The sequence below is a fragment of the Chenopodium album genome, chromosome 26, assembly GCF_948465745.1.
Source record: "Chenopodium album chromosome 26, dcCheAlbu1.1, whole genome shotgun sequence".
Taxonomy (NCBI): domain Eukaryota; kingdom Viridiplantae; phylum Streptophyta; class Magnoliopsida; order Caryophyllales; family Amaranthaceae; genus Chenopodium; species Chenopodium album.
The window spans coordinates 25,211,729-25,283,817 of NC_137859.1; positions in this window are offsets into that span (position 1 = coordinate 25,211,729).

The window sequence follows — 72,089 nt, forward strand, 5'->3', positions numbered from 1 at the left end:
TTGAATGTATTTGACTTTCATTTGATTCTAAAAGCTTTGTTAAAAGTGTTTGACTTTCATTTGACTCGATTAGCTTTGTTGAATGCATTTGACTTTCATTTGATTTAAAAGGCTTTGTTTAAATGTGTTTGACTTTCATTTGACTCAATTAGCTTTGTTGAGGTGTGTTTGACTTTTATTTGATTCAGAAAGCTTTGTTTGAACGAATTTGCCTTTCATTTGAATCTAAAAGCTTTGTTGAAAGTGTTTGACTTTCATTTGACTCAATTAGCTTTGTTGAAAGTGGTTAACTTTCATTTGACTCAATTAGCTTTGTTGAATGTGTTTGACTTTCATTTGACTCAATTAGCTTTGTTGAATGCATTAAACTTTCATTAGATTCAAAAAGCTTTGTTTATATGTGTTTGACTTTCATTTGACTCAATTAGCTTTGTTCAATGTGTTTGACTTTCATTTGACCCAATTAGTATTGTGGAATGCAATTGACTTACATTTGATTCAAAAAGCTTTGTTGAATGTATTTGACTTTCATTTGATTCTAAAAGCTTTGTTGAAAGTGTTTGACTTTCATTTGACTCGATAAGCTTTGTTGAATGCATTTGACTTTCATTTTATTCAAAAGGCTTTGTTTAAATGTGTTTGACTTTCATTTGACTTAAGTAGCTTTTTTGAATGTGTTTGACTTTCATTTGATTCAAAAAGCTTTGTTTGAATGAATTTGATTTTCATTTGATTCTAAAAGCTTTGTTGAAAGTGTTTGACTTTTATTTGACTCAATTAGCTTTATTGAATGCATTTGACTTTCATTTGATTCAAAAAGCTTTGTTTGAATGTGTTTGACTTTATTTGACTCAATTAGCGTTGTTGAATGTGTTTGACTTTCATTTGACTCAATTAGCATTGTGGAATGCAATTGACTTTCATTTGATTCAAAAAGCTATGTTTTAATGCATTTGACTTTAATTTGATTCTAAAAGCTTTGTTGAAAATGTTTGACTTTCATTTGACTCAATTAGCTTTGTTGAATGCATTTGACTTTCATTTGACTCCAAAAGCTTTGTTTATATGTGTTTGACTTTCATTTGACTCAATTAGCTTTGATGAATGTCTTTGACTTTCATTTGACCCAATTAGAATTGTGCAATGCAATTGACTTTCATTTGATTCAAAAAGCTTTGTTGAATGTATTTGACTTTCATTTGATTCTAAAAGCTTTGTTGAAAGTGTTTGACATTCATTTGACTCGATTAGCTTTGTTGAATGCATTTGACTTTCATTTGATTCAAAGAGCTTTGTTTAAATGTGTTTGACTTTCATTTGATTCAATTAGCTTTGTTGAATGTGTTTGACTTTCATTTGACTCAATTAGCATTGTGGAATACAATTGACTTTCATTTGATTTAAAAAGCTTTGTTTGAATGTATTTGACTTTCATTTGATTCTAAAAGCTTTGTTGAAAGTGTTTGACTTTCATTTGACTCAATTAGCTTTGTTGAATGCATTTGACTTTCATTTGATTCAAAAAGCTTTGTTTGAAAGTGTTTGACTTTCATTTTATTCAATTAGCTTTATTAAATGCATTTGTTTTTCATTTGATTCAATTAGCTTTGTTTAAATGTTTTTGACTTTAATTTGACTCAATTAGCTTTGTTCGTGTTTGACTTTCATTTGACTCACAATTAGCATTCAGGAATGCAATTGACTTTCATTTGATTCAAAAAGATTTGTTTGAATGTATTTCACTTTCATTTAATTCTCTAAGCTTTGTTGAAAGTGTTAGATTTTCATTTGACTCAATTAGCTTTGTTGAAAGTGTTTGACTTTCATTTGACTCAATTAGCATTGTTGAGGTGTGTTTGACTTTTATTTGATTCAGAAAGCTTTGTTTGAATGAATTTGCCTTTCATTTGATTCTAAAAGCTTTGTTGAAAGTGTTTGACTTTCATTTGACTCAATTAGCTTTGTTGAATGCATTTGACTTTCACTTGATTGAAAAAGCTTTGTTTGAATGTGTTTGAATTTCATTTGACTCAATTAGCTTTGTTGAATGTGTTTGACATTCATTTGACTTAATTAGCTTTGTTGAATGTGTTTGACTTTCATTTGACTCAATTAGCTTTGTTGAATGTATTTGACTTTCATTTGACTCAATTAGCTTTGTTTGAATGTGTTTGACTTTCATTTGACTCAATTAGCTTTGTTGAATGTGTTTGACTTTGATTTGATTCAATAAGCTTTGTTGAATGCATTAAACTTTCAATTAATTCAAAAAGCTTTTTTTTTTAATGTATTTTACTTTCATTTTATTCTAAAAGCTTTGTTGAAAGTGTTAAACTTTCATTTGACTCAATTAGCTTTGTTGAATGTGTTAGACTTTCATTTGATTCAAAAAGCTTTGTTTGAATGTATTTGACTTTCATTTGATTCAAAAAGCTTTGTGGAAAATCTTTGACTTTCATTTGATTCAATTAGCTTTGTTAAATGCATTTGACTTTCATTTGATTAAAAAAAAGCTTTGTTTGAAAGTGTTTGACCTTCATTTGATTCAATTAGCTTTGTTAAATGCATTTGACTTTCATTTGATTCAAAAAGCTTTGATTAAATGTGTTTGACTTTCATTTGGCTAAATTAGCTTTGTTTGAATGTGTTTGACTTTCATTTGACTCAATTAGCCTTGTTGAATGTGTTTGACTTTCATTTGATTCAATAAGATTTGTTGAATGCATTAAACTTTCATTTGATTCAAAAAGCTTTTTTTTAATGTATTTTACTTTCATTTGATTCTAAAAGCTTTGTTGAAAGTGTTAAACTTTCATTTGACCCAATTAGCTTTGTTGAATGTGTTTGACTTTCATTTGATTCAAAAAGCTTTGTTTGAATGTATTTGACTTTCATTTGATTCAAAAAGCTTTGTGGAAAGTCTTTGACTTTAATTTGATTCAATTAGCTTTGTTAAACGCATTTCACTTTCATTTGATTCAAAAAGCTTTGTGGAAAGTCTTTAACTTTCATTTGACTCAATTGGCTTTGTTGAATGCATTTGACTTTCATTTGATTCAAAAAGCTTTATTTGAATGTGTTTGACTTTCATTCGACTCAATTAGCTTTGTTGAATGTGTTTCACTTTCATTTGACTCAATTAGCATTGTGGAATGCAATTGACTTTCATTTGATTAAAAAAAGCTTTGTTTGAAAGTGTTTCACTTTTATTTGACTCAATTAGCATTGTGGAATGCAATTGACTTTTATTTGATTCAAAAAGCTTTGTTTGAATATATTTGACTTTCATTTTATTCTGAAAGCTTTAATGAAAGTGTTTGACTTTCATTTGACTCAATTAGCTTTGTTTGAATGTATTTGACTTTCATTTGATTCTAAAAGCTTTGTTTAATGCATTTGACTTTCATTTGATTTAAAAAGCTTTGTTTGAATGTGTTTGACTTTCATTTGACTCAATTAGCTTTGTTGAATGTGTTTGTCTTTAATTTGACACAATTAGCATTGTGGAATGCAATTCACTTTCATTTGATTCTAAAAGCTTTTTTTGAATGTATTTGACTTTCATTTAATTCAAAAAGCTTTGTTAAAAGTGTTTGACTTTCATTTGACTTTCATTTGACTTAAATAGCTTTGTTGAATGCATTTGACTTTCATTTGATTCAAAAAGCTTTGTTTGAATGTGTTTGACTTTCATTTGATTCAAAAAGCTTTGTTTGAATGTATTTGACTTTCATTTGATTCTAAAAGCTTTGATGAAAGTGTTTGACTTTCATTTGACTCAGTTAGCTTTGTTGAATGAGTTTGACTTTCATTTGATTCAAAAAGCTTTGTTTGAATGTATTTGACTTTCATTTGATTCAAAAAGCTTTGTTGAAAGTGTTTGACTTTCATTTGACTCAATTGGCTTTGTTGAATGCATTTGACTTTCATTTGATTCAAAAAACTTTGTTGAATGTGTTTGACTTTCATTTGACTCAATTAACATTGTGGAATGTAATTGACTTTCATTTGATTCAAAAAGCTTTGTTAGAAAGTATTTGACTTTCATTTGACTTAGTAGGCTTTGTTGAATGCATTTGACTTTCATTTGATTCAAAAAGCTTTGTTTCACTGTGTTTGAATTTCATTTGACTCAATTAACTTTGTTGAATGTGTTTGACTATCATTTGACTCTAGTAGCATTGTGGAATGCAATTGACTTTGATTTCATTAAAAAACCTTTGTTTGAATGTATTTTACTTTCATTTGATTCTAAAAGCTTTGTTGAAAGTATTTGACGTTCATTTGACTCAATTAGCTGTATTGAATGCATTTGACTTTCATAAGATTCAAAAAGCTTTTTTTAAATGTCTTTGACTTTCATTTGACTCAATTAACTTTTTTGAATTCTTTTGACTTTCATTTGATTCAAAAAGCTTTGTTTGAATGTGTTTGCCTTTCACTTGACTCAATTAGCTTTGTTGAATGTGTTTGACTTTCATTTGACTCAATTAGCATTGTGGAATGGAATTGACTTTCATTTGATTCAAAAAGCTTTGTTTGAATGTATTTGACTTTCATTTCATTCTAAAAGCTTCGTTGAAAGTGTTTGACTTTCATTTGACTTAATTAGCTTTGTTGAATGCATTTGACTTTCATTTGATTCAAAAAGCTTTGTTTGAATGTATTTGACTTTCAATTTATTCAAAAAGCTTTGTTTGAATGTATTTGACTTTCATCTGATTCTAAAAGCTTTGATGAAAGTGTTTGACTTTCATTTGACTCAGTTAGTTTTGTTGAATGTGTTTGACTTTCATTTGATTCAAAAAGCTTTGTTTGAATGTATTTGACTTTCATTTGATTCAAAAAGCTTTGTTGAAAGTGTTTGACTTTCATTTGACTCAATTAGCTTTGTTGAATGCATTTGACTTTCATTTGATTCAAAAAACTTTGCTTGAATGTGTTTGACTTTCATTTGACTCAATTAGCTTTGTTGAATGTGTTTGACTTTCATTTGACTCAATTAACATTGTGGAATGCAATTGACTTTCATTTGATTCAAAAAGCTTTGTTAGAAAGTATTTGACTTTCATTTGATTCTAAAAGCTTCGTTGAAAGTGTTTGACTTTCATTTGACTTAGTAAGCTTTGTTGAATGCATTTGACTTTCATTTGATACAAAAAGCTTTGTTTCACTGTGTTTGACTTTCATTTGACTCAATTAACTTTGTTGAATGTGTTTGACTTTCATTTGACTCAATTAGCGTTGTGGAATGCAATTGAATTTCATTTGATTCAAAAAGCTTTGTTTGAATGGATTTGACTTTCATTTGCTTTAAAATGCTTTGTTTTAATGTGTTTGACTTTCATTTGATTCAAAAACCTTTGTTTGAATGTGTTTGACTTTCAATTGACTCAATTAGCATTGTGGAATGCAATTGACTTTGATTTCATTAAAAAACCTTTGTTTGAATGTATTTTACTTTCATTTGATTCTAAAAGCTTTGTTGAAAGTATTTGACGTTCATTTGACTCAATTAGCTGTATTGAATGCATTTGACTTTCATAAGATTCAAAAAGCTTTTTTTAAATGTCTTTGACTTTCATTTGACTCAATTAACTTTGTTGAATTCTTTTGACTTTCATTTGATTCAAAAAGCTTTGTTTGAATGTATTTGACTTTCAATTTATTCAAAAAGCTTTGTTTGAATGTATTTGACTTTCATTTGATTCTAAAAGCTTTGATGAATGTGTTTGTCTTTCATTTGACTCAATTATCATTGTGGAATGCAATTCACTTTCATTTGATTCTATAAGCTTTGTTTGAATGTATTTGACTTTCATTTAATTAAAAAAGCTTTGTTAAAAGTGTTTGACTTTCATTTGACTCAATTAGTTTTGTTTAATGCATTTGACTTTCATTTGATTCAAAAAGCTTTGGTTGAATGTATTTGACTTTCATTTGAATCAAAAAGCTTCGTTGAAAGTGTTTGACTTTCATTTGACTTAATTAGCTTTGTTGAATGCATTTGACTTTCATTTGATTCAAAAAGCTTTGTTTGAATGTATTTGACTTTCAATTTATTCAAAAAGCTTTGTTTGAATGTATTTGACTTTCATCTGATTCTAAAAGCTTTGATGAAAGTGTTTGACTTTCATTTGACTCAGTTAGTTTTGTTGAATGTGTTTGACTTTCATTTGATTCAAAAAGCTTTGTTTGAATGTATTTGACTTTCATTTGACTCAAAAAGCTTTGTTGAAAGTGTTTGACTTTCATTTGACTCAATTAGCTTTGTTGAATGCATTTGACTTTCATTTGATTCAAAAAACTTTGTTTGAATGTGTTTGACTTTCATTTGACTCAATTAGCTTTGTTGAATGTGTTTGACTTTCATTTGACTCAATTAACATTGTGGAATGCAATTGACTTTCATTTGATTCAAAAAGCTTTGTTAGAAAGTATTTGACTTTCATTTGATTCTAAAAGCTTCGTTGAAAGTGTTTGACTTTCATTTGACTTAGTAAGCTTTGTTGAATGCATTTGACTTTCATTTGATTCAAAAAGCTTTGTTTCACTGTGTTTGACTTTCATTTGACTCAATTAACTTTGTTGAATGTGTTTGACTTTCATTTGACTCAATTAGCGTTGTGGAATGCAATTGAATTTCATTTGATTCAAAAAGCTTTGTTTGAATGGATTTGACTTTCATTTGCTTCAAAATGCTTTGTTTTAATGTGTTTGACTTTCATTTGATTCAAAAACCTTTGTTTGAATGTGTTTGACTTTCAATTGACTCAATTAGCATTGTGGAATGCAATTGACTTTGATTTCATTAAAAAACCTTTGTTTGAATGTATTTTACTTTCATTTGATTCTAAAAGCTTTGTTGAAAGTATTTGACGTTCATTTGACTCAATTAGCTGTATTGAATGCATTTGACTTTCATAAGATTCAAAAAGCTTTTTTTAAATGTCTTTGACTTTCATTTGACTCAATTAACTTTGTTGAATTCTTTTGACTTTCATTTGATTCAAAAAGCTTTGTTTGAATGTATTTGACTTTCAATTTATTCAAAAAGCTTTGTTTGAATGTATTTGACTTTCATTTGATTCTAAAAGCTTTGATGAATGTGTTTGTCTTTCATTTGACTCAATTATCATTGTGGAATGCAATTCACTTTCATTTCATTCTATAAGCTTTGTTTGAATGTATTTGAGTTTCATTTAATTAATAAAGCTTTGTTAAAAGTGTTTGACTTTCATTTGACTCAATTAGTTTTGTTTAATGCATTTGACTTTCATTTGATTCAAAAAGCTTTGGTTGAATGTATTTGACTTTCATTTGAATCAAAAAGCTTTGTTGAAAGTGTTTGACTTTCATTTTACTTAATTAGCTTTGTTAAATGCATTTGACTTTCATTTGATTCAAAAAGCTTTGTTTGAATGTGTTTGACTTTCATTTGACTCAATTAGCTTTGTTGAATATGTTTGACTTTTATTTGACTCAATTAGCATTGTGGAATGCAATTGACTTTCATTTGTTTCAAAAAGATTTGTTTTAATGTATTTCACTTTCATTTGAATCATAAAGCTTTGTTGAAAGTGTTTAACTTTCATTTTACAAAATTAGCTTTGTTGAATGCATTTGACTTTCATTTGATTCAAAAAGCTTTGTTTGAATGTGTTTGACTTTCATTTCACTCAATTAGCTTTGTTGAATGTGTTTGACTTTCATTTGACTCAATTAGGATTGTGGAATGTAATTGAATTTCTTTTGATTCAAAAAACTTTGTTTGAATGTATTTGACTTTCATTTGATTCTAAATGCTTTGTTGAAAGTGTTTGACTTTCATTTGACTCAATTAGTTTTGTTGAATGCATTTGAGTTTCATTTGATTCAAATAGCTTTGTCTGAATGTGTTTGACTTTCATTTAACTCGATTAGCTTTGTTGAATGTGTATGACTTTCGTTTGATTCAAAAAGCTTTGTTTGAATGTATTTGACTTTCATTTGATTCAAAAAGCTTTGTTTGAATGTATTTGACTTTCATCTGATTCTAAAAGCTTTGATGAAAGTGTTTGACTTTCATTTGACTCAGTTAGTTTTGTTGAATGTGTTTGACTTTCATTTGATTCAAAAAGCTTTGTTTGAATGTATTTGACTTTCATTTGATTCAAAAAGCTTTGTTGAAAGTGTTTGACTTTCATTTGACTCAATTAGCTTTGGTTAATGTGTATGACTTTCATTTGACTCAATTAGCATTGTGGAATGCAATTAACTTTCATTTGATTCAAAAAGCTTTGTTTGAATGTAATTGAGTTTCATTTGATTCTAAAAGCTTTGTTGAAAGTGTTTGACTTTCATTTGACTCAATTAGTTTTGTTGAATGCATTTGACTTTCATTTGATTCAAATAGCTTTGTCTGAATGTGTTTGACTTTCATTTGACTCGATTAGCTTTGTTGAATGTGTATGACTTTCATTTGATTCAAAAAGCTTTGTTTGAATGTATTTGACTTTCATTTGATTCTAAAAGCTTCGATGAAAGTGTTTGACTTTCATTTAATTCAGAAAGCTTTGTTTGAATGTGTTTGACTTTCAATTGACTCAATTGGCTTTGTTGAAAGTGCTTGACTTTCATTTGACTCAATTAGCATTGTGGAATGCAATTGACTTTCATTTGATTCAAAAATCTTTGTTTGAATGTATTTCACTTTCATTTGATTCTAAAAGCTTCGTTGAAAGTGTTTGACTTTAATTTGACTTAAATAGCTTTGTTGAATGCATTTGACTTTCATTTGATTCAAAAAGCTTTGTTTGAATGTGTTTGACTTTTATTTGACTCAATTAGCATTGTTAAATGTGTATGACTTTCATTTGATTCAAAAAGCTTTGTTTGAATGTGTTTGACTTTCATTTGACTCAATTGGCTTTGTTGAATGCATTTGACTTTCATTTGATTCAAAAAACTTTGTTTGAATGTGTTTGACTTTCATTTGACTCAATTAGCTTTGTTGAATGTGTTTGACTTTCATTTGACTCAATTAACATTGTGGAATGTAGTTGACTTTCATTTGATTCAAAAAGCTTTGTTAGAAAGTATTTGACTTTCATTTGACTTAGTAGGCTTTGTTGAATGCATTTGACTTTCATTTGATTCAAAAAGCTTTGTTTCACTGTGTTTGACTTTCATTTGACTCAATTAACTTTGTTGAATGTGTTTGACTATCATTTGACTCTAGTAGCATTGTGGAATGCAATTGACTTTGATTTCATTAAAAAACCTTTGTTTGAATGTATTTTACTTTTATTTGATTCTAAAAGCTTTGTTGAAAGTATTTGACGTTCATTTGACTCAATTAGCTGTATTGAATGCATTTGACTTTCATAAGATTCAAAAAGCTTTTTTTAAATGTCTTTGACTTTCATTTGACTCAATTAACTTTTTTGAATTCTTTTGACTTTCATTTGATTCAAAAAGCTTTGTTTGAATGTGTTTGCCTTTCACTTGACTCAATTAGCTTTGTTGAATGTGTTTGACTTTCATTTGACTCAATTAGCATTGTGGAATGGAATTGACTTTCATTTGATTCAAAAAGCTTTGTTTGAATGTATTTGACTTTCATTTCATTCTAAAAGCTTCGTTGAAAGTGTTTGACTTTCATTTGACTTAATTAGCTTTGTTGAATGCATTTGACTTTCATTTGATTCAAAAAGCTTTGTTTGAATATATTTGACTTTCAATTTATTCAAAAAGCTTTGTTTGAATGTATTTGACTTTCATCTGATTCTAAAAGCTTTGATGAAAGTGTTTGACTTTCATTTGACTCAGTTAGTTTTGTTGAATGTGTTTGACTTTCATTTGATTCAAAAAGCTTTGTTTGAATTTATTTGACTTTCATTTGATTCAAAAAGCTTTGTTGAAAGTGTTTGACTTTCATTTGACTCAATTAGCTTTGGTTAATGTGTATGAGTTTCATTTGACTCAATTAGCATTGTGGAATGCAATTGACTTTCATTTGATTCAAAAAGCTTTGTTTGAATGTAATTGAGTTTCATTTGATTCTAAAAGCTTTGTTGAAAGTGTTTGACTTTCATTTGACTCAATTAGTTTTGTTGAATGCATTTGACTTTCATTTGATTCAAATAGCTTTGTCTGAATGTGTTTGACTTTCATTTGACTCGATTAGCTTTGTTGAATGTGTATGACTTTCATTTGATTCAAAAAGCTTTGTTTGAATGTATTTGACTTTCATTTGATTCTAAAAGCTTCGATGAAAGTGTTTGACTTTCATTTGATTCAGAAAGCTTTGTTTGAATGTGTTTGACTTTCAATTGACTCAATTAGCTTTGTTGAAAGTGTTTGACTTTCATTTGACTCAATTAGCATTGTGGAATGCAACTGACTTTCATTTGATTCAAAAAGCTTTGTTTGAATGTATTTCACTTTCATTTGATTCTAAAAGCTTCGTTGAAAGTGTTTGACTTTAATTTGACTTAAATAGCTTTGTTGAATGCATTTTACTTTCATTTGAATCAAAAAGCTTTGTTTGAATGTGTTTGACTTTTATTTGACTCAATTAGCTTTGTTAAATGTGTATGACTCTCATTTGATTCAAAAAGCTTTGTTTGAATGTATTTGACTTTCATTTGATTCTAAAAGCTTTGATGAAGGTGTTTGACTTTCATTTGACTCAGTTAGCTTTGTTGAATGTGTTTGACTTTCATTTGATTCAAAAAGCTTTGTTTGAATGTCTTTGAATTTCATTTGATTCAAAAAGTTTTGTTGAAAGTGTTTGACTTTCATTTGATTCTAAAAGCTTTGATGAAGGTGTTTGACTTTCATTTGACTCAGTTAGCTTTGTTCAATGTGTTTGACTTTCATTTGATTCAAAAAGCTTTGTTTGAATGTATTTGACTTTCATTTGATTCAAAAAGCTTTGTTGAAAATGTTTGACTTTCATTTTACTCAATTAGCTTTGTTGAATGCATTTGACTTCCATTTGATTCAAAAAGCTTTGTTTGAATGTGTTTGACTTTCATTTCATTCAATTAGCTTTGCTGAATGTGTTTGACTTTCATTTGACTCTATTAGCATTGTTTGAATGTATTTGACTTTCATTTGATTCTAAAAGCTTTGATGAAAGTGTTTGACTTTCATTTGACTCAGTTAGCTTTGTTGAATGTGTTTGACTTTCATTTGATTCAAAAAGCTTTGTTTGAATGTATTTGACTTTCATTTTATTCAAAAAGCTTTGTTGAAAGTGTTTGACTTTCATTTGACTCAATTAGCTTTGTTGAATGCATTTGACTTTCATTTGATTCAAAAAACTTTGTTTGAATGTGTTTGACTTTCATTTGACTCAATTAGCTTTGTTGAATGTGTTTGACTTTCATTTGACTCAATTAACATTGTGGAATGCAATTGACTTTCATTTGATTCAAAAAGCTTTGTTAGAAAGTATTTGACTTTCATTTGATTCTAAAAGCTTCGTTGAAAGTGTTTGACTTTCATTTGACTTAGTAAGCTTTGTTGAATGCATTTGACTTTCATTTGATTCAAAAAGCTTTGTTTCACTGTGTTTGACTTTCATTTGACTCAATTAACTTTGTTGAATGTGTTTGACTTTCATTTGACTCAATTAGCGTTGTGGAATGCAATTGAATTTCATTTGATTCAAAAAGCTTTGTTTGAATGTAATTGAGTTTCATTTGATTCTAAAAGCTTTGTTGAAAGTGTTTGACTTTCATTTGACTCAATTAGTTTTGTTGAATGCATTTGACTTTCATTTGATTCAAATAGCTTTGTCTGAATGTGTTTGACTTTCATTTGACTCGATTAGCTTTGTTGAATGTGTATGACTTTCATTTGATTCAAAAAGCTTTGTTTGAATGTATTTGACTTTCATTTGATTCTAAAAGCTTCGATGAAAGTGTTTGACTTTCATTTGATTCAGAAAGCTTTGTTTGAATGTGTTTGACTTTCCATTGATTCAATTAGCTTTGTTGAAAGTGTTTGACTTTCATTTGACTCAATTAGCATTGTGGAATGCAACTGACTATCATTTGATTCAAAAAGCTTTGTTTGAATGTATTTTACTTTCATTTGATTCTAAAAGCTTCGTTGAAAGTGTTTGACTTTAATTTGACTTAAATAGCTTTGTTGAATGCATTTTACTTTCATTTGAATCAAAAAGCTTTGTTTGAATGTGTTTGACTTTTATTTGACTCAATTAGCTTTGTTAAATGTGTATGACTTTCATTTGATTCAAAAAGCTTTGTTTGAATGTATTTGACTTTCATTTGATTCTAAAAGCTTTGATGAAGGTGTTTGACTTTCATTTGACTCAGTTAGCTTTGTTGAATGTGTTTGACTTTCATTTGATTCAAAAAGCTTTGTTTGAATGTATTTGACTTTCATTTGATTCAAAAAGCTTTGTTAAAAATGTTTGACTTTCATTTTACTCAATTAGCTTTGTTGAATGCATTTGACTTCCATTTGATTCTAAAAGCTTTGTTTGAATGTGTTTGACTTTCATTTAATTTAATTAGCTTTGTTGAATGTGTTTGACTTTCATTTGACTCAATTAGCATTGTTTGAATGTATTTGACTTTCATTTGATTCTAAAAGCTTTGATGAAAGTGTTTGACTTTAATTTGACACAGTTAGCTTTGTTGAATGTGTTTGACTTTCATTTGATTCAAAAAGCTTTGTTTGAATGTACTTGAATTTCATTTGATTCAAAAAGTTTTGTTGAAAGTGTTTGACTTTCATTTGATTCTAAAAGCTTTGATGAAGGTGTTTGACTTTCATTTGACTCAGTTAGCTTTGTTGAATGTGTTTGACTTTCATTTGATTCAAAAAGCTTTGTTTGAATGTATTTGACTTTCATTTGATTCAAAAAGCTTTGTTGAAAATGTTTGACTTTCATTTTACTCAATTAGCTTTGTTGAATGCATTTGACTTCCATTTGATTCAAAAAGCTTTGTTTGAATGTGTTTGACTTTCATTTCATTCAATTAGCTTTGCTGAATGTGTTTGACTTTCATTTGACTCTATTAGCATTGTTTGAATGTATTTGACTTTCATTTGATTCTAAAAGCTTTGATGAAAGTGTTTGACTTTCATTTGACTCAGTTAGCTTTGTTGAATGTGTTTGACTTTCATTTGATTCAAAAAGCTTTGTTTGAATGTATTTGACTTTCATTTGATTCAAAAAGCTTTGTTGAAAGTGTTTGACTTTTTTTTGACTCAATTAGCTTTGTTGAATGCATTTGACTTTCATTTGATTCAAAAAACTTTGTTTGAATGTGTTTGACTTTCATTTGACTCAATTAGCTTTGTTGAATGTGTTTGACTTTCATTTGACTCAATTAACATTGTGGAATGCAATTGACTTTCATTTGATTCAAAAAGCTTTGTTAGAAAGTATTTGACTTTCATTTGATTCTAAAAGCTTCGTTGAAAGTGTTTGACTTTCATTTGACTTAGTAAGCTTTGTTGAATGCATTTGACTTTCATTTGATTCAAAAAGCTTTGTTTCACTGTGTTTGACTTTCATTTGACTCAATTAACTTTGTTGAATGTGTTTGACTTTCATTTGACTAAATTAGCGTTGTGGAATGCAATTGAATTTTATTTGATTCAAAAAGCTTTGTTTGAATGGATTTGACTTTCATTTGCTTCAAAATGCTTTGTTTTAATGTGTTTGACTTTCATTTGCTTCAAAAAGCTTTGTTGAAAGTGTTTGACTTTCATTTGACTGAATTAGCTTTGTTGAATGCATTTGACTTTCATTTGATTCAAAAAACTTTGTTTGAATGTGTTTGACTTTCATTTGACTCAATTAGCTTTGTTGAATGTGTTTGACTTTCATTTGACTCAATTAACATTCAGGAATGCAATTGACTTTCATTTGATTCAAAAAGCTTTGTTAGAAAGTATTTGACTTTCATTTGATTCTAAATGCTTCGTTGAAAGTGTTTGACTTTCATTTGACTTAGTAAGCTTTGTTGAATGCATTTGACTTTCATTTGATTCAATAAGCTTTGTTTCACTGTGTTTGACTTTCATTTCATTCTAAAAGCTTCGTTGAAAGTGTTTGACTTTCATTTGACTTAATTAGCTTTGTTGAATGCATTTGACTTTCATTTGATTCAAAAAGCTTTGTTTGAATGTATTTGACTTTCAATTTATTCAAAAAGCTTTGTTTGAATGTATTTGACTTTTATCTGATTCTAAAAGCTTTGATGAAAGTGTTTGACTTTCATTTGACTCAGTTAGCTTTGTTGAATGTGTTTGACTTTCATTTGATTCAAAAAGCTTTGTTTGAATGTATTTCACTTTCATTTGATTCTAAAAGCTTCGTTGAAAGTGTTTGACTTTAATTTGACTTAAATAGCTTTGTTAAATGCATTTTATTTTCATTTGATTCAAAAAGCTTTGTTTGAATGTGTTTGACTTTTATTTGACTCAATTAGCTTTGTTAAATGTGTATGACTTTCATTTGATTCAAAAAGCTTTGTTTGAATGTATTTGACTTTCATTTGATTCTAAAAGCTTTGATGAAGGTGTTTGACTTTCATTTGACTCAGTTAGCTTTGTTGAATGTGTTTGACTTTCATTTGATTCAAAAAGCTTTGTTTGAATGTATTTGACTTTCATTTGATTCAAAAAGCTTTGTTGAAAATGTTTGACTTTCATTTTACTCATTTAGCTTTGTTGAATGCATTTGACTTCCATTTGATTCAAAAAGTTTTGTTTGAATGTGTTTGACTTTCATTTAATTCAATTAGCTTTGTTTGAATGTATTTGACTTTCATTTGATTCTAAAAGCTTTGATGAAAGTGTTTGACTTTCATTTGACTCAGTTAGCTTTGTTGAATGTGTTTGACTTTCATTTGATTCAAAAAGCTTTGTTTGAATGTATTTGACTTTCATTTGATTCAAAAAGCTTTGTTGAAAGTGTTTGACTTTCATTTGACTCAATTAGCTTTGTTGAATGCATTTGACTTTCATTTGATTCAAAAAACTTTGTTTGAATGTGTTTGACTTTTATTTGACTCAATTAGCTTTGTTGAATGTGTTTGACTTTCATTTGACTCAATTAACATTCTGGAATGCAATTGACTTTCATTTGATTCAAAAAGCTTTGTTAGAAAGTATTTGACTTTCATTTGATTCTAAATGCTTCGTTGAAAGTGTTTGACTTTCATTTGACTTAGTGAGCTTTGTTGAATGCATTTGACTTTCATTTGATTCAATAAGCTTTGTTTCACTGTGTTTGACTTTCATTTCATTCTAAAAGCTTCGTTGAAAGTGTTTGACTTTCATTTGACTTAATTAGCTTTGTTGAATGCATTTGACTTTCATTTGATTCAAAAAGCTTTGTTTGAATGTATTTGACTTTCAATTTATTCAAAAAGCTTTGTTTGAATGTATTTGACTTTTATCTGATTCTAAAAGCTTTGATGAAAGTGTTTGACTTTCATTTGACTCAGTTAGTTTTGTTGAATGTGTTTGACTTTCATTTGATTCAAAAAGCTTTGTTTGAATGTATTTGACTTTCATTTGATTCAAAAATCTTTGTTGAAAGTGTTTGACTTTCATTTGACTCAATTAGCTTTGTTGAATGTGTATGACTTTCATTTGACTCAATTAGCATTGTGGAATGCAATTGACTTTCATTTGATTCAAAAAGCTTTGTTTGAATGTAATTGACTTTCATTTAATTCTAAAAGCTTTGTTGAAAGTGTTCGACTTTCATTTGACTCAATTAGTTTTGTTGAATGCATTTGACTTTCATTTGATTCAAATAGCTTTGTCTGAATGTGTTTGACTTTCATTTGACTCGATTAGCTTTGTTGAATGTGTATGACTTTCATTTGATTCAAAAAGCTTTGTTTGAATGTATTTGACTTTCATTTGATTCTAAAAGCTTCGATGAAAGTGTTTGACTTTAATTTGACTTAAATAGCTTTGTTGAATGCATTTTACTTTCATTTGATTCAAAAAGCTTTGTTTGAATGTGTTTGACTTTTATTTGACTCAAGTAGCTTTGTTAAATGTGTATGACTTTCATTTAATTCAAAAAGCTTTGTTTGAATGTATTTGACTTTCATTTGATTCTAAAAGCTTTGATGAAGGTGTTTGACTTTCATTTGACTCAGTTAGCTTTGTTGAATGTGTTTGACTTTCATTTGATTCAAAAAGCTTTGTTTGAATGTATTTGACTTTCATTTGATTCAAAAAGCTTTGTTTGAAAGTGTTAGATTTTCATTTGATTCAATTAGCTTTGTTAAATGCATTTGACCTTCATTTAATTCAAAAAGCATTGTTTAAATGTGTTTGACTTTCATTTCACTCATTTAGCTTTGTTGAATGTGTTTGACTTTCATTTGACTCAATTAGCATTGTTGAATGCAATTGACTTTTATTATATTCAAAAAGCTTTGTTTGAATGGATTTGACTTTCATTTGATTCAAAAAGCTTTGTTGAAAGTGTTTGACTTTCATTTGATTCAAAAAGCTTTGTTTAATGCATTTGACTTTCATTTGATTCAAAAAGCTTTTTTTGAATGTGTTTGACTTTCATTTGACTCAATTAGCTTTGTTTGAATGTATTTGACTTTCATTTGATTCTAAAAGCTTTGTTGAAAGTGTTTGACTTTCATTTGATTCAAAAAGCTTTGTTTAATGCATTTTACTTTCATTTGATTCAAAAAGCTTTGTTTGAATGTGTTTGACTTTCATTTGACTCAATTAGCTTTGTTGAAAGTGTTTGACTTTCATTTGACTAAATAAGCTTTGTTGAATGTGTTTGACATTCATTTGACTCAATTAGCATTGTGGAATGCAATTGACTTTCATTTGATTTAAAAAGCTTTGTTTGAATGGATTTGACTTTCATTTGATTCAAAAAGCTTTGTTGAAAGTGTTTGACTTTCATTTGATTCAATTAGCTTTGTTGAATGCATTTGACTTTCATTTGATTCAAAAAGCTTTTTTTAAATGTGTTTGACTTTCATTTGTTTCAATTAGCTTTGTTTGAATGTGTTTGACTCTCATTTGACTCAATTAGCTTTGTTGAATGTGTTTGACTTTCATTTGACTCAATTAGCATTGTGGAATGCAATTGACTTTCATTTGACTCAATTAGCTTTGTTGAATGTGTTTGACTTTCATTTGACTGAATTAGCATTGTGGAATTCAATTGACTTTCATTTGATTCAAAAAGCTTTGTTTGAATGTATTTTTACATTCATTTGATTCTAAAAGCTTTGTTTGAATGTGTTTGACTTTTATTAGACTCAATTAGCTTTGTTAGATGTGTTTGACTTTCATTAGACTCAATTAGCATTGTAGAATGCAATTGACTTTCATTTAATTTAAAATACTTTGTTTGAATGGATTTGACTTTCATTTGATTCTAAAAGCTTTGTTGAAATTGTTTGACTTTTATTTGACTCAATTTGATTTGTTGAATGCATTTGACTTTCATTTCATTCGAAAAGCTTTGTTTAAATGTCTTTGACTTTCATTTGACTCAATTAGCTTTGTTTCAATGTGTTTGACTTTCATTTGTTTCAATTATCTTTGTTGAATATCTTTGACTTTCATTTGACTTAATTAGCTTTGTTGAATGCATTTGACTTTCATTTGATTTAGAAAGCTATGTTTGAATGTGTTAAACTTTCATTTGACTCAATTAGCTTTGTTGAATGTGTTTGACTTTCATTTGACTCAATAAGCATTGTGGAATGCAATTGACTTTCATTTGATTCAAAAAGCTTTGGATGAATGTATTTGACTTTCATTTGATTCTAAAAGCTTTGTTGAAAGTGTTTTACTTTCATTTGAATCATTTAGCTTTGTTGAATGCATTTGACTTTAATTTGATTCAAAAAGCTTTGTTTGAATGTGTTTGACTTTCATTTGACTTAATTAGCTTTGTTGATAGTGTTTGACTTTCATTTCACTCAATTAGTATTGAGGAATGCAAATTGACTTTCATTTGTTTCAAAAAGCAATGTTTGAATGAATTTGACTTTCATTTGATTCTAAAAGCTTAGTGGAAAGTGTTTGACTTTCATTTAACTCAATTAGCTTTGTTGAATGCAATTGACTTTCATTTGATTCAAAAATCTTTGTTTGAATGTGTTTGACTTTCATTTAACTCAATTAGCTTTGTTGAATGAGTTTGACTTTCATTTGACTCAATTAGCATTCTGGATGCATTTGACTTTCATTTGATTCAAAAAGCTTTGTTTGAATGTATTTGACTTTCATTTGATTCTTAAATCTTTGTTGAAAGTTTTCGACTTTCATTTGACTCAATTAGCTTTGTTTAATGCATTTGACTTTCATTTGATTCAACAAGCTTTGTTTGAATATTTTTAACTTTCATTTGACTCAATTAGCTTTAGTGAATGTGTTTGATTTCCATTTGACTCAATTAGCCTTGTGGAATGCAATTGACTTTCATTTGATGCAAAAAGCTTTGTTTGAATGTATTTGACTTTCATTTGATTCTAAAAGCTTTGTTGAAAGTGTTTGACTTTCATTTGACTCAATTAGCTTTGCTGAATGCAATTGACTTTCATTTGATTCTAAAAGCTTTGTTGAAAGTGTTTGACTTTCATTTGACTCAATAAGTTTTGTTGAATGCATTTGACTTTCATTTGATTCAAAAAGCTTTATTTGAATATGTTTGACTTTCATTTGACTAAATTAGCTTTGTTGAATGCATTTGACTTTCATTAGATTCAAAAATTTTTGTTTGAATGTGTTTGACTTTCATTTAACTCAATTAGCTTTGTTGAATGTGTTTGACTTTCATTTGACTCAATTAGCATTGTGGAATTCAATTGACTTTCATTTGATTTAAAAAGCTTTGTTTGAATGGATTTGACTTTCATTTGATTCAAAAAGCTTTGTTGAAAGTGTTTGACTTTCATTTGATTCAATAAGCTTTGTTGAATGCATTTGATTTTCATGTGATTCAAAAAGCTTTGTTTAAATGTGTTTGACTTTCATTTGACTCAATTAGCTTTGTTTGAATGTGTTTGACTTTCATTTGACTCAATTCGCTTTGTTGAATGTGTTTGACTTTTATTTAATTCAAAAAGCTTTGTTTGAATGTATTTGACTTTCATTTGATTCTAAAAGCTTAGTTGAAAGTGTTTGACTTTCATTTGACTCAAGTAGCTTTGTTAAATGCATTTGACTTTCATTTAATTCAAAAAGCTTTGTTTGAATGTGTTTGACTTTCATTTGACTCAATTAAATTTGTTGAATGTGTTTGACTTTCATTTAACTCAATTAGCATTGTGGAATCCAATTGACTTTCATTTGATTAAAAAAGCTTTGTTTGAAAGTGTTAGACTTTCATTTGATTCAATTAGCTTTGTTAAATGCATTTGACTTTCATTTAATTCAAAAAGCATTGTTTAAATGTGTTTGACTTTCATTTCACTCATTTAGCTTTGTTGAATGTGTTTGACTTTCATTTGACTCAATTGGCATTGTTGAATGCAATTGACTTTCATTTGATTCAAAAAGCTTTGTTTGAATATATTTGACTTTCATTTGATTCTAAAAGCTTTAATGAAAGTGTTCGACTTTCATTTGACTCAATTAGCTTTGTTTAATGCATTTGACTTTCATTTGATTCAACAAGCTTTGTTTGAATATTTTTAACTTTCATTTGACTCAATTAGCTTTAGTGAATGTGTTTGATTTCCATTTGACTCAATTAGCCTTGTGGAATGCAATTGACTTTCATTTGATGCAAAAAGCTTTGTTTGAATGTATTTGACTTTCATTTGATTCTAAAAGCTTTGTTGAAAGTGTTTGACTTTCATTTGACTCAATTAGCTTTGCTGAATGCAATTGACTTTCATTTGATTCTAAAAGCTTCGTTGAAAGTGTTTGACTTTCATTTGACTCAATAAGTTTTGTTGAATGCATTTGACTTTCATTTGATTCAAAAAGCTTTATTTGAATATGTTTGACTTTCATTTGACTAAATTAGCTTTGTTGAATGCATTTGACTTTCATTAGATTCAAAAATTTTTGTTTGAATGTGTTTGACTTTCGTTTAACTCAATTAGCTTTGTTGAATGTGTTTGACTTTCATTTGACTCAATTAGCATTGTGGAATTCAATTGACTTTCATTTGATTTAAAAAGCTTTGTTTGAATGGATTTGACTTTCATTTGATTCAAAAAGCTTTGTTGAAAGTGTTTGACTTTCATTTGATTCAATAAGCTTTGTTGAATGCATTTGATTTTCATTTGATTCAAAAAGCTTTGTTTAAATGTGTTTGACTTTCATTTGACTCAATTAGCTTTGTTTGAATGTGTTTGACTTTCATTTGACTCAATTCGCTTTGTTGAATGTGTTTGACTTTTATTTAATTCAAAAAGCTTTGTTTGAATGTATTTGACTTTCATTTGATTCTAAAAGCTTAGTTGAAAGTGTTTGACTTTCATTTGACTCAAGTAGCTTTGTTAAATGCATTTGACTTTCATTTAATTCAAAAAGCTTTGTTTGAATGTGTTTGACTTTCATTTGACTCAATTAAATTTGTTGAATGTGTTTGACTTTCATTTAACTCAATTAGCATTGTGGAATCCAATTGACTTTCATTTGATTAAAAAAGCTTTGTTTGAAAGTGTTAGACTTTCATTTGATTCAATTAGCTTTGTTAAATGCATTTGACTTTCATTTAATTCAAAAAGCATTGTTTAAATGTGTTTGACTTTCATTTCACTCATTTAGCTTTGTTGAATGTGTTTGACTTTCATTTGACTCAATTGGCATTGTTGAATGCAATTGACTTTCATTTGATTCAAAAAGCTTTGTTTGAATATATTTGACTTTCATTTGATTCTAAAAGCTTTAATGAAAGTGTTCGACTTTCATTTGACTCAATTAGCTTTGTTTAATGCATTTGACTTTCATTTGATTCAACAAGCTTTGTTTGAATATTTTTAACTTTCATTTGACTCAATTAGCTTTAGTGAATGTGTTTGATTTCCATTTGACTCAATTAGCCTTGTGGAATGCAATTGACTTTCATTTGATGCAAAAAGCTTTGTTTGAATGTATTTGACTTTCATTTGATTCTAAAAGCTTTGTTGAAAGTGTTTGACTTTCATTTGACTCAATTAGCTTTGCTGAATGCAATTGACTTTCATTTGATTCTAAAAGCTTCGTTGAAAGTGTTTGACTTTCATTTGACTCAATAAGTTTTGTTGAATGCATTTGACTTTCATTTGATTCAAAAAGCTTTATTTGAATATGTTTGACTTTCATTTGACTAAATTAGCTTTGTTGAATGCATTTGACTTTCATTAGATTCAAAAATTTTTGTTTGAATGTGTTTGACTTTCGTTTAACTCAATTAGCTTTGTTGAATGTGTTTGACTTTCATTTGACTCAATTAGCATTGTGGAATTCAATTGACTTTCATTTGATTTAAAAAGCTTTGTTTGAATGGATTTGACTTTCATTTGATTCAAAAAGCTTTGTTGAAAGTGTTTGACTTTCATTTGATTCAATAAGCTTTGTTGAATGCATTTGATTTTCATTTGATTCAAAAAGCTTTGTTTAAATGTGTTTGACTTTCAGTTGACTCAATTAGCTTTGTTTGAATGTGTTTGACTTTCATTTGACTCAATTCGCTTTGTTGAATGTGTTTGACTTTTATTTAATTCAAAAAGCTTTGTTTGAATGTATTTGACTTTCATTTGATTCTAAAAGCTTAGTTGAAAGTGTTTGACTTTCATTTGACTCAAGTAGCTTTGTTAAATGTATTTGACTTTCATTTAATTCAAAAAGCTTTGTTTGAATGTGTTTGACTTTCATTTGACTCAATTAAATTTGTTGAATGTGTTTGACTTTCATTTAACTCAATTAGCATTGTGGAATCCAATTGACTTTCATTTGATTAAAAAAGCTTTGTTTGAAAGTGTTAGACTTTCATTTGATTCAATTAGCTTTGTTAAATGCATTTGACTTTCATTTAATTCAAAAAGCATTGTTTAAATGTGTTTGACTTTCATTTCACTCATTTAGCTTTGTTGAATGTGTTTGACTTTCATTTGACTCAATTAGCATTGTTGAATGCAATTGACTTTCATTTGATTCAAAAAGCTTTGTTTGAATATATTTGACTTTCATTTGATTCTAAAAGCTTTAATGAAAGTGTTTGACTTTCATTTGACTCAATTAGCTTTGTTTGAATGTATTTGACTTTCATTTGATTCTAAAAGCTTTGTTGAAAGTGTTTGACTTTCATTTGATTAAAAAAGCTTTGTTTAATGCATTTGACTTTCATTTGATTCAAAAAGCATTGTTTGAATGTGTTTGACTTCATTTGACTCAATTAGCTTTTTTGAAAGCGTTTGACTTTTATTTGACTCAATTAGCTTTGTTGAATGTGTTTGACTTTTGGTTAGGGTAAAAATACCCAGGTACGTGGCCCAATCTCATGGTGACACGTGGCCCAATAAACAGACGACACGTGGCCCTATGAGATTGGGACACGTGTCCACTTGTCATGGTGACATCTGTCAGCCATCTCTAAATGCCCCAATGCTGCAATCAGAATAAGAAAAGGGCCCTGATGACCTCAGGCCCAAATCCCGAGAAAACCTTGAAAGCCGTAAAACGGCGCCCCCCACGACACGTGGCGACCTCTAATTGCGCAGCCAATCATGTCACGGAATTCTAGGGCATAAACCCTAGAGGGGTACATGTTCCCACCCCTATAAATACCCCAATCATTTATGATGGGAGGGGTGGATTGTGACATAACATAAATGTAGAGCCTTAAAGAGCTCCAACTTCTCTCTACTTTCTCTCTCTAGCCTTTTCCGTTTCCGTTCACTAACTTGAGCGTCGGAGGCGAATATTCCGAACACCGGAATATTCGTTATTTTGCAGGTGTCCGAGTCTTTGTCAGCAGAGCGTGACCAGTATCCGAGGGAATCACAAAAAACCCTGAAACATTTGGCGCCGTCTGTGGGGATACTCGTCCGTTATGGCAATAGATGGTCAGACACCTGATTCTGGACCTCGTCCAGGCGAGGATGGATATGTAGAGGACATACGTACTACCATATACTCAAGCAATCCTTTGACTGCCTCATTTGAAGAGGCCGAACAACTTCCTGTCACCCCAGCTACCCTAATGGCCGAGCTGACTAAGCTCCGCAAGGAGTTGGCGGCTACCCAGCAAAAGGGGAGAGGAGGCACTTCCAAGAAAGCCAACAACAAGACCAACGCAACTGATGCTGGTAACACCCCATTCCGCCGTCCGCATGGAAGGTTCCCCCGAGTCCCACGGACCAACTTCTCTAGCTTGCTGGCGAAAACACAGCCGGCTGGGGGGAGGGGCAGACAGCCAAAAAGAGTTGAGACTGAGCCGTCACAGCGTTTCAAAGACGCAAGGGATTACATTCGGCACAGGCAAAGGGAGAGGGCCGCATACTCGGACACGGCCTCTACCCCAACCATGTCGGAGGGAGTCTCCAACCAATCTTTCTCCCAATACACCAACACGGCTGCTTCCAGCAAGAGTCATACCATTACTCCCCGTCCAATTCAGCCATTGCCATATCAGCCCCCTCAAGTACTCAATGGGTTGATGCAACCAACTCCCCAAGTTTTTGGGCAATATGGGCCGTATGGTCAGATGTTCGGCCAGACTCCCTACCTGGCTGGAACGTCCGCTCAGCCTCAGCCTATTGATTGGCAAATGCGTTTGTTGAATTTGGGAGATAAGCCGCCTCCGTTTTCGCAAGATATACTAGCATCCCCTCAACCAGCAAAAGTGAAGAGTGTACTAGTGGGTGCCTATGATGGTACGGGCAACCCAGAAGAGCATGTTACCTCGTACAGGAACTTGATGTACTTGCAAAGTGTAGATGATGCTACATGGTGTAGATGCTTCCCGGCCACTCTCAAAGGGGTGGCCCAGGACTGGTTTAACAGCCTCCCAGCCGGATGCATCAATTGCTTTACCACCCTCAGTTTGTTGGTTGTGGGAAACTTCTCATACAACATCCCACCAAGAAAGACAAGTCTCAACTTGGCTACAATTGTCCAAGGAAAGAATGAAGGACTACGCTCGTACGTCCAAAGGTTTAACCAAGAAAAAGCCCAAATTCATAATCTTCCGGATGAAATGGCTTACTCAGAATTTCTCCGGGGATTAAGGCATAATGGTTTTAAGTTTGATTTGGTAAGAAAAAAGATTCGGTCATACGCAAGTGTATTGCGGGAAGCCGAAGCCTATATTGAGGCCGCAGATTTTTGTTCGCTCACCAAATCAGAACAGCCGGCCAAGGGGGCTGAGAAGAAACAATCTTCTCGGCAAGACTCGGCCGGTCGAAAGAAAGAAGGGAACAAAAGAAAAGAAATCTGGGTAGCTGATGACCAGCAACCCAAGTCAAAGAAAAGCAAGACATACGAGCCTCAGTATGAGTTCAACAAGGATGGTTACTCTATTTTGATGGAGATAAAAGACAAGTTTGAGTTTGAGAAGCCTCAGCCTTTGAGAGGCTCGGCCCAGTACAGAAACAAAAACAAGTATTGTCATTACCACAAGGATGTGGGTCATGACACGAACGAGTGTATCAACTTGAAGAGACTGTTGGATAAGTTGGCCGACAAGGGTCTGCTGAAACCCTATGTGACCAAGTCCAAATTCACCTTCAAGCGGACAGACAACACGTCCGAGAAAAAGCAACAAAGTGAAAAGAAGAATGACAAGGAAGATGATGGGAATAACACTGATTCAGGTTTTGTGGCCGTCATATCAGGAGGCTTTGCTTCAGGCGGCCCTACCATGAAAGGAATCAAGCAGGACGCCCGAAACCTGTCAAATGTGATGCAAACGGACGTAGTTAAAGCCGAGCCATTTCCTGAAGTGATCATAAGTGAGGCTGACCGTGGTGAGGTCAGAGCTTTGCACAATGATCCCATGGTCTTTGTAATGAAAATAGCAAATTTGAAGGTGGGACGGATATTGATTGATACGGGCAGTTCGGCCGATATCATAAGTCTCTCTGCCTTGAGGAATTTAAGCTTCCCAGAAGATGCCCTCCAAGATATAACTCACCCCTTAGTGGGATTTGGGGGGAATATCACTCATCTAGTCGGACAGATTGACCTTCCCATCCGTTTCGGGCAGAAGGGGGAAGGAAGAGACATGGTCGTCCTTTTCCTTGTGGTAAAAGAGTTGACTGGGTACAATGTAATCCTTGGCCGCCCTACTCTCAATGCAGCCAAGGCGGTCATAGTGCCCCATTTGATGTTGCTGAAGTTTGAAAGGTCAGACGGAAAAATCGGAACAATTCAAGGAAGTCAGAAAATGGCCAAGGAATGTAATCAGCTGGCCGTGAAGCCAACAGCACGCGGCCCAAAGTTGTCCGAGATAAAGGAAGAAGGAACCTCACTCCCAGCATACCAGGTCGGCCAGAAGCGTAAGGCGACCAGGGCAGAGGAAGCCTAGCAACTAATGACTGTCGGCCGGCCAGATGAGTTGAGGCCCCAGCCGGCCGGCAGCCACCAGGATATAGTGCTTGACTCCAACCACCCAGAACGGACAGTTAGTGTCGGCACTATAGCCTTGGAATTGCTTGGGGATGAGTTAGTACAGCTGTTAAGAGAATTCAAAGATGTGTTTGCATTTGAAGTTGGTGAAATGCCAGGAATAAGTCCTGATCTGGCCGTGAACAAGTTGGCCGTGAATCCTTTGATAAAGCCTGTCCGCCAGAAGAAGAGAAATCACGGAGAAGAGAGGAATCAGGCAGCCGCAGCAGAGGTAAAAAAGCTGCTGGACGCCGGTTTCATTCGGCAATGCTTTTACCCAGATTGGGTGGCCAATATAGTTCCTGTGAAAAAGCCGAATGGGACTTGGAGGATGTGCGTGGATTACACGGACTTGAACAAGGCGTGTCCTAAGGATAGCTTCCCCTTGCCTAAGATTGACCGTTTGGTTGACTCTACGGCCGGACACGCCCTTATGAGCAGGGGTTGTACTGTTACAAGGTTATGCCATTCGGCCTCAAGAATGCCCCTGCTACATTTCAGAGGCTTGTTAATACAGTCTTTAGAGACCAGCTCGGCCGGAACATGGAGGCATATATTGATGACATGATTGTCAAGTCAAAAGAGCCGGCCGACCATCTCAAGGATCTACGAGAAACGTTCGCCGAACTCAGGCGGCATAAGATGATGTTAAATCCAAAGAAGTGTGTATTTGGTGTTGAGTCCGGCAAGTTTCTCGGGTTTTTGATTGATCAACGTGGAATCGAGGCCAACCCTGAAAAAATTCAAGTCGTCCTTGACATGAAGTCTCCAAGAACAATCAAGGAAGTGCAAAGACTGACCGGCTGTTTAGCAGCCCTTGGAAGATTTTTGTCAAGAGCAGGGGATAAGTGCCGTTACTTTTTTCAAACCATTAAAAAGAAAGCCATGTTCGAGTGGACAAAGGAGGCCAAGGAAGCATTCGTACAGTTGAAAAATCACTTGCATACATTGCCTCGCCTCGTCAGTCCGCTCAAGAATGAGAAGCTATATATCTATCTTGCCATCTCCGAACACTCTCTAAGTGCTGTCCTTCTTGCTGAAAGGGACGGCCATCAGGTCCCGGTGTATTTTATCAGTCATGTACTTCACAATGCTGAGCTGAAGTACCCCCCAATTGAAAAATTTGGCCTGGCCTTGTACATGGCATCAAAGAAGCTGCGGCCATACTTTTTAGCACATTCAATTGTGGTCTATACAGACCAACCCTTGAAGAAGTCGTTCTCAACTTTGGAGGCAAGTGGCCGCATGCTCAAGTGGGCCTTAGAGCTCAGAGGTTTTGATCTTGTGTTTGAACCAAGTAAGGCAATCAAGGGGAAAGCCTTTGCGGATTTTTTGGCTGAAATGACACGGCCTGATCTTCAGCCGGCCAGGGACCAAGTCTGGAAAGTGTTTGTGGATGGTAGTGCAACAGCGACCGGGTGTGGCGCTGGTATTATATGTGAATCTCCTGAGGGAGACAAGTATGAGTACGCGTTGAGGTTTCAGTTCCAAGCGTCAAACAATGAAGCTGAGTACGAAGCATTGTTGGCCGGCCTAAGGATGTGTAAAGCGGCCGGGGCAACCAAAATTGAAGTATGTTCGGACTCCCGGCTAATAGTCCACCAAGTCAATGGTGGCTTTGAGGCCAGGGAGCCGGCCATGATGAAGTACATGCAGCTAGTTAAAAATGAGGCCGAAGGCCTAGAGCTTTTTTCTCTCAAGCAAGTTCCCCGTTCAGAGAATCATCAAGCGGACGCCCTCTCCAAATTGGCTTCCTCGGCGTCATGTGATACTCCAAGATCAGTGTTTTGGGAAGTAAAAGAAAAAAGGAGCATTAATGCCGAGCCCGTTCAAATAATAGATAGAAGTTCAATTTGGATGGACGGAATTACTTCCTACCTAAGGGATGGAATACTGCCGGACGATCTGAAAGAGAGTTGGCTATTGAAGAGGAAGGCGGCCTGGTTTGAGATGAAAGATGGGGAGCTATTCAAAAGAGCCTTTGAGAAGCCTTACCTCAAATGTATAACTCCTGAAAGAGGGCATGATGTGTTGGATGACCTTCATCAGGGGCATTGTGGTTCGCATATTGGAGGACGAGCCTTGGCTGAAAAGGCGACACATTTGGGATATTACTGGCCGAGCATGAATTCGGACGCCATGAAAATGGTGAAAAAGTGTGACAAGTGCCAGAGATTTTCAACCCTTATTCATCGTCCAGCAAATAGTCTATCAGCCATCAGTAGTCCGCTTCCCTTTGCCAAATGGGGCATGGACATTTTGGGGCCGTATACTCCTGCATTTGGCCAGAGACGATATGTACTAGTGGCAGTAGACTACTTCACTAAATGGGTTGAAGCTGAGGCCGTCAGGGGCATCAAATGGACGGATGTGTCAGCCTTCATTTGGAAAAGCATAATCACTCGGTATGGGGTACCTCAGTCAATGGTGTTCGACAATGGACCCCAGTTTGAGACGCGTCAACTCAAAGAATGGTTGGGAGACCAAGGCATTACCCATTGCTTTGCCTCGGTCGGGCGACCACAAGCCAATGGTCAAGTTGAGGCCTATAACAAGTTGATTTCAAATGGGATCAAGCGCAAGCTTGAAAAGGCCGGCGGCCTATGGGCAGACGAGCTGGTCAATGTGCTATGGTCCATACGGACAACAGCAAAGAGTTCTACAGGGGAGACTCCATTCTTTTTGGTCTATGGAGCTGAGGCTGTACTCCCAATTGAAATGTACGAGCCCACTTTGCGGGTAATGCTTTATGATGAATCGGCCAATTGGGAGGCTATGAAGACCGCCCTAGATTTCCCTCCAGAAGCTAGGGGCAATGCGGCGCTTAGGCATGAAATTTATCGCTTAAGGATGACAAGGGCATATAACCGCCGAGTGTCTAAGCGGCCGCTCAAAATGGGGGATCTAGTGTTGAGAAAAATGGAAGCTGTTGGCCGTGCCAATGAGGACGGCAAGTTGACTCCAAACTGGGAGGGACCGTACAGAATCAAGGAAGAAGTCCGAGACGGCACATATCGCCTTGAAGCAATTGATGGCCGTCAGATCCCACGGACATGGAACACTGATAACTTGAAGAAGTATCATGTTTGAGTTTTGTTTCTTTAAGCACTTAGCCAAAAAGCTGTTTATACAGCTAGGTCTACTGACCGAGCCTTGTAATTAAAGCCGTACGGCCACAACAATGTACTTTTGACAAAAATTAATGAAAAGTCAGGCATTGTTGAATTATTTGTTGTTTTTATGATTAAAGGCCGAATGAAATGATTTACTGAGTTTCTTCCAATATAGTAACACGGCTTATCATTCTCTCTGAATGGCCGAGCTAAAAAGGAAGCAAGGTTGCTCCCAATATAGCAACCCAGCCACACAAAAAAAAAAAAAAAAAAAACTGATCAATGCGTCCGCCCACTTCTAGGCGGACGATTGAGGCAAGGTATTCCGAACTTAGAAAACAAGTGTCCTTTACAAATAGGGCAAGGGCATACCTTGGCATTTAGCCCGGCAAATCAAGGAATCTCTAAGTTGAGATAATACTTAGGATTTCTAGGGTACGTCCGAGCGATAGATTCAACGGACTACTCGTACAATGATAGCCGAACGGCCAATTAAATTAATTCGGTGCTTCACCTAGTCCAAGGGCAATCATTACTATGATTTGATTAAATTGCTAGTCGTCATACCCTTTTAAGGCATAAAAACTACCAAGTTAATCAAACCACTTAGAAAATGGACTAGGCGAACACCGAATAAAGGGGCATACCCCTAGGAACGTACGAAAAGGCATAATACTGAGACGTACGGAAAACTTGCAAAAAGCAGAAAATTTGCAAAAAACTGCTAAGTATGAAACAGAAGTGAAAGCCGCCAAAAAGGCGGACAAAATTTTCATTAATAAGACCGCACAAAGGCGGCCGAAATGTTTACAAAACCGCTCGAACAGGCGGCCTTAGAAGAAGAACAAAAAAAAAAAAAAAAAAAAAAGTACGAAATAAGCTAAGTACACAGTAAGCTGAAAAGAAAAGGAAAGCTGAGAAGACGGCTGCTGGAGGACCTGAGCTCTACTTAGCCGTATTATCTGTGGCAGGCTCCTCCGCTGTCTTGGCTTCCTCGGCCGGGGCATCCTTTTCGTCCGCCTCCTCCTCCTCCTCATCCCCGTCCCCTCCGGACTCGGGGGAAGTAACTACTAGTTCTGGAGGAGGCATGCCGGCCTTCCTTGCCTCTTCTTTAAGGCAGACGTACTGAAGCCGCTTCTTGAAGCGTTCCTCGTAATAGGCGGCTTCACCTTCGTCCACCATCAAGTTGAAGGCATCAAAGAAGTATGCCTTAAGCCTGTCTTCAGCATTTTGCTCGATGCGGATGACTTCTTCAACACTGATTGGCCGAGGAGCTCTAAGTTTCTCCTCATAGTTCGCAAGGGACTTCTTTAAGGTTTCCACCTCGGCCTTCAGCGCGTCCGCCTCATCTAGCGCAGACTTAAGGTTGGCTTGGGCCAACTTCAGCTCACTCTTCAGGGCCTCGGACGCCTCGAAGCCCAACTTCCATTTTTCCTTCTCCAGGACGGCCTCGTCCCTTTCAACCCTCATGGCCTCCCTGGCCAAGGACTCCTGTTCGAGTGCCTTGCCCAGTTTGACCAGGTCCTCTGTTTGCCGCGCCGCTTTGTCGGACAGCGCGGTTATCTAGGTCTCAAAATGTACCCTTTGGACGGCGGCCGTCCCAGTTACAGCATCCTCGGCTTTCCTGATTTCAATCCAAGCATTCTTCAACCGTTCGTTCTCCTTGTCCTTCCAATCTAGGAAGGTGTTCAAACGGAGGAAGAGCTGCGGACAGAAGGAAGAAACTTAGTCAAAAATATGGAAAAATTGGCTAAGTGTTAGAAAGCAAAAACATAAGGAGATGGAAGTATACCTCGGCGCTGCAGTTTAGCATGGGGCCGAGGAAGCCTTCGTTGATCCCCCACAGCTTATCACGCTGCACTTGGGGGACCGCGCGAACCATGGCCTCGCGCATGGCCTTCATGTCCGCGCCAGTCAGTGACTGGCCGGGTACCTTCAACTGCATCTCCTCTGATATGTCTGCGGACGACCGTGTAAGAAGAGTTGGCTAAATTTTATAAGTAAACAAAGACTTATAAAAAGTGAGAAAAAAGATGGCTAACTAGTGGAGAAGGTTGGAGGAGAAAGATTGGTGGGAGGAGGCGGTAAAGGAGCTTCCTCCTCCTCCGGACGGCTCCCTTCAGCGTCGCTGGACGGCAGGTTGACCAGCATCGTCCCGATCCAGCGACCGGTCATTTGTTCTGGGTTAACCTATCCCCACCGCCCGAAGGGACGGACTCCTCACGGACCTGATCAGCAACAGGTTCCATGGGCTTGGAGGCCCCGCTTTGTGTCAGCCGGGGTTGTTCTCCTTTAGACTGCGTTGTAGCAGTCTGCGACTTTGCCGTTGCCTCTGCTTGAGAAGACGGCTTGGAAGCAACCGTCTTTCTCCTCTTGGATGCGTTCGCATCAGGAGTGGACGTGGCCGGCTGCTTCCGCCTGGCCTTCGGGGTAGAGGAGGAGGTCTGCAAAAATACCAAGTTAGAAAAATTTGATGGCGTCCGTGCGATTTGGGAAAGGAGCTCCCTTTCAGCATGCGTGAACGGACATAAAGCGTCCGTGCAAACTCAGGAAGTAGGTTCCTTCCAATATAGCAGAACGGACACAGTAAGGAATGAGAAATTCAAAAAATAAACTAAGTGTTTACCTCTTTGAGTTGCTCGTACATCTTGAAACGAGCCTTGTATCTGGCCAAGTCCACCTCGGACATCTCAACCTCTGCTTTTTAGGCCGAGTCAAGCATAGCGTACGCCTCCACTGCAAAAACAAAAAGCAAAAGTGTTAGAATATTTTTCTGGAGAACTCTACGTGCGTACAAAAAAGTTTATATATCTAAGTGTCCACCTTGGGGCATGTTCTGGTACAGGCCGTACGCAGACATGAAGATAGGGTCCCTAAGCCAATTGGCAAGAGGAACCCAATGGCTAGGGACCCGTTCAGTTTTGTTGCCCCACCTGACTCGATTAACTTTGAAGTACTCGAGCTGGTGTTCGTGGCTTGGGTGGATAGGCGGCTTGTCAGGCTTGAGGTCTCCGCGTCCGAGTTGAATAGGCTCTGGACGACACCTGTTCATGCGGAGGTTGAACTCCGCGTCCTGGGTTTTGACACGGTAGAAGCGGTGCTTCCAGTCCCTCCACTTACTGACACGGTCGACCATGACCATGTAATACTTGGTTGCACTCAAGATGAGCCAACCATCCACCTCCTTTTCCAGCCGGGTGAGTGAGTTTATCTCACAAAAGACCGCAAAGTCTGGCGTAAATTTCTTAGCGATGCACGTCACTAAGTACCCAAAGATGTTCAACCAACTGTTTGGCGTCAGTTGGAAGAGGCCGATGTCGTACTCGTCCAGGACAGTCCGGATGAATGGGTGAAGAGGGAAGCAGAGCCCCACATCCAAGGCGGCCTTGTAGACGCAAAACGCTCGTTTGCGCGGCTTCTCCTCATCCCAGGTAGCCACAGCAATGGCCTTCCTGGGGACTTGAATTTCGAATCCCTCCCCCAAATGGAGGGACTCCTTATACTTCTCAAAATCCTTCTTTAAAAACTTCAGGGCTGTCTCCCCAACTGTACAGGCGTACGGGTCCCTGAAGTTATCAATGTTTGCGGCAGTTTCTTCGGCCGCCGCCTCGCCTTCGGCCGTCTCACCCACGGCCTCTTTCTCAACTTCCTCCTCTTCCACTTGGTGAGAAGGGGCATTCCCAAACTCCGAAGACAACACTCTGTCCAAATCTGCTGCCTCAGCCGAGCTTCGGCCCTTTGAGCTTGGAACGCCCATTGAAGAAGGAACGTCCTCCTCGAACATTGGACGCTTGCCTTTATCCTTGGCAGCGTTCGCCTCATTTCCCGAAGGAGGGGCGTTGCGAATAGGCAGGGCGGACGGTTCGCGGATTGAGATTCCTGTTAAGGGTCTGTCCGCCCCACCCAGTTGACGCCGAGGTTGAGAAGAAGAAGCGTCCGCCCCAGGATTGGAAGGGTTGTCTTTGCAGGCTACCAGTTCGGCCCCATCCATGACTGAACTGGCAAATTGAGGGAACCTAAGTTCCGGAGCAGGTGCGAACGAGGCGCCTTCAGCTCGTAGGCGTTCCTCGAAGGAAGAAGTGACCTCCACGGCCAAGTGATGAGAGCCAGTGGAGGCGGTCGTTGTTTGGGTGGTGGAGTCAGTCTCCACCATTGTGCTTGGGTTACTGGGGTCATAAGGGACCCTAGGATGAACCAGACTTCCGTCTGGGTTCCTGGCCGCGTGAAGCTCATGCGTACGCATGGTTCTTGCCATTGCCTGTTGGGACAGAGAAGAATAAGTGGGGGTGAGTATGTACGCATCAGACATAGACTCACTCCAAGGAGGAGACAACTCTTCTCCGTCCACTCTAGATTCCTCAGTCCCAGGCGAACGGCCGGCCTCATGAGAAGAGTCGGACGAAGCCGAGTATGGATCCAGAATTGAAGTAAAAGAAAAAGAAAACAAGTAAAAGTAAAAGGGAAAATGTAGACGGCCTACCTCTGTACGTTCTGAAAGTTCTGAAGGTGGTGGTGAAGTTCTCAAAAATGCCCGGAAAACTCAAACTCACGGCGGCGCTCTTGAAGAGTAAGGAAAAACTAACTTTCTCTCACTAAAACGCTCTGACTTCTCTCTAGAATTCACAATTGGGTAAAGTGTGAAAATGAGAATTCACCTCCCATATTTATAGAGTGAATTCATGGGGGCAAAATGGTAAAACCGTCTTTCCCGCCTAAACATTCAAACGGTAATTTCTTGAAGAAATTACTCGAAGAAAGGGACAGAACGACGTTCGGGTTCTGTTAACTTGTGAAAAAATCGGACGGACAATTAACGGCACGTTAAAGTGAATTGAAATAAGTGGAAAATTCAAGAATTTTACACCTTCAACACTTAGTCTCCAAAACTTGAGAAAATCTAAGAGGAAAAGACGTCCGCCCAGTTCTCAGACGTTTATTCTGAAACAGGAATTCAGACGTACGAAGCATGAATAGAAAGCCAGGAAGTACGTCTGAAATCATGGAAGCCCAGATTACCTCAAAGGAGATAGGTGGCCGTTCTGGACAGTTAGGAGATCAACTGCTCCCAGAGTATCAGAACGTCCAGTCTCATTGCTGTGGCCGTTCTGGGTGGTTAGGAGATAATCTCCTCCCAGAGTATCAGAACGTCCAGTCTCATTGCTGTGGCCGTTCTGGACAGTTAGGAGATCAACTGCTCCCAGAGTATCAGAACGTCCAGTCTCATTGCTGTGGCCGTTCTGGACAGTTAGGAGATCAACTGCTCCCAGAGTATCAGAACGTCCAGTCTCATTGATGTGGCCGTTCTGGGCAGTTAGGAGATCAACTCCTCCCAGGGTATGAGCACGTCCAGCTTGAAACAAGTGGACGACCACATGAATGCAGAGGTTAAGCCTCTCAGATTACGAGAGCGTCCAGTACAAAGTATGGACGTCCAGATAAGCAAAAATCCAAGCTCATTCCAGACTACGAGAACGTCCAGGGCAAAACATATGGACGTCCACGTAGCAAAAAGAGCCTTGAGCCAAAAGTATATGGACGTCCAGGGCATATGGGAAGTAAACTCCTCCTAGAGTACCAGGACGTCCAGAGAGCAAGATTAGAGGAGGCGGCCAGTAAATGTACGAGCCACCCCCTCTGAGGGGCAAATGTTTAGGGTAAAAATACCCTAGGTACGTGGCCCAATCTCATGGTGACACGTGGCCCAATAAACAGACGACACGTGGCCCTATGAGATTGGGACACGTGTCCACTTGTCATGGTGACATCTGTCAGCCATCTCTAAATGCCCCAATGGTGCAATTAAAATGAGAAAAGGGCCCTGATGACCTCAGGCCCAAATCCCGAGAAAACCTTGAAAGCCGTAAAACGGCGCCCCCTACGACACGTGGCGACCTCTAATTGCGCAGCCAATCATGTCACGGAATTCTAGGGCATAAACCCTAGAGGGGTACATGTTCCCACCCCTATAAATACCCCAATCATTTATGATGGGAGGGGTGGATTGTGACATAACATAAATATAGAGCCTTAAAGAGCTCCAACTTCTCTCTACTTTCTCTCTCTAGCCTTTTCCGTTTTCGTTCACTAACTTGAGCGTCGGAGGCGAATATTCCGAACACCGGAATATTCGTTATTTTGCAGGTGTCCGAGTCTTTGTCAGCAGCGCGTGACCAGTATCCGAGTGAATCACAAAAAACCCTGAAACAACTTTCATTTGACTCAATTAGCATTGTGGAATGCAATTGACTTCTATTTGATTTAAAAAGCTTTGTTTGAATGGATTTGACTTTCATTTTATTCAAAAAGCATTGTTGAAAGTGTTTGACTTTTATTTGATTCAATTAGCTTTGTTGAATACATTTGACTTTCATTTGATTCAAAAAGCTTTGTTTAAATGTGTTTGACTTTCATTTGACTCAATTAGCTTTGTTTGAATGTGTTTGACTTTCATTTGACTCAATTCGCTTTGTTGAATGTGTTTGACTTTTATTTGATTCAAAAAGCTTTGTTTGAATGTATTTGACTTTCATTTGATTCTAAAAGCTTAGTTGAACGTGTTTGACTTTCATTTGACTCAAGTAGCTTTGTTAAATGCATTTGACTTTCATTTAATTCAAAAAGCTTTGTTTGAATTTGTTTGACTTTCATTTGACTCAATTAAATTTGTTGAATGTGTTTGACTTTCATTTAACTCAATTAGCATTGTGGAATCCAATTGACTTTCATTTGATTCAAAAAGATTTGTTTGAAAGTGTTAGACTTTCATTTGATTCAATTAACTTTGTTAAATGCATTTGACCTTCATTTAATTCAAAAAGCATTGTTTAAATGTGTTTGACTTTCATTTCACTCATTTAGCTTTGTTGAATGTGTTTGACTTTCATTTGACTCAATTAGCATTGTTGAATGCAATTGACTTTCATTTGATTCAAAAAGCTTTGTTTGAATATATTTGACTTACATTTGATTCTAAAAGCTTTAATGAAAGTGTTTGACTTTCATTTGACTGAATTAGCTTTGTTTAAATGTATTTGACTTTCATTTGATTCTAAAAGCTTTGTTGAAAGTTTTTGACTTTCATTTGATTCAAAAAGCTTTGTTTAATGCATTTGACTTTCATTTGATTCAAAAAGCATTGTTTGAATGTGTTTGACTTTCATTTGACTCAATTAGCTTTTTGAAAGCGTTTGACTTTCATTTGACTCAATTAGCTTTGTTGAATGTGTTTGACTTTCATTTGAATCAATTAGCATTGTGGAATGCAATTGACTTTCATTTGATTTAAAAAGCTTTGTTTGAATGGATTTGACTTTCATTTGATTCAAAAAGCTTTGTTGAAAGTGTTTGACTTTTACTTGATTCAATTAGCTTTGTTGAATGCATTTGACTTTCATTTGATTCAAAAAGCTTTGTTTAAATGTGTTTGACTTTCATTTGACTCAATTAGCTTTGTTTGAATGTGCTTGACTTTCATTTTACTCAATTCTCTTTGTTGAATGTGTTTGAGTTTTATTTGATTCAAAAAGCTTTGTTTGAATGTATTTGACTTTCATTTGATTCTAAAAGCTTAGTTGAAAGTGTTTGACTTTCATTTGACTCAAGTAGCTTTGTTAAATGCATTTGACTTTCATTTAATTCAAAAAGCTTTGTTTGAATTTGTTTGACTTTCATTTGACTCAATTAAATTTGTTGAATGTGTTGGACTTTCATTTAACTCAATTAGCATTGTGGAATGCAATTGACTTTCATTTGATTCAAAAAGCTTTGTTTGAAAGTGTAAGACTTTCATTTGATTCAATTAGCTTTGTTATATGCATTTGACCTTCATTTAATTCAAAAAGCATTGTTTAAAATGTGTTTGACTTTCCTTTCCCTCATTTAACTTTGTTGAATGTGTTTGACATTCATTTGACTCAATTAGCATTGTTGAATGCAATTGACTTTCATTTGATTCAAAAAGCTTTGTTTGAATATATTTGACTTTGATTTGATTCTAAAAGCTTTAATGAAAGTGTTTGACTTTCATTTGACTCAATTAGCTTTGTTTGAATGTATTTGACTTTCATTTGATTCTAAAAGCTTTGTTGAAAGTGTTTGACTTTCATTTGATTCAAAAAGCTTTGTTTAATGCATTTGACTTTCATTTGATTCAAAAAGCTTTGTTTGAATGTGTTTGACTTTCATTTGACTTAATTAGCTTTGTAGAAAGTGTTTGACTTTCATTAGACTCAATAAGCTTTGTTGAATGTGTTTGACTTTCATTTGACTCAATTAGCATTGTGGAATGCAATTGACTTTCATTTGATTTAAAAAGCTTTGTTTGAATGGATTTGACTTTTATTTGATTCAAAAAGCTTTGTTGAAAGTGTTTGACTTTCATTTGATTCAAAAAGCTTTGTTTGAATGTATTTGACTTTCATTTGATTCTAAAAGCTTTGTTGATAGTATTGGACTTTAATTTGACTCAATTAGCTTTGTTGAATGCATTTGACTTTCATTTGACTTAAAAAGCTTTGTATGAATGTGTTTGACTTTCATTTGACTCAATTAGCTTTGTTGAAAGTGTTTGACTTTCATTTAACTCAATTAGCTTTGTTGAATGTGTTTGACTTTCATTTGACTCAATTAGCATTGTGGAATGCAATTGACTTTCATTTGATTTAAAATCTTTGTTTGAATGTATTTGACTTGTATTTGACTTGTATTTGATTCTAAAAGCTTTGATTTGACTCAATTAGCTTTGTTCAATGTGTTTGAGTTTCATTTTACTCAATTAGCATTGTGGAATGCAATTGACTTTCATTTGATTCAAAAAGCTTTGTTTGAATGTATTTGAATTGCATTTGATTCTAAAAGCTTTGTTGAAAGTATTTTGACTTTTATTTGATTTAAAAAGCTTTGTTGAATGCATTTGACTTTCATTTGATACAAAAAGCTTTGTTTGAATGGTTTTTACTTTCATTTAACTCAATTAGCTTTGGTGAATGTGTTTGACATTCATTTGAATCAATTAGCTTTGCTGAATGCAATTGACTTTCATTTGATTCTAAAAGCTTTGTTGAAAGTGTTTGACTTTCATTTGACTCAATCAGTTTTGTTGAATGCATTTGACTTTCATTTGATTCAAAAATCTTTGTTTGAATGTGTTTGACTTTCATTTGACTCAATTAGCTTTGTTGAATGTGTTTGACTTTCATTTGACTCAATTAGCATTGTGGAATGCAATTGACTTTCATTTGATTAAAAAAGCTTTGTTTGAATGTATGTGACTTTCATTTGTTTCTAAAAGCTTTGTTGAAAGTGTTTGACTTTTATCTGACTCAATTAGCTTTGTTGAATGCATTTGTCTTTTATTTGATTCAAAAAGCTTAGTTTAAATGTTTTTGACTTTTATTTGACTCAATTAGCTTTGGTGAATGTGTTTGACTTTCATTTGACTCAATTAGCATTGTTGAATGTGTTTGACTTTCATTTGATTCAAAAAGCTTTGTTTGAATGTATTTGACTTTAATTTGATTCTAAAAGCTTTGTTGAAAGTATTTTGACTTTTATTTGATTTAAAAAGCTTTGTTGAATGCATTTGACTTTCATTTGATACAAAAAGCTTTGTTTGAATGTTTTTTACTTTCATTTAACTCAATTAGCTTTGGTGAATGTGTTTGACATTCATTTGAATCAATTAGCTTTGCTGAATGCAATTGACTTTCATTTGATTCTAAAAGCTTTGTTGAAAGTGTTTGACTTTCATTTGACTCAATCAGTTTTGTTGAATGCATTTGACTTTCATTTGATTCAAAAATCTTTGTTTGAATGTGTTTGACTTTCATTTGACTCAATTAGCTTTGTTGAATGTGTTTGACTTTCATTTGACTCAATTAGCATTGTGGAATGCAATTGACTTTCATTTGATTAAAAAAGCTTTGTTTGAATGTATGTGACTTTCATTTGTTTCTAAAAGCTTTGTTGAAAGTGTTTGACTTTTATCTGACTCAATTAGCTTTGTTGAATGCATTTGTCTTTTATTTGATTCAAAAAGCTTAGTTTAAATGTTTTTTACTTTCATTTGACTCAATTAGCTTTGGTGAATGTGTTTGACTTTCATTTGACTCAATTAGCTTTGTTGAATGTGTTTGACTTTCATTTGATTCAAAAAGCTTTGTTTGAATGTATTTGACTTTAATTTGATTCTAAAAGCTTTGTTGAAAGTATTTTGACTTTTATTTGATTTAAAAAGCTTTGTTGAATGCATTTGACTTTCATTTGATACAAAAAGCTTTGTTTGAATGGTTTTTACTTTCATTTAACTCAATTAGCTTTGGTGAATGTGTTTGACATTCATTTGAATCAATTAGCTTTGCTGAATGCAATTGACTTTCATTTGATTCTAAAAGCTTTGTTGAAAGTGTTTGACTTTCATTTGACTCAATCAGTTTTGTTGAATGCATTTGACTTTCATTTGATTCAAAAATCTTTGTTTGAATGTGTTTGACTTTCATTTGACTCAATTAGCTTTGTTGAATGTGTTTGACTTTCATTTGACTCAATTAGCATTGTGGAATGCAATTGACTTTCATTTGATTAAAAAAGCTTTGTTTGAATGTATGTGACTTTCATTTGTTTCTAAAAGCTTTGTTGAAAGTGTTTGACTTTTATCTGACTCAATTAGCTTTGTTGAATGCATTTGTCTTTTATTTGATTCAAAAAGCTTAGTTTAAATGTTTTTGACTTTCATTTGACTCAATTAGCTTTGGTGAATGTGTTTGACTTTCATTTGACTCAATTAGCTTTGTTGAATGTGTTTGACTTTCATTTGATTCAAAAAGCTTTGTTTGAATGTATTTGACTTTAATTTGATTCTAAAAGCTTTGTTGAAAGTATTTTGACTTTTATTTGATTTAAAAAGCTTTGTTTAATGCATTTGACCTTCATTTGATACAAAAAGCTTTGTTTGAATGTTTTTTACTTTCATTTAACTCAATTAGCTTTGGTGAATGTGTTTGACATTCATTTGAATCAATTAGCTTTGCTGAATGCAATTGACTTTCATTTGATTCTAAAAGCTTTGTTGAAAGTGTTTGACTTTCATTTGACTCAATCAGTTTTGTTGAATGCATTTGACTTTCATTTGATTCAAAAATCTTTGTTTGAATGTGTTTGACTTTCATTTGACTCAATTAGCTTTGTTGAATGTGTTTGACTTTCATTTGACTCAATTAGCATTGTGGAATGCAATTGACTTTCATTTGATTAAAAAAGCTTTGTTTGAATGTATGTGACTTTCATTTGTTTCTAAAAGCTTTGTTGAAAGTGTTTGACTTTTATCTGACTCAATTAGCTTTGTTGAATGCATTTGTCTTTTATTTGATTCAAAAAGCTTAGTTTAAATGTTTTTGACTTTCATTTGACTCAATTAGCTTTGGTGAATGTGTTTGACTTTCATTTGACTCAAATAGCTTTGTTGAATGTGTTTGACTTTCATTTGATTCAAAAAGCTTTGTTTGAATGTATTTGACTTTAATTTGATTCTAAAAGCTTTGTTGAAAGTATTTTGACTTTTATTTGATTTAAAAAGCTTTGTTGAATGCATTTGACCTTCATTTGATACAAAAAGCTTTGTTTGAATGTTTTTTACTTTCATTTAACTCAATTAGCTTTGGTGAATGTGTTTGACATTCATTTGAATCAATTAGCTTTGCTGAATGCAATTGACTTTCATTTGATTCTAAAAGCTTTGTTGAAAGTGTTTGACTTTCATTTGACTCAATCAGTTTTGTTGAATGCATTTGACTTTCATTTGATTCAAAAATCTTTGTTTGAATGTGTTTGACTTTCATTTGACTCAATTAGCTTTGTTGAATGTGTTTGACTTTCATTTGACTCAATTAGCATTGTGGAATGCAATTGACTTTCATTTGATTAAAAAAGCTTTGTTTGAATGTATGTGACTTTCATTTGTTTCTAAAAGCTTTGTTGAAAGTGTTTGACTTTTATCTGACTCAATTAGCTTTGTTGAATGCATTTGTCTTTTATTTGATTCAAAAAGCTTAGTTTAAATGTTTTTGACTTTCATTTGACTCAATTAGCTTTGGTGAATGTGTTTGACTTTCATTTGACTCAAATAGCTTTGTTGAATGTGTTTGACTTTCATTTGATTCAAAAAGCTTTGTTTGAATGTATTTGACTTTAATTTGATTCTAAAAGCTTTGTTGAAAGTATTTTGACTTTTATTTGATTTAAAAAGCTTTGTTGAATGCATTTGACCTTCATTTGATACAAAAAGCTTTGTTTGAATGTTTTTTACTTTCATTTAACTCAATTAGCTTTGGTGAATGTGTTTGACATTCATTTGAATCAATTAGCTTTGCTGAATGCAATTGACTTTCATTTGATTCTAAAAGCTTTGTTGAAAGTGTTTGACTTTCATTTGACTCAATCAGTTTTGTTGAATGCATTTGACTTTCATTTGATTCAAAAATCTTTGTTTGAATGTGTTTGACTTTCATTTGACTCAATTAGCTTTTTTGAATGTGTTTGACTTTCATTTGACTCAATTAGCATTGTGGAATGCAATTGACTTTCATTTGATTAAAAAAGCTTTGTTTGAATGTATGTGACTTTCATTTGTTTCTAAAAGCTTTGTTGAAAGTGTTTGACTTTTATCTGACTCAATTAGCTTTGTTGAATGCATTTGTCTTTTATTTGATTCAAAAAGCTTAGTTTAAATGTTTTTGACTTTCATTTGACTCAATTAGCTTTGGTGAATGTGTTTGACTTTCATTTGACTCAATTAGCTTTGTTGAATGTGTTTGACTTTCATTTGATTCAAAAAGCTTTGTTTGAATGTATTTCACTTTAATTTGATTCTAAAAGCTTTGTTGAAAGTGTTAGACTTTCATTTGACTCAATTAGCTTTGTTCAATGTGTTTGACTTTCATTTGACTCAATTAGAATTGTGGAATGCAATTGACTTTCATTTGATTCAAAACCTTTGTTTGAATGTATTTGACTTGTATTTGATTCTAAAAGCTTTGTTGAAAGCGTTTGACTCTCATTTGACGCAATTAGCTTTGTTCAATGTGTTTGACTTTCATTTTACTCAATTAGCATTGTGGAATGCAATTGACTTTCATTTGATTCAAAAAGCTTTGTTTGAATGTATTTGAATTGCATTTGATTCTAAAAGCTTTGTTGAAAGTATTTTGACTTTTATTTGATTCAAAAAGCTTTGTTGAATGCATTTGACTTTCATTTGATACAAAAAGCTTTGTTTGAAAGTTTTTGACTTTCATTTAACTCAATTAGCTTTGGTGAATGTGTTTGACATTCATTTGAATAAATTAGCTTTGTTGACTGCATTTGACTTTCATTTGATTCAAAAAGCTTTGTTTGAATGTGTTTGACTTTCATTTGACTCAATTAGCTTTGGTAAATGTGTTTGACTTTCATTTGACTCAATTGGCATTGTGGAATGCAAATGACTTTCATTTGATTCAAAAAGCTTTGTCTGAATGTATTTGACTTTCATTTGATTCTAAAAGCTTTGTTGAAAGTGGTTGACTTTCATTTGACTCAATTAGCTTTGTAGAATGCATATGACTTTCATTTGATTCAAAAAGCTTTGTTTAATTGTTTTTGACTTTCATTTGACTCAATTAGCTTTGTTGAATGTGTTTGACTTTCCTTTCACTCAATTAGCATTGTGGAATGCAATTGACTTTCATTTGATTCAAAAAGCTTTGTTTGAATGTATTTGACTTTCATTTGATTCTAAAAGCTTTGTTGAAAGTGTTGGACTTTAATTTGACTCAATTAGCTTTGTTGAATGCATTTGACTTTCATTTGACTTAAAAAGCTTTGTTTGAATGTGTTTGACTTTCATTTGACTCAATTAGCTTTGTTGAAAGTGTTTGACTTTCATTTGACTCAATTAGCTTTGTTGAATGTGTTTGACTTTCATTTGACTCAATTAGCATTGTGGAATGCAATTGACTTTCATTTGACTCAATTAGCTTAGTTGAATGTGTTTGACTTTCATTTGACTCAATTAGCATTGTGGAATTCAATTGACTTTCATTTGATTCAAAAAGCTTTGTTTAAATGTATTTTTACATTCATTTGATTCTAAAAGCTTTTTTTGAATGTGTTTGACTTTCATTTGACTCAATTAGCTTTGTTCAATGTGTTTGAGTTTCATTTTACTCAATTAGCATTGTGGAATGCAATTGACTTTCATTTGATTCAAAAAGCTTTGTTTGAATGTATTTGAATTGCATTTGATTCTAAAAGCTTTGTTGAAAGTGTTTGACTTTCATTTGACTCAATCAGTTTTGTTGAATGCATTTGACTTTCATTTGATTCAAAAATCTTTGTTTGAATGTGTTTGACTTTCATTTGACTCAATTAGCTTTGTTGAATGTGTTTGACTTTCATTTGACTCAATTAGCATTGTGGAATGCAATTGACTTTCATTTGATTAAAAAAGCTTTGTTTGAACGTATGTGACTTTCATTTGTTTCTAAAAGCTTTGTTGAAAGTGTTTGACTTTTATCTGACTCAATTAGCTTTGTTGAATGCATTTCTCTTTTATTTGATTCAAAAAGCTTAGTTTAAATGTTTTTGACTTTCATTTGACCACTCAATTAGCTTTGGTGAATGTGTTTGACTTTCATTTGACTCAATTAGCTTTGTTAAATGTGTTTGACTTTCATTTGATTCAAAAAGCTTTGTTTGAATGTATTTCACTTTAATTTGATTCTAAAAGCTTTGTTGAAAGTGTTAGACTTTCATTTGACTCAATTAGCTTTGTTCAATGTGTTTGACTTTCATTTGACTCAATTAGCATTGTGGAATGCAATTGACTTTCATTTGATTCAAAACCTTTGTTTGAATGTATTTGACTTGTATTTGATTCTAAAAGCTTTGTTGAAAGCGTTTAACTCTCATTTGACTCAATTAGCTTTGTTCAATGTGTTTGACTTTCATTTGACTCAATTAGCTTTGTTTGAATGTATTTGACTTTCGTTTGATTCTAAAAGCTTTGTTGAAAGTGTTTGACTTTCATTTGATTCAAAAAGCTTTGTTTAATGCATTTGACTTTCATTTGATTCAAAAAGCTTTGTTTGAATGTGTTTGACTTTCATTTGACTCAATTAGCTTTGTTGAAAGTGTTTGACTTTCATTAGACTCAATAAGCTTTGTTGAATGTGTTTGACTTTCATTTGACTCAATTAGCATTGTGGAATGCAATTGACTTTCATTTGATTTAAAAAGCTTTGTTTGAATGGATTTGACTTTTATTTGATTCAAAAAGCTTTGTTGAAAGTGTTTGACTTTCATTTGATTCAATTGGCTTTGTTGAATGCATTTGACTTTCATTTGATTCAAAAAGCTTTGTTTAAATGTGTTTGACTTTCATTTGACTCAATTAGCTTTGTTTGAAAGTGTTTGACTTTCATTTGACTCAATTAGCTTTGTTGAATGCATTTGACTTTCATTTGATTCAGAAAGCTATGTTTGAATGTGTTAAACTTTCATATGACTCAATTAGCTTTGTTGAATGTGTTTGAATTTCATTTGACTAAATTAGCATTGTGGAATTCAATTGACTTTCATTTGATTCAAAAAGCTTTGTTTGAATGTATTTTTACATTCATTTGATTCAAAAAGCTTTGTTTGAATGTGTTTGACTTTCATTTGACTCAATTAGCTTTGTTGATAGTGTTTGACTTTCATTTCACTCAATTAGTATTGAGGAATGCAAATTTACTTTCATTTGTTTCAAAAAGTTATGTTTGAATGAATTTGACTTTCATTTGATTCTAAAAGCTTAGTGGAAAGTGTTTGACTTTTATTTAACTCAATTAGCTTTGTTGAATGCAATTGACTTTCATTTGATTCAAAAATCTTTGTTTGAATGTGTTTGACTTTCATTAAACTCAATTAGTTTTGTTGAATGAGTTTGACTTTCATTTGACTCAATTAGCATTCTGGATGCATTTAACTTTCATTTGATTCAAAAAGCTTTGTTTGAATGTATTTGACTTTCATTTGATTTTTAAATCTTTGTTGAAAGTATTTGACTTTCATTTGACTCAATTAGCTTTGTTGAATGCATTTGACTTTCATTTTATTCAACAAGCTTTGTTTGAATATTTATAACTTTCATTTGACTCAATTAGCTTTAGTGAATGTGTTTGATTTCCATTTGACTCAATTAGCCTTGTGGAATGCAATTGACTTTCATTTGATGCAAAAAGCTTTGTTTGAATGTATTTGACTTTCATTTGATTCTAAAAGCTTTGTTGAAAGTGTTTGACTTTCATTTGACTCAATTAGCTTTGCTGAATGCAATTGACTTTCATTTGATTCTAAAAGCTTTGTTGAAAGTGTTTGACTTTCATTTGACTCAATTAGTTTTGTTGAATGCATTTGACTTTCATTATATTCAAAAATCTTTATTTGAATGTGTTTGACTTTCATTTGAATTAATTAGCTTTGTTGAATGCATTTGACTTTCATTTGATTCAAAAATCTTTGTTTGAATGTGTTTGACTTTCATTTGACTCAATTAGCTTTGTTGAATGTGTTTGACTTTCATTTGACTCAATTAGCATTGTGGAATGCAATTGACTTTCATTTGATTTAAAAAGCTTTGTTTGAATGGATTTGACTTTCATTTGATTCAAAAAGCTTTGTTGAAAGTGTTTGACTTTCATTTGATTCAATTAGCTTTGTTGAATGCATTTGACTTTCATTTGATTCAAAAAGCTTTGTTTAAATGTGTTTAACTTTCATTTGACTCAATTAGCTTTGTTTGAATGTGTTTGACTTTCATTTGACTCAATTAGCTTTGTTGAATGTGTTTGACTTTCATTTGAATCAATTAGCATTGTGGAATGCAATTGACTTTCATTTGACTCAATTCGCTTTGTTGAATGTGTTTGACTTTCATTTGACCCAATTAGCATTGTGGAATTCAATTGACTTTCATTTGACTCAATTAGCATTGTGGAATGCAATTGACTTTCATTTGATTCAAAAAGCTTTGGAAGAATGTATTTGACTTTCATTTGACTCAATTAGCTTTGTTAGATGTGTTTGACTTTCATTGGACTCAATTAGCATTGTTGAATGTGTTTGACTTTCATTTGATTCAACAGGCTTTGTTTGAATATTTTTAACTTTCATTTGACTCAATTAGCTTTAGTGAATGTGTTTGATTTCCATTTGACTCAATTAGCCTTGTGGAATGCAATTGACTTTCATTTGATGCAAAAAGCTTTGTTTGAATGTATTTGACTTTCATTTGATTCTAAAAGCTTTGTCGAAAGTGTTTGACTTTTATTTGACTCAATTAGTTTTGTTGAATGCATTTGACTTTCATTTGATTCAAAAAGCTTTATTTGAATGTGTTTGACTTTCATTTGACTTAACTAGCTTTGTTGAATGCATTTGACTTTCATTTGATTCAAAAATCTTTGTTTAATTGTGTTTGACTTTCATTTGACTCAATTAGCTTTGTTGAATGTGTTTGACTTTCATTTGACTCAATTAGCATTGTGGAATGCAATTGACTTTCATTTGATTAAAAAAGCTTTGTTTGAATGTATTTCACTTTCATTTGATTCTAAAAGCTTTGTTGAAAGTGTTTGACTTTTATTTGACTCTATTAGCTTTGTTGAATGCATTTGTCTTTCATTTGATTCAAAAAGCTTAGTTTAAATGTTTTTGACTTTCATTTGACTCAATTAGCTTTGGTGAATGTGTTTGACTTTCATTTGACTCAATTAGCATTGTGGAATGCAATTGACTTTCATTTGATTCAAAAAGCTTTGTTTGAATGTATGACTTTCATTTGATTCTGAAAGCTTTGTTGAAAGTGTTTGACTTTATTTTGATTCAAAAAGCTTTGTTTAAATTTGTTTGACTTTCATTTGACTCAATTAGCTTTGTTGAATGTGTTTGACTTTCATTTGACTCAATTAGCATTGTGGAATGCATTTGACTTTCATTTGATTCAAAAAGCTTTGTTTGAATGTATTTTACTTTCATTTGATTCTAAAAGCTTTGTTGAAAGTGTTGGACTTTAATTTGACTCAATTAGCTTTGTTGAATGCATTTGACTTTCATTTGACTTAAAAAGCTTTGTTTGAATGTGTTTGACTTTCATTTGACTCAATTAGCTTTGTTGAAAGTGTTTGACTTTCATTTGACTCAATTAGCTTTGTTGAATGTGTTTAACTTTCATTTGACTCAATTAGCATTGTGGAATGCAATTGACTTTCATTTGATTTAAAACCTTTGTTTGAATGTATTTGACTTGTATTTGATTCTAAAAGCTTTGTTGAAAGCGTTTGACTTTCATTTGACTCAATTAGCTTTGTTCAATGTGTTTGAGTTTCATTTTACTCAATTAGCATTGTGGAATGCAATTGACTTTCATTTGATTCAAAAAGCTTTGTTTGAATGTATTTGAATTGCATTTGATTCTAAAAGCTTTGTTGAAAGTATTTTGACTTTTATTTGATTTAAAAAGCTTTGTTGAATGCATTTGACTTTCATTTGATACAAAAAGCTTTGTTTGAATGTTTTTTACTTTCATTTAACTCAATTAGCTTTGGTGAATGTGTTTGACATTCATTTGAATCAATTAGCTTTGCTGAATGCAATTGACTTTCATTTGATTTTAAAAGCTTTGTTGAAACTGTTTGACTTTCATTTGACTCAATCAGTTTTGTTGAATGCATTTGACTTTCATTTGATTCAAAAATCTTTGTTTGAATGTGTTTGACTTTCATTTGACTCAATTAGCTTTGTTGAATGTGTTTGACTTTCATTTGACTCAATTAGCATTGTGGAATGCAATTGACTTTCATTTGATTAAAAAAGCTTTGTTTGAATGTATGTGACTTTCATTTGTTTCTAAAAGCTTTGTTGAAAGTGTTTGACTTTTATCTGACTCAATTAGCTTTGTTGAATGCATTTGTCTTTTATTTGATTCAAAAAGCTTAGTTTAAATGTTTTTGACTTTCATTTGACTCAATTAGCTTTGGTGAATGTGTTTGACTTTCATTTGACTCAATTAGCTTTGTTGAATGTGTTTGACTTTCATTTGATTCAAAAAGCTTTGTTTGAATGTATTTGACTTTAATTTGATTCTAAAAGCTTTGTTGAAAGTGTTAGACTTTCATTTGACTCAATTAGCTTTGTTCAATGTGTTTGACTTTCATTTGACTCAATTATCATTGTGGAATGCAATTGACTTTCATTTGATTTAAAACCTTTGTTTGAATGTATTTGACTTGTATTTGATTCTAAAAGCTTTGTTGAAAGCGTTTGACTTTCATTTGACTCAATTAGCTTTGTTCAATGTGTTTGAGTTTCATTTTACTCAATTAGCATTGTGGAATGCAATTGACTTTCATTTGATTCAAAAAGCTTTGTTTGAATGTATTTGAATTGCATTTGATTCTAAAAGCTTTGTTGAAAGTATTTTGACTTTTATTTGATTTAAAAAGCTTTGTTGAATGCATTTGACTTTCATTTGATACAAAAAGCTTTGTTTGAATGTTTTTTACTTTCATTTAACTCAATTAGCTTTGGTGAATGTGTTTGACATTCATTTGAATCAATTAGCTTTGCTGAATGCAATTGACTTTCATTTGATTCTAAAAGCTTTGTTGAAAGTGTTTGACTTTCATTTGACTCAATCAGTTTTGTTGAATGCATTTGACTTTCATTTGATTCAAAAATCTTTGTTTGAATGTGTTTGACTTTCATTTGACTCAATTAGCATTGTGGAATGCAATTGACTTTCATTTGATTAAAAAAGCTTTGTTTGAATGTATGTGACTTTCATTTGTTTCTAAAAGCTTTGTTGAAAGTGTTTGACTTTTATCTGACTCAATTAGCTTTGTTGAATGCATTTGTCTTTTATTTTATTCAAAAAGCTTAGTTTAAATGTTTTTGACTTTCATTTGACTCAATTAGCTTTGGTGAATGTGTTTGACTTTCATTTGACTCAATTTGCTTTGTTGAATGTGTTTGACTTTCATTTGATTCAAAAAGCTTTGTTTGAATGTATTTCACTTTAATTTGATTCTAAAAGCTTTGTTGAAAGTGTTAGACTTTCATTTGACTCAATTAGCTTTGTTCAATGTGTTGGACTATCATTTGACTCAATTAGCATTGTGGAATGCAATTGACTTTCATTTGATTCAAAACCTTTGTTTGAATGTATTTGACTTGTATTTGATTCTAAAAGCTTTGTTGAAAGCGTTTGACTCTCATTTGACTCAATTAGCTTTGTTCAATGTGTTTGACTGTCATTTTACTCAATTAGCATTGTGGAATGCAACTGACTTTCATTTGATTCAAAAAGCTTTGTTTGAATGTATTTGAATTGCATTTGATTCTAAAAGCTTTGTTGAAATTATTTTGACTTTTATTTGATTCAAAAAGCTTTGTTGAATGCATTTGGCTTTCATTTGATACAAAAAGCTTTGTTTGAATGTTTTTGACTTTCATTTAACTCAATTAGCTTTGGTGAATGTGTTTGACATTCATTTGAATAAATTAGCTTTGTTGACTGCATTTGACTTTCATTTGATTCAAAAAGTTTTGTTTGAATGTGTTTGACTTTCATTTGACTCAATTACCTTTGGTAAATGTGTTTGACTTTCATTTGACTCAATTGGCATTGTGGAATGCAAATGACTTTCATTTGATTCAAAAAGCTTTGTCTGAATGTATTTGACTTTCATTTGATTCTAAAAGCTTTGTTGAAAGTGGTTGACTTTCATTTGACTCAATTAGCTTTGTAGAATGCATATGACTTTCATTTGATTCAAAAAGCTTTGTTTAATTGTTTTTGACTTTCATTTGACTCAATTAGCTTTGTTGAATGTGTTTGACTTTCATTTGACTCAATTAGCATTGTGGAATGCAATTGACTTTCATTTGATTCAAAAAGCTTTGTTTGAATGTATGACTTTCATTTGATTCTGAAAGCTTTGTTGAAAGTGTTTGACTTTATTTTGATTCAAAAAGCTTTGTTTAAATTTGTTTGACTTTCATTTGACTCAATTAGCTTTGTTTAATGTGTTTGACTTTCCTTTGACTCAATTAGCTATGTGGAATGCATTTGACTTTCATTTGATTCAAAAAGTTTTGTTTGAATGTATTTGACTTTCATTTGATTCTAAAAGCTTTGTTGAAAGTGTTGGACTTTAATTTGACTCAATTAGCTTTGTTGAATGCATTTGACTTTCATTTGACTTAAAAAGCTTTGTTTGAATGTGTTTAACTTTCATTTGACTCAATTAGCTTTGTTGAAAGTGTTTGACTTTCATTTGACTCAATTAGCTTTGTTGAATGTGTTTGACTTTCATTTGACTCAATTAGCATTGTGGAATGCAATTGACTTTCATTTGATTTAAAACCTTTGTTTGAATGTATTTGACTTGTATTTGATTCTAAAAGCTTTGTTGAAAGCGTTTGACTTTCATTTGACTCAATTAGCTTTGTTCAATGTGTTTGAGTTTCATTTTACTCAATTAGCATTGTGGAATGCAATTGACTTTCATTTGATTCAAAAAGCTTTGTTTGAATGTATTTGAATTGCATTGGATTCTAAAAGCTTTGTTGAAAGTATTTTGACTTTTATTTGATTTAAAAAGCTTTGTTGAATGCATTTGACTTTCATTTGATACAAAAAGCTTTGTTTGAATGTTTTTTACTTTCATTTAACTCAATTAGCTTTGGTGAATGTGTTTGACATTCATTTGAATCAATTAGCTTTGCTGAATGCAATTGACTTTCATTTGATTCTAAAAGCTTTGTTGAAAGTGTTTGACTTTCATTTGACTCAATCAGTTTTGTTGAATGCATTTGACTTTCATTTGATTCAAAAATCTTTGTTTGAATGTGTTTGACTTTCATTTGACTCAATTAGCTTTGTTGAATGTGTTTGACTTTCATTTGACTCAATTAGCATTGTGGAATGCAATTGACTTTCATTTGATTAAAAAAGCTTTGTTTGAATGTTTGTGACTTTCATTTGTTTCTAAAAGCTTTGTTGAAAGTGTTTGACTTTTATCTGACTCAATTAGCTTTGTTGAATGCATTTGTCTTTTATTTGATTCAAAAAGCTTAGTTTAAATGTTTTTGACTTTCATTTGACTCAATTAGCTTTGGTGAATGTGTTTGACTTTCATTTGACTCAATTAGCTTTGTTGAATGTGTTTGACTTTCATTTGATTCAAAAAGCTTTGTTTGAATGTATTTCACTTTAATTTGATTCTAAAAGCTTTGTTGAAAGTGTTAGACTTTCATTTGACTCAATTAGCTTTGTTCAATGTGTTTGACTTTCATTTGACTCAATTAGCATTGTGGAATGCAATTGACTTTCATTTGATTCAAAACCTTTGTTTGAATGTATTTGACTTGTATTTGATTCTAAAAGCTTTGTTGAAAGCGTTTGACTCTCATTTGACTCAATTAGCTTTGTTCAATGTGTTTGACTTTCATTTTACTCAATTAGCATTGTGGAATGCAATTGACTTTCATTTGATTCAAAAAGCTTTGTTTGAATGTATTTGAATTGCATTTGATTCTAAAAGCTTTGTTGAAAGTATTTTGACTTTTATTTGATTCAAAAAGCTTTGTTGAATGCATTTGACTTTCATTTGATACAAAAAGCTTTGTTTGAATGTTTTTGACTTTCATTTAACTCAATTAGCTTTAGTGAATGTGTTTGACATTCATTTGAATCAATTAGCTTTGTTGACTGCATTTTACTTTCATTTGATTCAAAAAGTTTTGTTTGAATGTGTTTGACTTTCATTTGATTCAATTAGCTTTGGTAAATGTGTTTGACTTTCATTTGACTCAATTGGCATTGTGGAATGCAAATGACTTTCATTTGATTCAAAAAGCTTTGTCTGAATGTATTTGACTTTCATTTGATTCTAAAAGCTTTGTTGAAATTGGTTGACTTTCATTTGGCTCAATTAGCTTTGTAGAATGCATATGACTTTCATTTGATTCAAAAAGCTTTGTTTAATTGTTTTTGACTTTCATTTGACTCAATTAGCTTTGTTGAATGTGTTTAACTTTCATTTGACTCAATTAGCATTGTGGAATGCAATTGACTTTCATTTGATTCAAAAAGCTTTGTTTGAATGTATGACTTTCATTTGATTCTGAAAGCTTTGTTGAAAGTGTTTGACTTTATTTTGATTCAAAAAGCTTTGTTTAAATTTGTTTGACTTTCATTTGACTCAATTAGCTTTGTTGAATGTGTTTGACTTTCCTTTGACTCAATTAGCATTGTGGAATGCATTTGACTTTCATTTGATTCAAAAAGTTTTGTTTGAATGTATTTGACTTTCATTTGATTCTAAAAGCTTTGTTGAAAGTGTTGGACTTTAATTTGACTCAATTAGCTTTGTTGAATGCATTTGACTTTCATTTGACTTAAAAAGCTTTGTTTGAATGTGTTTGACTTTCATTTGACTCAATTAGCTTTGTTGAAAGTGTTTGACTTTCATTTGACTCAATTAGCTTTGTTAAATGTGTTTGACTTTCATTTGACTCAATTAGCATTGTGGAATGCAGTTGACTTTCATTTGATTTAAAACCTTTGTTTGAATGTATTTGACTTGTATTTGATTCTAAAAGCTTTGTTGAAAGCGTTTGACTTTCATTTGACTCAATTAGCTTTGTTCAATGTGTTTGCGTTTCATTTTACTCAATTAGCATTGTGGAATGCAATTGACTTTCATTTGATTCAAAAAGCTTTGTTTGAATGTATTTGAATTGCATTGGATTCTAAAAGCTTTGTTGAAAGTATTTTGACTTTTATTTGATTTAAAAAGCTTTGTTGAATGCATTTGACTTTCATTTGATACAAAAAGCTTTGTTTGAATGTTTTTTACTTTCATTTAACTCAATTAGCTTTGGTGAATGTGTTTGACATTCATTTGAATCAATTAGCTTTGCTGAATGCAATTGACTTTCATTTGATTCTAAAAGCTTTGTTGAAAGTGTTTGACTTTCATTTGACTCAATCAGTTTTGTTGAATGCATTTGACTTTCATTTGATTCAAAAATCTTTGTTTGAATGTGTTTGACTTTCATTTGACTCAATTAGATTTGTTGAATGTGTTTGACTTTCATTTGACTCAATTAGCATTGTGGAATGCAATTGACTTTCATTTGATTAAAAAAGCTTTGTTTGAATGTTTGTGACTTTCATTTGTTTCTAAAAGCTTTGTTGAAAGTGTTTGACTTTTATCTGACTCAATTAGCTTTGTTGAATGCATTTGTCTTTTATTTGATTCAAAAAGCTTAGTTTAAATGTTTTTGACTTTCATTTGACTCAATTAGCTTTGGTGAATGTATTTGACTTTCATTTGACTCAATTAGCTTTGTTGAATGTGTTTGACTTTCATTTGATTCAAAAAGCTTTGTTTGAATGTATTTCACTTTAATTTGATTCTAAAAGCTTTGTTGAAAGTGTTAGACTTTCATTTGACTCAATTAGCTTTGTTCAATGTGTTTGACTTTCATTTGACTCAATTAGCATTGTGGAATGCAATTGACTTTCATTTGATTCAAAACCTTTGTTTGAATGTATTTGACTTGTATTTGATTATAAAAGCTTTGTTGAAAGCGTTTGACTCTCATTTGACTCAATTAGCTTTGTTCAATGTGTTTGACTTTCATTTTACTCAATTAGCATTGTGGAATGCAATTGACTTTCATTTGATTCAAAAAGCTTTGTTTGAATGTATTTGAATTGCATTTGATTCTAAAAGCTTTGTTGAAAGTATTTTGACTTTTATTTGATTCAAAAAGCTTTGTTGAATGCATTTGACTTTCATTTGATACAAAAAGCTTTGTTTGAATGTTTTTGACTTTCATTTAACTCAATTAGCTTTGGTGAATGTGTTTGACATTCATTTAAATCAATTAGCTTTGTTGACTGCATTTGACTTTCATTTGATTCAAAAAGTTTTGTTTGAATGTGTTTGACTTTCATTTGACTCAATTAGCTTTGGTAAATGTGTTTGACTTTCATTTGACTCAATTGGCATTGTGGAATGCAAATGACTTTCATTTGATTCAAAAAGCTTTGTCTGAATGTATTTGACTTTCATTTGATTCTAAAAGCTTTGTTGAAAGTGGTTGACTTTCATTTGACTCAATTAGCTTTGTAGAATGCATATGACTTTCATTTGATTCAAAAAGCTTTGTTTAATTGTTTTTGACTTTCATTTGACTCAATTACCTTTGTTGAATGTGTTTGACTTTCATTTGACTCAATTAGCATTGTGGAATGCAATTGACTTTCATTTGATTCAAAAAGCTTTGTTTGAATGTATGACTTTCATTTGACTCAATTAGCGTTGTTGAAAGTGTTTGACTTTCATTTGACTCAATTAGCTTTGTTGAATGTGTTTGACTTTCATTTGACTCAATTAGCTTTGTTGAATGTGTTTGACTTTCCTTTGACTCAATTAGCTTTGTTCAATGTGTTTGACTTTCATTTTACTCAATTAGCATTGTGGAATGCAATTGACTTTCATTTGATTCAAAAAGCTTTGTTTGAATGTATTTGAATTGCATTTGATTCTAAAAGCTTTGTTGAAAGTATTTTACTTTTATTTGATTTAAAAAGCTTTGTTGAATGCATTTGACTTTCATTTGATAGAAAAAGCTTTGTTTGAATGTTTTTTACTTTCATTTAACTCAATTAGCTTTGGTGAATGTGTTTGACATTCATTTGAATCAATTAGCTTTGCTGAATGCAATTGACTTTCATTTGATTCTAAAAGCTTTGTTGAAAGTGTTTGACTTTCATTTGACTCAATCAGTTTTGTTGAATGCATTTGACTTTCATTTGATTCAAAAATCTTTGTTTGAATGTGTTTGACTTTCATTTGACTCAATTAGCTTTGTTGAATGTGTTTGACTTTCATTTGACTCAATTAGCATTGTGGAATGCAATTGACTTTCATTTGATTAAAAAAGCTTTGTTTGAATGTATGTGACTTTCATTTGTTTCTAAAAGCTTTGTTGAAAGTGTTTGACTTTTATCTGACTCAATTAGCTTTGTTGAATGCATTTGTCTTTTATTTGATTCAAAAAGCTTAGTTTAAATGTTTTTGACTTTCATTTGACCACTCAATTAGCTTTGGTGAATGTGTTTGACTTTCATTTGACTCAATTAGCTTTGTTAAATGTGTTTGACTTTCATTTGATTCAAAAAGCTTTGTTTGAATGTATTTCACTTTAATTTGATTCTAAAAGCTTTGTTGAAAGTGTTAGACTTTCATTTGACTCAATTAGCTTTGTTCAATGTGTTTGACTTTCATTTGACTCAATTAGCATTGTGGAATGCAATTGACTTTCATTTGATTCAAAACCTTTGTTTGAATGTATTTGACTTGTATTTGATTCTAAAAGCTTTGTTGAAAGCGTTTAACTCTCATTTGACTCAATTAGCTTTGTTCAATGTGTTTGACTTTCATTTGACTCAATTAGCTTTGTTTGAATATATTTGACTTTCATTTGATTCTAAAAGCTTTGTTGAAAGTGTTTGACTTTCATTTGATTCAAAAAGCTTTGTTTAATGCATTTGACTTTCATTTGATTCAAAAAGCTTTGTTTGAATGTGTTTGACTTTCATTTGACTCAATTAGCTTTGTTGAAAGTGTTTGACTTTCATTAGACTCAATAAGCTTTGTTGAATGTGTTTGACTTTCATTTGACTCAATTAGCATTGTGGAATGCAATTGACTTTCATTTGATTTAAAAAGCTTTGTTTGAATGGATTTGACTTTTATTTGATTCAAAAAGCTTTGTTGAAAGTGTTTGACTTTCATTTGATTCAATTGGCTTTGTTGAATGCATTTGACTTTCATTTGATTCAAAAAGCTTTGTTTAAATGTGTTTGACTTTCATTTGACTCAATTAGCTTTGTTTGAATGTGTTTAACTTTCATTTGACTCAATTAGCTTTGTTGAATGCATTTGACTTTCATTTGATTCAGAAAGCTATGTTTGAATGTGTTAAACTTTCATTTGACTCAATTAGCTTTGTTGAATGTGTTTGACTTTCATTTCACTAAATTAGCATTGTGGAATTCAATTGACTTTCATTTGATTCAAAAAGCTTTGTTTGAATGTATTTTTACATTCATTTGATTCTAAAAGCTTTGTTTGAATGTGTTTGACTTTCATTTGACTCAATTAGCTTTGTTAGATGTGTTTGACTTTCATTGGACTCAATTAGCATTGTAGAATGCAATTGACTTTCATTTGATTTAAAATGCTTTGTTTGAATGGATTTGACTTTCATTTGATTCTAAAAGCTTTGTTGAAAGTGTTTGACTTTTATTTGACTCAATTAGATTTGTTGAATGCATTTGACTTTCATTTGATTCAAAAAGCTTTGTTTAAATCTGTTTGACTTTCGTTTGACTCAATTAGCTTTGTTTGAATGTGTTTGACTTTCATTTGACTCAATTAGCTTTGTTGAATGTCTTTGACTTTCATTTGACTTAATTAGCTTTGTTGAATGCATTTGACTTTCATTTGATTCAGAAAGCTATGTTTGAATGTGTTAAACTTTCATTTGACTCAATTAGCTTTGTTGAATGTGTTTGACTTTCATTTGACTCAATTAGCATTGTGGAATGCAATTGACTTTCATTTGATTCATAAAGCTTTGGATGAATGTATTTGACTTTCATTTGATTCTAAAAGCTTTGTTGAAAGTGTTTGACTTTCATTTGAATCAATTAGCTATGTTGAATGCATTTGACTTTCATTTGATTTAAAAAGCTTTGTTTGAATGTGTTTGACTTTCATTTGACTCAATTAGCTTTGTTGATAGTGTTTGACTTTCATTTCACTCAATTAGTATTGAGGAATGCAAATTTACTTTCATTTGTTTCAAAAAGCTATGTTTGAATGAATTTGACTTTCATTTGATTCTAAAAGCTTAGTGGAAAGTGTTTGACTTTTATTTAACTCAATTAGCTTTGTTGAATGCAATTGACTTTCATTTGATTCAAAAATCTTTGTTTGAATGTGTTTGACTTTCATTTAACTCAATTAGTTTTGTTGAATGAGTTTGACTTTCATTTGACTTAATTAGCATTCTGGATGCATTTAACTTTCATTTGATTCAAAAAGCTTTGTTTGAATGTATTTGACTTTCATTTGATTCTTAAATCTTTGTTGAAAGTATTTGACTTTCATTTGACTCAATTAGCTTTGTTGAATGCATTTAACTTTCATTTGATTCAACAAGCTTTGTTTGAATATTTATAACTTTCATTTGACTCAATTAGCTTTAGTGAATGTGTTTGATTTCCATTTGACTCAATTAGCCTTGTGGAATACAATTGACTTTCATTTGATGCAAAAAGCTTTGTTTGAATGTATTTGACTTTCATTTGATTCTAAAAGCTTTGTTGAAAGTGTTTGACTTTCATTTGACTCAATTAGCTTTGCTGAATGCAATTTACTTTCATTTGATTCTAAAAGCTTTGTTGAAAGTGTTTGACTTTCATTTTACTCAATTAGTTTTGTTGAATGCATTTGACTTTCATTTGATTCAAAAAGCTTTATTTGAATGTGTTTGACTTTCATTTGACTTAATTAGCTTTGTTGAATGCATTTGACTTTCATTTGATTCAAAAAGCTTTGTTTAAATGTGTTTGACTTTCATTTGACTCAATTAGCTTTGTTTGAATGTGTTTGACTTTCATTTGACTCAATTAGCTTTGTTGAATGTGTTTGACTTTCATTTGAATCAATTAGCATTGTGGAATGCAATTGACTTTCATTTGACTCAATTAGCTTTGTTGAATGTGTTTGACTTTCATTTGACCCAATTAGCATTGTGGAATTCAATTGACTTTCATTTGATTCAAAAAGCTTTGTTTGAATGTATTTTTACATTCATTTGATTCTAAAAGCTTTTTTTGAATGTGTTTGACTTTCATTTGACTCAATTAGCTTTGTTAGATGTGTTTGACTTTCATTGGACACAATTAGCATTGTTGAATGTGTTTGACTTTCATTTGATTCAACAAGCTTTGTTTGAATATTTTTAACTTTCATTTGACTCAATTAGCTTTAGTGAATGTGTTTGATTTCCATTTGACTCAATTAGCCTTGTGGAATGCAATTGACTTTCATTTGATGCAAAAAGCTTTGTTTGAATGTATTTGACTTTCATTTGATTCTAAAAGCTTTGTCGAAAGTGTTTGACTTTCATTTGACTCAATTAGTTTTGTTGAATGCATTTGACTTTCATTTGATTCAAAAAGCTTTATTTGAATGTGTTTGACTTTCATTTGACTTAACTAGCTTTGTTGAATGCATTTGACTTTCATTTGATTCAAAAATCTTTGTTTGAATGTGTTTGACTTTCATTTAACTCAATTAGCTTTGTTGAATGTGTTTGACTTTCATTTGACTCAATTAGCATTGTGGAATTCAATTGACTTTCATTTGATTTAAAAAGCTTTGTTTGAATGGATTTGACTTTCATTTGATTCAAAAAGCTTTGTTGAAAGTGTTTGACTTTTATTTGATTTAAAAAGCTTTGTTGAATTCATTTGACTTTCATTTGATACAAAAAGCTTTGTTTGAATGTTTTTTACTTTCATTTAACTCAATTAGCTTTGGTGAATGTGTTTGACATTCATTTGAATCAATTAGCTTTGCTGAATGCAATTGACTTTCATTTGATTCTAAAAGCTTTGTTGAAAGTGTTTGACTTTCATTTGACTCAATCAGTTTTGTTGAATGCATTTGACTTTCATTTGATTCAAAAATCTTTGTTTGAATGTGTTTGACTTTCATTTGACTCAATTAGCTTTGTTGAATGTGTTTGACTTTCATTTGACTCAATTAGCATTGTGGAATGCAATTGACTTTCATTTGATTAAAAAAGCTTTGTTTGAATGTATTTCACTTTCATTTGATTCTAAAAGCTTTGTTGAAAGTGTTTGACTTTTATTTGACTCTATTAGCTTTGTTGAATGCATTTGTCTTTCATTTGATTCAAAAAGCTTAGTTTAAATGTTATTGACTTTCATTTGACTCAATTAGCTTTGGTGAATGTGTTTGACTTTCATTTGACTCAATTAGCATTGTGGAATGCAATTGACTTTCATTTGATTCAAAAAGCTTTGTTTGAATGTATGACTTTCATTTGATTCTGAAAGTTTTGTTGAAAGTGTTTGACTTTATTTTGATTCAAAAAGCTTTGTTTAAATGTGTTTGACTTTCATTTGACTCAATTAGCTTTGTTGAATGTGTTTGACTTTCCTTTGACTCAATTAGCATTGTGGAATGCAATTGACTTTCATTTGATTCAAAAAGCTTTGTTTGAATGTATTTGACTTTCATTTGATTCTAAAAGCTTTGTTGAAAGTGTTGGACTTTAATTTGACTCAATTAGCTTTGTTGAATGCATTTGACTTTCATTTGACTTAAAAAGCTTTGTTTGAATGTGTTTGACTTTCATTTGACTCAATTAGCTTTGTTGAAAGTGTTTGACTTTCATTTGACTCAATTAGCTTTGTTGAATGTGTTTGACTTTCATTTGACTCAATTAGCATTGTGGAATGCAATTGACTTTCATTTGACTCATAAAGCTTTGTTTGAATGTATTTGACTTTAATTTGATTCTAAAAGCTTTGTTGAAAGTGTTAGACTTTCATTTGACTCAATTAGCTTTGTTCAATGTGTTTGACTTTCATTTGACTCAATTATCATTGTGGAATGCAATTGACTTTCATTTGATTTAAAATCTTTGTTTGAATGTATTTGACTTGTATTTGATTCTAAAAGCTTTGTTGAAAGCGTTTGACTTTCATTGGACTCAATTAGCTTTGTTCAATGTGTTTGAGTTTCATTCTACTCAATTAGCATTGTGGAATGCAATTGACTTTCATTTGATTCAAAAAGCTTTGTTTGAATGTATTTTAATTGCATTTGATTCTAAAAGCTTTGTTGAAAGTATTTTGACTTTTATTTGATTTAAAAAGCTTTGTTGAATGCATTTGACTTTCATTTGATACAAAAAGCTATGTTTGAATGTTTTTTACTTTCATTTAACTCAATTAGCTTTGGTGAATGTGTTTGACATTCATTTGAATCAATTAGCTTTGCTGAATGCAATTGACTTTCATTTGATTCTAAAAGCTTTGTTGAAAGTGTTTGACTTTCATTTGACTCAATCAGTTTTGTTGAATGCATTTGACTTTCATTTGATTCAAAAATCTTTGTTTGAATGTGTTTGACTTTCATTTGACTCAATTAGCTTTGTTGAATGTGTTTGACTTTCATTTGACTCAATTAGCATTGTGGAATGCAATTGACTTTCATTTGATTAAAAAAGCTTTGTTTGAATGTATGTGACTTTCATTTGTTTTTAAAAGCTTTGTTGAAAGTGTTTGACTTTTATCTGACTCAATTAGCTTTGTTGAATGCATTTGTCTTTTATTTGATTCAAAAAGCTTAGTTTAAATGTTTTTGACTTTCATTTGACTCAATTAGCTTTGGTGAATGTGTTTGACTTTCATTTGACTCAATTAGCTTTGTTGAATGTGTTTGACTTTCATTTGATTCAAAAAGCTTTGTTTGAATGTATTTCACTTTAATTTGATTCTAAAAGCTTTGTTGAAAGTGTTAGACTTTCATTTGACTCAATTAGCTTTGTTCAATGTGTTTGACTTTCATTTGACTCAATTAGCATTGTGGAATGCAATTGACTTTCATTTGATTCAAAACCTTTGTTTGAATGTATTTGACTTGTATTTGATTCCAAAAGCTTTGTTGAAAGCGTTTGACTCTCATTTGACTCAATTAGCTTTGTTCAATCTGTTTGACTTTCATTTTACTCAATTAGCATTGTGGAATGCAATTGACTTTCATTTGATTCAAAAAGCTTTGTTTGAATGTGTTTGAATTGCATTTGATTCTAAAAGCTTTGTTGAAAGTATTTTGACTTTTATTTGATTCAAAAAGCTTTGTTGAATGCATTTGACTTTCATTTGATACAAAAAGCTTTGTTTGAATGTTTTTGACTTTCATTTAACTCAATTAGCTTTGGTGAATGTGTTTGACATTCATTTGAATCAATTAGCTTTGTTGACTGCATTTGACTTTCCTTTGATTCAAAAAGCTTTGTTTGAATGTGTTTGACTTTCATTTGACTCAATTAGCTTTGGTAAATGTGTTTGACTTTCATTTGACTCAATTGGCATTGTGGAATGCAAATGACTTTCATTTGATTCAAAAAGCTTTGTTTGAATGTATTTCACTTTCATTTGATTCTAAAAGCTTTGTTGAAAGTGGTGGACTTTAATTTGACTCAATTAGCTTTGTTGAATGCATTTGACTTTCATTTGACTTAAAAAGCTTTGTTTGAATGTGTTTGACTTTCATTTGACTCAATTAGCTTTGTTGAAAGTGTTTGACTTTCATTTGACTCAATTAGCTTTGTTGAATGTGTTTGACTTTCATTTGACTCAATTAGCATTGTGGAATGCAATTGACTTTCATTTGATTTAAAAAGCTTTGTTTGAATGGATTTGACTTTCATTTGATTCAAAAAGCTTTGTTGAAAGTGTTTGACTTTCATTTGATTCAATTAGCTTTGTTGAATGCATTTAACTTTCATTTTTTCAAAAAGCTTTGTTTAAATGTGTTTAACTTTCATTTGACTCAATTAGCTTTGTTTGAACGTGTTTGACTTTCATTTGACTCAATTAGATTTGTTGAATGTGTTTGACTTTCATTTGACTCAATTAGCATTGTGGAATGCAATTGACTTTCATTTGACTCAATTAGCTTTGTTGAATGTGTTTGACTTTCATTTGACTCAATTAGCATTGTGGAATTAAATTGACTTTCATTTGATTCAAAAAGCTTTGTTTAAATGTATTTTTACATTCATTTGATTCTAAAAGCTTTTTTTGAATGTGTTTGACTTTCATTTGACTCAATTAGCTTTGTTCAATGTGTTTGAGTTTCATTTTACTCAATTAGCATTGTGGAATGCAATTGACTTTCATTTGATTCAAAAAGCTTTGTTTGAATGTATTTGAATTCCATTTGATTCTAAAAGCTTTGTTGAAAGTATTTTGACTTTTATTTGATTTAAAAAGCTTTGTTGAATGCATTTGACTTTCATTTGATACAAAAAGCTTTGTTTGAATGTTTTTTACTTTCATTTAACTCAATTAGCTTTGGTGAATGTGTTTGACATTCATTTGAATCAATTAGCTTTGCTGAATGCAATTGACTTTCATTTAATTCTAAAAGCTTTGTTGAAAGTGTTTGACTTTCATTTGACTCAATCAGTTTTGTTGAATGCATTTGACTTTCATTTGATTCAAAAATCTTTGTTTGAATGTGTTTGACTTTCATTTGACTCAATTAGCTTTGTTGAATGTGTTTGACTTTCATTTGACTCAAAAATCTTTGTTTGAATGTGTTTGACTTTTATTTGACTCAATTAGCTTTGTTGAATGTGTTTGACTTTCATTTGACTCAATTAGCATTGTGGAATGCAATTGACTTTCATTTGATTAAAAAAGCTTTGTTTGAATGTATTTGACTTTCATTTGATTCTAAAAGCTTTGTTGAAAGTGTTTGACTTTTATTTGACTCAATTAGCTTTATTGAATGCATTTGTCTTTCATTTGATTCAAAAAGCTTAGTTTAAATGTTTTTGACTTTCATTTGACTCAATTAGCTTTGTTGAATGTGTTTGACTTTCATTTGATTCAAAAAGCTTTGTTTGAATGTATTTGACTTTAATTTGATTCTAAAAGCTTTGTTGAAAGTGTTAGACTTTCAATTGACTTAATTAGCTTTGTTCAATGTGTTTGACTTTCATTTGACTCAATTAGCATTGTGGAATGCAATTGACTTTCATTTGATTCAAAACCTTTGTTTGAATGTATTTGACTTGTATTCGATTCTAAAAGCTTTGTTGAAAGCGTTTGACTCTCATTTGACTCAATTAGCTTTGTTTAATGTGTTTAACTTTTATTTTACTCAATTAGCATTGTGGAATGCAATTGACTTTCATTTGATTCAAAAAGCTTTGTTTGAATGTATTTGAATTGCATTTGATTCTAAAAGCTTTGTTGAAAGTATTTTGACTTTTATTTGATTAAAAAAGCTTTGTTGAGTACATTTGACTTTCATTTGATACAAAAAGCTTTGTTTGATTGTTTTTGACTTTCATTTAACTCAATTAGCTTTGGTGAATGTGTTTGACATTCATTTGAATCAATTAGCTTTGTTGAATGCATTTGACTTTCATTTGATTCAAAAAGCTTTGTTTGAATGTGTTTGACTTTCATTTGACTCAATTAGCTTTGGTAAATGTGTTTGACTTTCATTTGACTCAATTGGCATTGTGGAATGCAAATGACTTTCATTTAATTCAAAAAGCTTTGTCTGAATGTATTTGACTTTCATTTGATTCTAAAAGCTTTGTTGAAAGTGGTTGACTTTCATTTGACTCAATTAGCTTTTTAGAATGCATATGACTTTCATTTGATTCAAAAAGCTTTGTTTAATTGTTTTTGACTTTCATTTGACTCAATTAGATTTGTTGAATGTGTTTGACTTTCCTTTGACTCAATTAGCATTGTGGAATGCAATTGACTTTCATTTGATTCAAAAAGCTTTGTTTGAATGTATTTGACTTTCATTTGATTCTAAAAGCTTTGTTGAAAGTGTTGGACTTTAATTTGACTCAATTAGCTTTGTTGAATGCATTTGACTTTCATTTGACTTAAAAAGCTTTGTTTGAATGTGTTTGACTTTCATTTGACTCAATTAGCTTTGTTGAAAGTGTTTGACTTTCATTTGACTCAATTAGCTTTGTTGAATGTGTTTGACTTTCATTTGACTCAATTAGCATTGTGGAATGCAATTGAATTTCATTTGATTTAAAAAGCTTTGTTTGAATGGATTTGACTTTCATTTGATTCAAAAAGCTTTGTTGAAAGTGTTTGACTTTCATTTGATTCAATTAGCTTTGTTGAATGCATTTGACTTTCATTTGATTCAAATAGCTTTGTTTAAATGTGTTTGACTTTCATTTGACTAAATTAGCTTTGTTTGAATGTGTTTGACTTTCATTTGACTCAATTAGATTTGTTGAATGTGTTTGACTTTCATTTGACTCAATTAGCATTGTGGAATGCAATTGACTTTCATTTGATTTAAAACGCTTTGTTTGAATGGATTTGACTTTCATTTGATTCAAAAAGCTTTGTTGAAAGTGTTTGACTTTCATTTGATTCAATTAGCTTTGTTGAATGCATTTGACTTTCATTTGATTCAAAAAGCTTTGTTTAAATGTGTTTGACTTTCATTTGACTCAATTAGCTTTGTTAGATGTGTTTGACTTTCATTGGACTCAATTAGCATTGTTGAATGTGTTTGACTTTCATTTGATTCAACAAGGTTTGTTTGAATATTTTTAACTTTCATTTGACTCAATTAGCTTTAGTGAATGTGTTTTATTTCCATTTGACTCAATTAGCCTTGTGGAATGCAATTGACTTTCATTTGATGCAAAAAGCTTTATTTGAATGTATTTGACTTTGATTTGATTCTAAAAGCATTGTTGAAAGTGTTTGACTTTCATTTGACTCAATTAGCTTTGCTGAATGCAATTGACTTTCATTTGATTCTAAAAGCTTTGTTGAAAGTGTTTGACTTTCATTTGACTCAATTAGTTTTGTTGAATGCATTTGACTTTCATTTGATTCTAAAAGCTTTATTTGAATGTGTTTGACTTTCATTTGACTTAATTAGCTTTGTTGAATGCATTTGACTTTCATTTGATTCAAAAATCTTTGTTTGAATGTGTTTGACTTTCATTTGACTCAATTAGCTTTGTTGAATGTGTTTGACTTTCATTTGACTCAATTATCATTGTGGAATGCAATTGACTTTCATTTGATTAAAAAAGCTTTGTTTGAATGTATGTGACTTTCATTTGTTTCTAAAAGCTTTGTTGAATGTTTTTGACTTTCATTTGACTCAATTAGCTTTGGTGAATGTGTTTGACTTTCATTTGACTCAATTAGCTTTGTTGAATGTGTTTGACTTTCATTTGATTCAAAAAGCTTTGTTTGAATGTATTTGACTTTAATTTGATTCTAAAAGCTTTGTTGAAAGTGTTAGACTTTCATTTGACTCAATTAGCTTTGTTCAATGTGTTTGACTTTCATTTGACTCAATTAGCATTGTGGAATGCAATTGACTTTCATTTGATTCAAAACCTTTGTTTGAATGTATTTTACTTGTATTTGATTCTAAAAGCTTTGTTGAAAGCGTTTGACTCTCATTTGACTCAATTAGCTTTGTTTAATGTGTTTGACTTTCATTTTACTCAATTAGCATTGTGGAATGCAATTGACTTTCATTTGATTAAAAAAGCTTTGTTTGAATGTATTTGAATTGCATTTGATTCTAAAAGCTTTGTTGAAAGTATTTTGACTTTTATTTGATTCAAAAAGCTTTGTTGAATGCATTTGACTTTCATTTGATACAAAAACCTTTGTTTGAATGTTTTTGACTTTCATTTAACTCAATTAGCTTTGGTGAATATGTTTGACCTTCATTTGAATCAATTAGCTTTGTTGAATGCATTTGACTTTCATTTGATTCAAAAAGCTTTGTTTGAATGTGTTTGACTTTCATTTGACTTAATTAGCTTTGGTAAATGTGTTTGACTTTCATTTGACTCAATTGGCATTGTGGAATGCAAATGACTTTAATTTGATTGAAAAAGCTTTGTCTGAATGTATTTGACTTTCATTTGATTCTAAAAGCTTTGTTGAAAGTGGTTGACTTTCATTTGACTCAATTAGCTTTGTAGAATGCATATGACTTTCATTTGATTCAAAAAGCTTTGTTTAATTGTTTTTGACTTTCATTTGACTCAATTAGCTTTGTTGAATGTGTTTGACTCTCCTTTGACTCAATTAGCATTGTGGAATGCAATTGACTTTCATTTGATTCAAAAAGCTTTGTTTGAATGTATTTGACTTTCATTTGATTCTAAAAGCTTTGTTGAAAGTGTTGGACTTTAATTTGACTCAATTAGCTTTGTTGAATGCATTTGACTTTCATTTGACTTAAAAAGCTTTGTTTGAATGTGTTTGACTTTCATTTGACTCAATTAGCTTTGTTGAAAGTGTTTGACTTTCATTTGACTCAATTAGCTTTGTTGAAAGTGTTTGACTTTCATTTGACTCAATTAGCTTTGTTGAAAGTGTTTGACTTTCATTTGACTCAATTAGCTTTGTTGAATGTGTTTGACTTTCATTTGACTCAATTAGCATTGTGGAATGCAATTGACGTTCATTTGATTTAAAAAGCTTTGTTTGAATGGATTTGACTTTCATTTGATTCAAAAAGCTTTGTTGAAAGTGTTTGACTTTCATTTGATTCAATTAGCTTTGTAGAATGCATTTGACTTTCATTTGATTCAAAAAGCTTTGTTTAAATGTGTTTGACTTTCATTTGACTAAATTAGCTTTGTTTGAATGTGTTTGACTTTCATTTGACTCAATTAGATTTGTTGAATGTGTTTGACTTTCATTTGACTCAATTACTATTGTGGAATGCAATTGACTTTCATTTGATTTAAAACGCTTTGTTTGAGTGGATTTGACTTTCATTTGATTCAAAAAGCTTTGTTGAAAGTGTTTGACTTTCATTTGATTCAATTAGCTTTGTTGAATGCATTTGACTTTCATTTGATTCAAAAAGCTTTGTTTAAATGTGTTTGACTTTCATTTGACTCAATTAGCTTTGTTTGAATGTGTTTGACTTTCATTTGACTCAATTAGCTTTGTTGAATGTGTTTGACTTTCATTTGACTCAATCAGCATTGTGGAATGCAATTGACTTTCATTTGACTCAATTAGCTTTGTTGAATGTGTTTGACTTTCATTTGACTCAATTAGCATTGTGGAATTCAATTGACTTTCATTTGATTCAAAAAGCTTTGTTTCAATGTATTTTTACATTCATTTGATTCTAAAAGCTTTTTTTTAATGTGTTTGACTTTCATTTGACTCAATTAGCTTTGTTAGATGTGTTTGACTTTCATTGGACTCAATTAGCATTGTTGAATGTGTTTGACTTTCATTTGATTCAACAAGGTTTGTTTGAATATTTTTAACTTTCATTTGACTCAATTAGCTTTAGTGAATGTGTTTTATTTCCATTTGACTCAATTAGCCTTGTGGAATGCAATTGACTTTCATTTGATGCAAAAAGCTTTATTTGAATGTATTTGACTTTGATTTGATTCTAAAAGCATTGTTGAAAGTGTTTGACTTTCATTTGACTCAATTAGCTTTGCTGAATGCAATTGACTTTCATTTGATTCTAAAAGCTTTGTTGAAAGTGTTTGACTTTCATTTGACTCAATTAGTTTTGTTGAATGCATTTGACTTTCATTTGATTCTAAAAGCTTTATTTGAATGTGTTTGACTTTCATTTGACTTAATTAGCTTTGTTGAATGCATTTGACTTTCATTTGATTCAAAAATCTTTGTTTGAATGTGTTTGACTTTCATTTGACTCAATTAGCTTTGTTGAATGTGTTTGACTTTCATTTGACTCAATTATCATTGTGGAATGCAATTGACTTTCATTTGATTAAAAAAGCTTTGTTTGAATGTATGTGACTTTCATTTGTTTCTAAAAGCTTTGTTGAAAGTGTTTGACTTTTATCTGACTCAATTAGCTTTGTTGAATGCATTTGTCTTTTATTTGATTCAAAAATCTTAGTTTAAATGTTTTTGACTTTAATTTGACTCAATTAGCTTTGGTGAATGTGTTTGACTTTCATTTGACTCATTTAGCTTTGTTGAATGTGTTTGACTTTCATTTGATTCAAAAAGCTTTGTTTGAATGTATTTGACTTTAATTTGATTCTAAAAGCTTTGTTGAAAGTGTTAGACTTTCATTTGACTCAATTAGCTTTGTTCAATGTGTTTGACTTTCATTTGACTCAATTAGCATTGTGGAATGCAATTGACTTTCATTTGATTCAAAACCTTTGCTTGAATGTATTTGACTTGTATTTAATTCTAAAAGCTTTGTTGAAAGCGTTTGACTCTCATTTGACTCAATTAGCTTTGTTCAATGTGTTTGACTTTCATTTTACTCAATTAGCATTGTGGAATGCAATTGACTTTCATTTGATTAAAAAAGCTTTGTTTGAATGTATTTGAATTGCATTTGATTCTAAAAGCTTTGTTGAAAGTATTTTGATTTTTATTTGATTCAAAAAGCTTTTTTGAATGCATTTGACTTTCATTTGATACAAAAAGCTTTGTTTGAATGTTTTTTACTTTCATTTAACTCAATTAGCTTTGGTGAATGTGTTTGACATTCATTTGAATCAATTAGCTTTGTTGAATGCATTTGACTTTCATTTGATTCAAAAAGCTTTGTTTGAATGTGTTTGACTTTCATTTGACTCAATTAGCTTTGGTAAATGTGTTTGACTTTCATTTGACTCAATTGGCATTGTGGAATGCAAATGACTTTCATTTGATTCAAAAAGCTTTGTCCAAATGTATTTGACTTTCATTTGATTCTAAAAGCTTTGTTGAAAGTGGTTGACTTTCATTTGACTCAATTAGCTTTGTAGAATGCATATGACTTTCATTTGATTCAAAAAGCTTTGTTTAATTGTTTTTGACTTTCATTTGACTAAATTAGCTTTGTTGAATGTGTTTGACTTTCCTTTAACTCAATTAGCATTGTGGAATGCAATTGACTTTCATTTGATTCAAAAAGCTTTGTTTGAATGTATTTGACTTTCATTTGATTCTAAAAGCTTTGTTGAAAGTGTTGGACTTTTATCTGACTCAATTAGCTTTGTTGAATGCATTTGACTTTCATTTGACTTAAAAAGCTTTGTTTGAATGTGTTTGACTTTCATTTGACTCAATTAGCTTTGTTGAAAGTGTTTGACTTTCATTTGACTCAATTAGCTTTGTTGAATGTGTTTGACTTTTATTTGACTCAATTAGCATTGTGGAATGCAATTGACTTTCATTTGATTTAAAAAGCTTTGTTTGAATGGATTTGACTTTCATTTGATTCAAAAAGCTTTGTTGAAAGTGTTTGACTTTCATTTGATTCAATTAGCTTTGTTGAATGCATTTGACTTTCATTTGATTCAAAAAGCTTTGTTTAAATGTGTTTGACTTTCATTTGACTAAATTAGCTTTGTTTGAATGTGTTTGACTTTCATTTGACTCAATTAGATTTGTTGAATGTGTTTGACTTTCATTTGACTCAATTACTATTGTGGAATGCAATTGACTTTCATTTGATTTAAAACGCTTTGTTTGAGTGGATTTGACTTTCATTTGATTCAAAAAGCTTTGTTGAAAGTGTTTGACTTTCATTTGATTCAATTAGCTTTGTTGAATGCATTTGACTTTCATTTGATTCAAAAAGCTTTGTTTAAATGTGTTTGACTTTCATTTGACTCAATTAGCTTTGTTAGATGTGTTTGACTTTCATTGGACTCAATTAGCATTGTTGAATGTGTTTGACTTTCATTTGATTCAACAAGGTTTGTTTGAATATTTTTAACTTTCATTTGACTCAATTAGCTTTAGTGAATGTGTTTTATTTCCATTTGACTCAATTAGCCTTGTGGAATGCAATTGACTTTCATTTGATGCAAAAAGCTATATTTGAATGTATTTGACTTTGATTTGATTCTAAAAGCATTGTTGAAAGTGTTTGACTTTTATTTGACTCAATTAGCTTTGCTGAATGCAATTGACTTTCATTTGATTCTAAAAGCTTTGTTGAAAGTGTTTGACTTTCATTTGACTCAATTAGTTTTGTTGAATGCATTTGACTTTCATTTGATTCTAAAAGCTTTATTTGAATGTGTTTGACTTTCATTTGACTTAATTAGCTTTGTTGAATGCATTTGACTTTCATTTGATTCAAAAATCTTTGTTTGAATGTGTTTGACTTTCATTTGACTCAATTAGCTTTGTTGAATGTGTTTGACTTTCATTTGACTCAATTATCATTGTGGAATGCAATTGACTTTCATTTGATTCAAAAAGCTTTGTTTGAATGTATTTAACTTTAATTTGATTCTAAAAGCTTTGTTGAAAGTGTTAGACTTTCATTTGACTCAATTAGCTTTGTTCAATGTGTTTGACTTTCATTTGACTCAATTAGCATTGTGGAATGCAATTGACTTTCATTTGATTCAAAACCTTTGCTTGAATGTATTTGACTTGTATTTAATTCTAAAAGCTTTGTTGAAAGCGTTTGACTCTCATTTGACTCAATTAGCTTTGTTCAATGTGTTTGACTTTCATTTTACTCAATTAGCATTGTGGAATGCAATTGACTTTCATTTGATTAAAAAAGCTTTGTTTGAATGTATTTGAATTGCATTTGATTCTAAAAGCTTTGTTGAAAGTATTTTGACTTTTATTTGATTCAAAAAGCTTTGTTGAATGCATTTGACTTTCATTTGATACAAAAAGCTTTGTTTGAATGTTTTTGACTTTCTTTTAACTCAATTAGCTTTGGTGAATGTGTTTGACATTCATTTGAATCAATTAGCTTTGTTGAATGCATTTGACTTTCATTTGATTCGAAAAGCTTTGTTTGAATGTGTTTGACTTTCATTTGACTCAATTAGCTTTGGTAAATGTGTTTGACTTTCATTTGACTCAATTGGCATTGTGGAATGCAAATGACTTTCATTTGATTCAAAAAGCTTTGTCCAAATGTATTTGACTTTCATTTGATTCTAAAAGCTTTGTTGAAAGTGGTTGACTTTCATTTGACTCAATTAGCTTTGTAGAATGCATATGACTTTCATTTGATTCAAAAAGCTTTGTTTAATTGTTTTTGACTTTCATTTGACTCAATTAGCTTTGTTGAATGTGTTTGACTTTCCTTTAACTCAATTAGCATTGTGGAATGCAATTGACTTTCTTTTGATTCAAAAAGCTTTGTTTGAATGTATTTGACTTTCATTTGATTCTAAAAGCTTTGTTGAAAGTGTTGGACTTTTATCTGACTCAATTAGCTTTGTTGAATGCATTTGACTTTCATTTGACTTAAAAAGCTTTGTTTGAATGTGTTTGACTTTCATTTGACTCAATTAGCTTTGTTGAAAGTGTTTGACTTTCATTTGACTCAATTAGCTTTGTTGAAAGTGTTTGACTTTCATTTGACTCAATTAGCTTTGTTGAATGTGTTTGACTTTCATTTCACTCAATTAGCATTGTGGAATGCAATTGACTTTCATTTGATTTAAAAAGCTTTGTTTGAATGGATTTGACTTTCATTTGATTCAAAAAGCTTTGTTGAAAGTGTTTGACTTTCATTTGATTCAATTAGCTTTGTTGAATGCATTTGACTTTCATTTGATTCAAAAAGCTTTGTTTAAATGTGTTTGACTTTCATTTGACTAAATTAGCTTTGTTTGAATGTGTTTGACTTTCATTTGACTCAATTAGATTTGTTGAATGTGTTTGACATTCATTTGACTCAATTACTATTGTGGAATGCAATTGACTTTCATTTGATTTAAAACGCTTTGTTTGAGTGGATTTGACTTTCATTTGATTCAAAAAGCTTTGTTGAAAGTGTTTGACTTTCATTTGATTCAATTAGATTTGTTGAATGCATTTGACTTTCATTTGATTCAAAAAGCTTTGTTTAAATGTGTTTGACTTTCATTTGACTCAATTAGCTTTGTTAGATGTGTTTGACTTTCATTGGACTCTATTAGCATTGTTGAATGTGTTTGACTTTCATTTGATTCAACAAGGTTTGTTTGAATATTTTTAACTTTCATTTGACTCAATTAGCTTTAGTGAATGTGTTTTATTTCCATTTGACTCAATTAGCCTTGTGGAATGCAATTGACTTTCATTTGATGCAAAAAGCTTTATTTGAATGTATTTGACTTTGATTTGATTCTAAAAGCATTGTTGAAAGTGTTTGACTTTCATTTGACTCAATTAGCTTTGCTGAATGCAATTGACTTTCATTTGATTCTAAAAGCTTTGTTGAAAGTGTTTGACTTTCATTTGACTCAATTAGTTTTGTTGAATGCATTTGACTTTCATTTGATTCTAAAAGCTTTATTTGAATGTGTTTGACTTTCATTTGACTTAATTAGCTTTGTTGAATGCATTTGACTTTCATTTGATTCAAAAATCTTTGTTTGAATGTGTTTGACTTTCATTTGACTCAATTAGCTTTGTTGAATGTGTTTGACTTTCATTTGACTCAATTATCATTGTGGAATGCA